The following is a 72,089-nucleotide window of genomic DNA, read 5'->3' as shown; positions in this document are numbered from 1 at the left end:
TATATGTCCATGCCACTCTCTCGCTTTGTCTCAGCTTACCCTTCCTCCTCCCCATATCCTCAAGTACATTCTCTAGTAGGTCTGTGTCTTTATTCATGTCTTACCCCTAGGTTCTTCATGACATTTTTTTTTCTTAAATTCCATATATATGTGTTAGCATATGGTATTTGTCTTTCTCTTTCTGACTTACTTCACTCTGTATGACAGACTCTAGGTCCATCCATCTCATTACAAATAGCTCAATTTCGTTTCTTTTTATGGCTGAGTAATATTCCATTGTATATATGTTAACTCCCAGGCTCGTGCTTGTGAGTGATCTATTTGAGAGTGAAAAAGAAAACACAAAAATCTAGAACAAAAAGCTGGTGATTCAATCCTACCAAAATCCTAGCAATGCTTGCACTGAGCATTGTTTCCAATAAACCCAAAACACGTTAAAATTGTATTGCTCTTCACATCTGAATGTTTTTTTCTCTGGGATCTTCTTCTTTCCCCATAATCCCCTTTTGGATGTACTTTTGTGGAAATTATCCTGCTACCCTTTTTCCTCTGGGAGAATGACAGGCTTAAGAGGGCTCTCAGAAGTATGTCTGTGTCAACTGATTCCTATTTCCAAACAGGCAAATTATTTCCATGCTGGCTGCTCTGTGGAAAGACTCAAACGTGTTTGTATTTTTCCATATTAAATCCAATCGTGGAATTTCAATTTTGCTTCATATTTTTTATGCTTGGAAATTCAGCCCTTTTTTAACTTTTTATTTTATGTTGGAATATAGTTGATTAACAGTGTTGTGTTAGTTTCAGGTGTACAGCAAAGTGATTCAGTTTTTAATTTTATAGTTCAATTTGAGTGTCAGATATTTTTTCTTTTTTCTTTCTTTTCTTTTTACTTTTTTTTTTTTGGTCCTACAAGTCTTGAAATGGCCTTTAGCCAGAAACTTTAAATAATTAATGCTGTTTTGTTTTGAGAGTAACATGAGGGAAAGATTTATCCAACCCAATATATTTTCTCTACATATGGCCACATGGTGGCTTTTTGGATAACCACTGTGTGCCAGATGCTTAACAGACACTTTGCACCTTTGGTTACTTCAGTCCTCGTGGTTACCCTCCAGGTAAAAATGATGGACACATCAGCCCTAAGTCATTTACTGACATGTGTCTGTGGAACTCCAGTCCACCTCCTAGCAGTCTTCATGGTGCTCTTGTCAGGAGACATAACACACACACTCTGGATATAGAAACTTTGCCTCCCTAACAGAGAGATAATGTTGTGAGATGCTAGGCTGTCTAATGTCATGTCATGTCTACAATAATGTCTCTATGCCACCACCCTGTCCCTCAGAGCTGAAAGAATCTTCCTCTTAAAGCTACCACTCAATAACCTTTCCTTCTTTACCAAAATTAATAAAATTGTAGCTTATAGTTACTACCTCAGCATAGTAGGTATTTACAAATGATTGTTGAATGACTAATAAATAAATAAATGAATGAATAAATAGATACTAATGACACAAATAAAAGGACATTTCTTGGAAGTCTCAACTGTCTGCAAAAAGTCTCATACCCATGGTTAGATTTTTATTTATTTCATTCTCCTAAGATTAAAATTATTTAAAATATCATAGGCAAAATCTGGACATATCCATTGAGTGGAGATTTTGAATGAAATGCTGCACATTTAGTTTTGGCTATTTGCATGTCATTCTATAACCATTTATTCACCGATTATTTTGAGCATTTTAATTTGTTTGCCAATAATACTTCCTTCTCCATCTAAATATTTTATTAAACAGTCTGGAAAATGCTCATCAGGAACACATACTTGAGAGTAGCCTACAGACTTTTGCAGCTGTAGCACTCCTCTAAGGGTATTCAAACCAAGTGTCCTGCAGGGGATAAGTGCTGCTTGTACCATGGCTCAGCCCAGACACGTTGGAACCATTCTCTCCCAGCACTCAAGTCTGTGATATGGATTTGGGATGTGTGAGGAAGCTTAGGACACCTCTATGAGATTTTGATGATGAGACAATGCCCAGACCATGACTTGCTTGCTTGTTTGGGAGTCTCTGATGTATACACCTTTGCTGCCTTCAGAACTTTTTTCTATTATTATTTTTCTTTTGAAAAAGTAAAATGTTCACTAAGCTCACTAGCTTTTTATCCATTTCTTTTTAATTCTCAACTACTCATGCCCCAATTATAGTTTATTGTGATGACAGCTGGTTTTCTGAGTCAGTCAACACTTATAAGTGCTGAGCAAAAGAAATAGAATTTAACATTTAGTGAGCCCTCAATGACTTTAACATACATGACTATTTTATCTTCACAATAATCCTGTGTAATAGTTAGGGCAGATACTATTATTTCTACTTCATAGATTAAGAAACTGTATACAAACTGCAACTTTCCAAGATTAAGTCTCTAATTCAGGGTGTCTCACTAGCAAGTGGAAGAGATAGAATCTTTGTGGGGTTTTTTTTGTTGTTATTGAAGTATACTTGATTTACCATTTTGTGTTAGTTTCTGGTGTACAGCAAAGTGATTCAGTTATACACATATATGTATATATTCTTTTTCATATACTTTTCCATTATAGGTTATTATAAAATATTGAATATAGTTCCCTGTGCTATACAATAGGTTTGTGTATAATGTAAAGGAGTGTTCTAACTTCATTTATTTACATGTGGCTGTCCAGTTTTCCCAGCACCACTTACTGAAGAGACTGTCTTTTCTGCATTGTATATTCTTGCCTCCTTTGTTGAAGATTAATTGACCATAGGTGTGGGGGTTTATTTCTGGGCTCTCTATTCTTTTCCATTGATCCATATGTTTGTTTTTGTGCCAATACCAAGCTGTTTTAATTACTGTAGCTTTGTAGTATTGTCTGAAATCTGGGAAGCTTATGCCTCCAGTTTTGTTCTTTTTCCTCAGGATTGCTTTGGTAATTCTGGAAGTAGAATCTTGAAATTAGATCTTTGGTTACAAAATCAGGTGATTCAGCTCTTAATACAAAACATTATACCATGTAGACACCTTTATATACTTGACTTTGGGATGCATTTTTTAGTTCTAGTAGAAAATTTTTGTTGAAACAGCCAATAAGACACCACAGTCCATTTTTGCTTAAGCTGACATCTCCCCTTTGTGAGTTCAGTCCTTCTCTCTTCCACAAGCATGTTTCCTTTGGTACAGATCTTTTTCCTCATCCTGTGAACAAGTCTGTGCTGAAATAGATTGATGACCCCAGTGATAACTATTATTTCAAGCTGTTACTCTTCTCTTTACCATCAATCTTATGACTAAGTTTAACCTTGACTTTCACCCCTCCCACTGCACTCTCAATGGTTACTACTAACTCCCACCACCAAGTCAAATCGCTTTTTTTCAGTTCACATTCTCATTGATCCTTTCTGGTATTTGATGCTCAGTCTTGGAAATTCTTCTTTTCCTGTCTTGGGAGTTTCTGCACTTTTCTTTTTCTCCTTATACCTTTCTGATTATTTTTTTTCCTTTGCTGGCATCTCTTCCTTTTCCCTCCTCCTGAATCAAGCCATTCACTAAGGTCCCACTCTGAGTCCTCATCTTTAATCTTTGGCCACTTTTTTTTTTGCCAGGACAGTTTCATCTACTTCTATGACTTCAGCCAACATCCTCATCCACCCTAAATTCTGGCCCTAATTTTTTCTTGAACTCCTACCTCAGTTTCAACTGCCACCAGGGCATCTACATTTGGACCTATCTGGTATCATTTTCTTTTAACCAGTACTCCTATTCCTCACTTTCCTACTTCTTATCTAGTGCAGAGCTTCCTAAACCACAAACTCAGGTTCAAATGCCTGCTCTGCCAACTAATAGCTAAATGACCTGTTAATCTTTTTGTACCTTGATTTTCTCATCTGAAAAGTAGAAATAATAACAGCATGTCCTCAGATGGTTTTTCTGAGATTGAAATAAGATAATCCATGTACAGTATATTAATACAATGACTGAAACACAGTAAGTACAAAAAAGTCATATAATTAATTTTATGAAAAAAATCCTTCAGTGGTTTACATTACCTAGCAAAGCAAATACTTACCAATTGTAACACTCAGAACCTGCCATGTTTAAAAATGACTAAAAATGACTTTTGAGCTTCACTTCCCACTCTTCCAAACAAACTGAATTACATTATTTCCTGAATGTGCCTTGAAACTTGTTCCCCTACCTTGTCATACATTTTATTCCCCTCTATTTCTACTTAATACAATTCTACCTATTCTTCAAAGTCCAGTTTAAATGTTACTTCATTCACAAGGTTTTCTCTTTCCTTACTTTTTGAGGTAGTTCTACTATGAATTTTCATAGAACATTATACTTCCTTAAAGCACTTTTCATATTTTCCTCATCTTGACTTCACTCTCTTAAAGGAAGGTAATTTGTTGAAAGGAGGGCCGGTGTTTTACCTGTGTTTATGTCCTTGACCTTTTTTCAGGTCTTACTGGATTTACATAAATTTGCTTGATATGAAAAATTGTAGGTTAAGTTCAATAAAATAGAAAAACTAGCACATTAACACTTTTTGAGAGTGTTTCTTCTTTCAGAAAGAGTTATTTTAATTGGCAAGCCTAAAAGGAATCAGAGTCACTAAGAGGGCTGAAATGGTTAAACCCAAGGAATCATAATGAACTCTGCAAAATTATAATTATCAGGTTGCTATCATATATGTGGACAAGAACAAGTTAGTTAACCATTTTCCTGACTTTTGTATAAAACATTGAATGCATATAGACTTAATTTACTCCCATTTACTTAACATGCATGGTATAGAAAGCATCAGGCTACTTGCTAGGAATTGCAAAAACAATCAGACACCAATTTTGCTCTAGGCAGTTAATTCTCTCACGACATAGATACAGCCTAATATTTTATAAATGATCATTTCTTCAAGTATCTGCTAAAATCTTAGGTGTAATTTATATTATACCAAGGAACATTTATGTAGGCACATACCTCCACTATTAGTATAGAAGACAACAGGAAAAATAAGATTAAAATACAAGTATATACTTTCCAGTCAATTTATCCAGAAATTTATTAATGGCTAAAACAAATTAAATCAAAGTCTCCTTTTGCTACTCATATAAGCATGCCTCTTTTATTTCTGATACCTTTTAGCACTGGCAAGAAATCTTGTTGGCATAAGGAATATCCATTGGCATAAGGAACATCCACTGGCCTTGTTGAAAAGGTGAGTGGAGAGGCACTTAAGGGACCTGTGGTTGGACAGTTGGCTGGAGTATCTTTTAATAAGCTCTCTTGGAGGGTCTTCTGCTAAGCCCTGGGAGCTGATGAAAGTGAAGGGGTCTCAAGACATCCATACACCAAAACATAAGTATGTATTAGTTAGGTTTCATTCATTCATTTATTTACTCATTCATTCTATAATTATTTATTTACCAAATAAATCACATGTAACTAGAATATTTTCTGCCACAGAAATTGCTAAGGAAGAGTTAGTTTTATTGTTTTTATTATTATCTCTCCTTCACCAATTAAATTTAATGTAATGTAAAGTACAGAGATAGCCATAGCCATAACCTGTCACTTCCAACGAGATTCTGTGGGGGTCTGGGTATGGCATGGATTCTATACAGAAGCTCACAAAAGACAGTGACCTCCCCTTAGGCACAAGCTGGTTTTCCTCCATGGTATAGGAAAAAGAAACTAGGTTCCCACGTGACACAGATTTCAAAAAGAGCAGGAGAATGTGTACAGATAAAACGAATGGGGCATGAGGGATTTTAGAGAAATATTCTTCAAGGATAGGAACCAGAACCCTTTAGAGGGATCTACCTTAAAATCTATACTATGAGGGCATAGGGCTATTTTCTTCCTTGGTCTTGGAGTTCAGCCTGAGGTCATAGAAGCCCCTAAAGTCCCCTGGAGTCCTCTGCTTTTTATCTCTCCCAGGGTCTGCTGTTGAGGTTGTAAGGACAAATGTATATACATACTACACTGTTTTATTTAAGGGACTTGAGCATCCACGGATTTTAGCATCTGTAGGGAGTCCTGGAACCAATCACTTACAGATACTGAGGGACAACTGTACTCACTTATACTGAGGGATTAGCACAGTCTCTGTATAAAAAAGAACAAGTGTGTACTGCATATTTTACATAAATATCCATAAATCTTCATGATTCAATATATGTAAATATATGTATCTATAGAACATTACATATGTAAATATACTTAACACAGTGCCTGCAAAAGAATATGTATATATAGTTCTAAAGAGAGTATATAGCACAAGATAGTATATTGAGATGTAAAATTGTGGTTTCCGTTTTATAATTTCCTCTGACCTTGCCAAGAACTGTGTTCCCTAGTCTCAGATGTGCCTTCAGGACTACAATCAAAAGCTACTTGCTTGAAGGCATAGCTTTCCAACCATGGGAAAACCTAAGATCATTTGAGAAGGTTATACCAGGTATCTTCAACTAAGAGGAGAAAGGAAAAAGATTTGAGGGAAGAATGAGAGAGAGGAGCAATTTCTTTAAACTGGAAAGTGGAACATTTGGGCAGTTCCCACCAGGCATAAAAACCCCTGTTTCATTTCCAGCTCCTTGGAAGATGCTGGTGTGGTGGTGATGTGGGCCTAGGGAGTCTGGATCCCTTAGAACTGGATCCTTACACAGTGTAGATGAGGAAAAATTGAAACTCAGACATTATTTTCTCCAAGGCACCAAGAGGTGGCAGAGTGGAGATTTAAGCTCAGAGCTGTCTGTTAGAAAGTCAGTGCATGGGGAGACCTTCAATATAATGGAGGAGTAAGACGTGGAGATCACCTTCCTCCCCACAAATATATCAAAAATACATCTACATGTGGAACAACTCCTACAGAACACCTATTGAAAGCCAGCAGAAATCCTCAGACTTCCCAAAAGGCAAGAAACTCCCCATGTACCTAGGTAGGGCAAAAGAAAAAAGAAAAAATACACACAAAAGAATAGCGACAGGACTTGTACCTCTGAGAGGGAGCTGTGAAGGAGGAAAAGTTTCCACATACTAGGAAGCCCCTTCACTGGTGGAGATGGGAGGTGGGTGGGGGCGAAGCTTCAGAGCCACGGAGAAGAGTGCAGCAACAGGGGTGCAGAGGGCAAAGTGGAGAGATTCCCGCACAGAGGATCAGTGATGACCAGCACTCGCCAGCCTGAGAGGCTTGTCTGCTCACCCCCTGGGGTGGATGGGGCCTGGGAGCTGAGGGTCGGGCTTGGGAGTTCAGATCCCAAGGAGAGGACTGGGGTTGGCTGCATGAAGACAGCCTGAGGGGGCTAGTGAGCCACAGCTAGTGGGGAGGGAGTCTGGGAAAAAGTCTGGACTGGCCTAAGAGTCAAGAGACCATTGTTTCAGGGTGCATGAGAAGAGGGGATTCAGAGCACCACCTAAACGAGCTACAGAGATGGGCACAAGACACGGCTATCAGCTTGGACTCCAGAGATGGGCATGAGATGCTAAGGCTGCTGCTGCAGCCACCAAGAAGCCTGTGTATAAGCACAGGTCACTATCCACACCCCTCCCCAGGAGACTGTGCAGCCCGCCACTGCCAGGGTCCCATGATCCAGGCACAAGTTCCCCAGGAGAACATACAGTGCGTTCAAGCTGTTGCAACCTCACACCAGCCTCTGCCACTGCAGGCTCACCCTGCATTCCAATTATAACTACCATACCCCTCCCTCCCCCCCAGCATGAGTGAGCAAGACCCCCTAATCAGCTGCTGCTTTAACGCCATCCTCTTTTGGTGGGAACAGATGTCTGAGGGAGACCTACAGGCAGAGGTGGGGCCAAAACAAAGCTAAACCCCAGGAGCTGTGCGAACAAAGAAGGGAAAGGGAAATTTCTCTGTGCAGCCTCAGGAGCAGCAGATTAAATCCCCACAATCAACTTGATTAACCCTGCATTTAAAGAATACCCTGAATAGACAATGAATCACCCCAAAATGGAGGCAGTGTACTTTGGGAGCAACTGAAGACTTGGGGTTTGCTGTCTGCAACTGATTTGTTTCTGATTTTTATGTTTATCTTAGTTTAGTGTTTAGCACTTGTTATCACTGGAGGATTTGTTTATTGGTTTGGTTGCTCTCTTCTTTTTATTATTATTAGTATTTTAAAAATAATTTATTTTTTAATTTATTATTATTTCTTTCTTTCTTTTTTTCTCCCTTTTCTTCTGAGCCATGTGCTGACAGGGCCTTAGTGCTCCAGCTGGGTGTCAGGCCTGAGCCTCTGAGGTGAGAGAGCCGAGTTCAGGACTTTGGACAACCAGAGAACTCCCAGCACCTTGTAATATCAATTGGTGAGAACTCTCCAAGAGATCTCTGTTCCAATGCTAAGACGCAGCTCCACCCAATGGCCAGCAAGTTCCAGTGCTGGTTGCCCCATGCCAAACAACTAGCAACATAGGAACACAACCTCACCCATTAGCAGAGAGGCTGTCTAAAATCGTACTAAGTTCACAGACACCCGAAAACACACCATCGGACAAGGCCCTGCCCACCAGAAAGACAAGACCAGCCCCACCCACCAGAAAAAAGACACCAGTCCCCTTCACCAGGAAGTCTACACAAGCCACTGAACCAACCTCACCCACTGGGGGTAGATACTAAAAAGAGTGTGGGCTACAAACCTGCAGCCTGGGTAAAGGAGACCCCAAACACAGTAAGCTAAACAAAATGAGAAGACAGAGAAATATGCAGCAGATGAAGGAGCAAGGTAAAAACTAACCAGAACAAACAAATGAAGAGGAAATAGGAAGTCTACCTGAAAAAGAATTCAGAGCAATGATAGTAAAGATGGTCCAAAATCTTGGATATAGAATGCAGAAAACACAAGAAATGTTTAACAAGGACCTACAAGAACTAAAGAGCAAACAAACAATGATAAACAACATAATAAATGAAATTAAAAATTCTCTATAAGGAATCAATAGCAGAATAACTGAGGCAGAAGACTGGATAAGTGACCTGGAAGATAAAATACTGGAAATAACTACCACAGAGCAGAATAAATAAAAAAGAATGAAAAGAATTGAGTACAGTCTCAGAGACTCTGGGACAACATTAAACAGAGCAACATTCGAATTATAGGGGTCCCAGAAGAAGAAGAGAAAAAAGAAAGGGACAGAAAATATTTGAAGAGATTATACTTGAAAACTTCCCTAATACGGGAAATGAAATAGTCAATCAAGTCCAGGAAGATGAGAGAGTCCCATATAGGAGAAATCCAAGGAGTAACATGTCAAGACACATATTAATCAAACTATCAAAGAATAAATACAAAGAAAAACATTAAAAGCAACAAGGGAAAATCAACAAATAACATACAAGGGAATCCCCATAATGTTAACAGCTGATCTTTCAGCAGAAACTCTGCAAACCAGAAGGGAATAGCAGGACACATTTAAAGTGATGAAAGGGAAAAACCTACAATCAAGATTACTCTACCTGGCAAGGATCTCATTCAGATTTGATGGAGAAATGAAAACCTTTACAGACAAGCAAAAGCTAAGAGAATTCACCATCACTTAACCAGCTTTACAACAAATGTTAAAGGAACTTCTCTAGGCAGGAAACACAAGAGAAGGAAAAGACATACAAAAAACAAACCCAAAACAATTAAGAAAATGGTAATAGGAACATAAATATCAATAATTACCTTAAACGTAAATGGATTAAATGCCCCAACCAAAAGACATAGACTGGCTGAATGGACACAAAAACAAGACCCGAATATATGCTGGCTACACAAGATGCACTTAAGACCTAGGGACACATACTGGCTGAAAGTGAGGTGATGGAAAAAGCTATTCCATGCAAGTGGAAATCAAAAGAAACCTGGAGTAGCATTACTCATATCAGACAATATTGACTTTAAAATAAAGAATATTATAAGAGACGAAGAAGGACACTACAGAATGATCAAGGAATCAATCCAAAAAGATGATATAACAATTGTAAATATTTATGCACCCAACATAGGAGCATCTCAATACATAAGGCAAATGCTAACAGTCATAAAAGGGGAAATCAACATTAACAAAATCATTGTAGGGAAATTTAACACCCCGCTTTCACCAATGGACAGATCACCCAAAATGAAAATAAATAAGGAAATAAAAGCTTTAAATGATACATTAAACATGATGGACTTAATTGATACTTAGAGGACATTCCATCCAAAAACAACAGAATAAACTTTCTTCTCAAGTGTTCATGAAACATTCTCCAGGATAGATCATATCTTGGGTCACAAATCAAGCCTTGGTAAGTTTAAGAAAATTGAAATTGCATAAAGTACCTTTTCCGGCCACAACACTATAAGACTCGATATCAATTACAGGAAAAAAACTGTAAAATATACAAACACATGAAAGCTAAACAATACACTACTAAATAATGAAGAGATCACTAAAGAAATCAAAGAGGTAATCAAAAATTACCTGGAAAAAAAAAGACATGGAATACTCGAGGACCCAAAACCTATGGTATGCAGCAAAAGCAGTTCTAAGAGGGAAGTTAATAGTAATAAAATCTTACCTCAAGGGCTTCCCTGGTGGTGCAGTGGTTGAGAGTCCGCCTGCCGATGCAGGGGATGCGGGTTCGTGCCCCAGTCCGGGAGGATCCCACATGCCACGGAGCGGCTGGGCCCATGAGCCATGGCGGCTGGGCCTGCGCATCTGGAACCTGTGCTCCGCAATGGGAGAGGCCACAGCAGTGAGGGGCCCGCGTACCACAAAAAAAAAAAAACAAAAAAAAAAAACAATCTTACCTCAAGAAACAAGAAATATCTCAAATAAACAACTTAACATAACAACTAATGCAAATAGAGAAAGAAGAGCAAAAAAAATACAAAGTTACCAGAGGGAAAGAAGTCATAAAAATCAAATCAGACATAAATGAAAAAGAAATGAAGGAAACAATAACAAAGATCAATAAAACTAAATGCTGGTTCTTTGAGAAGATAAACAATATTGATAAAGTATTAGCCAGACTCATCAAGAAAAAAATGGAGAAGACTCAAATCAACAGAATTAGAAATGGAAAAAGATAAGTAACAACTGACACTGCAGAAATACAAAGGTTCATAAGGGATTACTACAAGCAACTATATGCCAATAAAATGGACAACCTGGAAGAAATGGACAAATTCTTAGAAATGCACAACCTTTGGAGACTGAACGAGGAAGAAATAGAAAATATAAACAGACCAATCACAAGCACGGAAACTGAGACTGTGATTAAAAATCTTCCAACAAACAAAAGCCCAGGACCAGAAGGCTTCACAGGCGAATTCTATCAAACATTTAGAGAAGAGCTAACACCTAAACTTCTCACACTCTTCCAAAATATAGCAGAGGGAGGAACACTCCCAAACTCATTCCATGAGGCCATCATCACCCTGATACTGAAACCAGACAAAGATGTCACAAAAAAAGAAAACTGTAGGCCAATATCACTGATGAACATAGATGCAAAAATCCCCAACAAAATACTAGCTAACAGAATCCAGCAGCACATTAAAAGGATGATACACCATGATCAAGTGAGGTTTATCCCAGGAATACAAGGATTCTTCAATATTTGCAAATCAGTCAATGTGATACATCATGATAACAAAGTGAAGGATAAAAACAACATGATCATCTCAATAGATGCAGAAAAAGCTTTGAACAAAATTCAACACCAATGTATGATAAAAGCTCTCCAGAAAGTAGGCATAGAGGGAACTTACCTCAACATAATAAAGGCCATATATAACAAATCACAGCCAACATAATTATCAATGGTGAAAAACTTAAACCATTGCCTCTAAGATCAGGAACAAGACAAGGATGTCCACTCTCACCACAATTATTCAACATAGTTTTGGAAGTTTTAGCCAGCAATCAGAGAAGGAAAAGAAATAAGAGGAATCTAAATCAGAAAAGAAGAATTAAAACTGGCACTTTGCAGATGACATGACACTATACATATAGAATCCTAAAGATACTACCAGAAAAATATGACAGCTAATCAGTGAATTTGGTAAAGTAGCAGGATACAAAATTAACACACAGAAATCTGTGGCATTCCTATACACTAATGATGAAAAATCTGAAAGAGAAATTAAGGAAACACTCCCATTTACCACTGCAACAAAAAGAATAAAATACGGGACTTCCGGGTAAGATGGCGGAAGAGTAAGACGCGGAGATCACCTTCCTCCCCACGGATACACCAGAAATACAGCTACACGTGGAACAACTCCTACAGAACACCTACTGAACGCTGGCAGAAGACCCCAGACCTCCCAAAAGGCAAGAAACTCCCCACATACCTGGGTAGGGCAAAGCGGAGTGATTCCCGCACAGAGGAGCGGTGCCGAGCGGCACTCACCAGCCCGAGAGGCTTGTCTGCTCGGCCGCCGGGGCGGGCGGCGCTGGAAGCTGAGGCTCGGGCTTCGGTCAGAGCGCAGGGAGAGGGCTGGGGCTGGCGGCGAGAACTCAGCCTGAAGGGGGCTAATGTGCCACAGCTAGCCGGGAGGGAGTCCGGGAAAACTCTGGAGCTGCCGAAGAGGCAAGAGGCTTTTTCTTCCCTCTTGGTTTCCTGGTGCGCGAGGAGAGAGGATTAAGAGCGCTGCTTAAAGGGGCTCCACAGACGGGCGCGAATCACGACTGAAAGCGCGGAGCCCAGTGACGGGCGTGGGACGCTGGGGCTGCTGCTGCCGCCGCCAAGAAGCCTGTGTGCGAGCGCAGGTCACTGTCCACACCGCCCTCCCGGGAGCCTGTGCAGCCCGCCACTGCCGGGGTCCCGGGATCCAGGGGCGGCTTCCCTGGGAGAACGCACGGCGCGCCTCGGGCTGGTGCAACGTCACGCCGACCTCTGCCGCTGCAGGCTCGCCCCGCACTCCGTGCCCCTCCCTCCCGCCCGGCCTGAGTGAGCCAGAGTCCCCGAAGAGGCTGCTCCTTTAACCCTGTCCTGTCTGAGAGAAGAACAGACGCCCTCCGGCGACCTACACGCAGAGGCGGGGCCAAATCCAAAGCTGAGACCCAGGACCTGTGAGAACAAAGAAGAGAAAGGGAAACCTCTCCCAGCAGCCTCAGAAGCAGCAGATTAAAGCTCCATAATCAACTTGATGTACCCTGCATCTGTGGAATACATGAATAGACAACAAATTATCCCAAATTGACGAGCCAGGAGTCAGTGCTGTGCCTCTGAGGTGGGAGAGCCAACCTCAGGACACTGGTCCACAAGAGACCTCCCAGCTCCACATAATATCACACGGTGAAAATCTTCCAGAGATCTCCATCTCAACACCAGCACCCAGCTTCACTCAACGACCAGCAAGCTACAGTGCTGGACACCCTACGCCAAACAACTAGCAAGACAGGAACACAACACCACCCATTAGCAGAGAGGTGGCCTAAAATCATAAAAAGTCCGCAGACACCCCAAAACACACCACCAGACGTGGACCTGCCCACCAGAAAGACAAGATCCAGCCTCATCCACCAGAACACAGGCACTAGTCCCCTCCACCAGGAATCCTACACAACCCACTAAACCAACCTTAGCCACTGGGGACAGACACCAAAAACAACGGGAACTACGAACCTGCAGCCTGCAAAAAGGAGACCCCAAACACAGTAACATAAGCAAAATGAGAAGACAGTAAAACACACAGCAGGAGAAGGAGCAGGATAAAAACCCACCAGACCTAGCAAATGAAGAGGTAATAGGCAGTCTACCTGAAAAAGAATTCAGAATAATGATGGTAAAAATGATCCAAGATTCTATTTCCCAGATCCAAAATCTTGGAAATAGAATAGACAAAATGCAAGAAACAGTTAACAAGGACCTAGAAGAACTAAAGATGAATCAAGCATCGATTAAAAACACAATAAATGAAATAAAAAATACTCTAGATGGGATCAATAGCAGAATAACTGAGGCAGAAGAACGGATAAGTGAGGTGGAAGATAAAATAGTGGAAATAACTGCTGCAGAGCAAAATAAAGAAAAAAGAATGAAAAGAACAGAGGACAGTCTCAGAGACCTCTGGGACAACATTAAACACACCAACATTCGAATTATAAGGGTTCCAGAAGAAGAAGAGAAAAAGAAAGGGACTGAGAAAATATTTGAAGAGATTATAGTTGAAAACTTCCCTAATATGGGAAAGGAAATAGTTAATCAAGTACAGGAGGCACAGAGAGTCCTATACAGAATAAATCCAAGGAGAAATACGCCAAGACACATATTAATCAAACTGTCAAAAATTAAACACAAAGAAATCATATTAAAAGCAGCAAGGCAAAAACAACAAATAACACACAAGGGAATCCCCATCAGGATAACAGCTGATCTCTCAGCAGGAACTCTACAAGCCAGAAGGGAGTGGCAGGACATAATTAAAGTGATGAAGGAGAAAAACCTGCAACCAAGATTACTCTACCCAGCAAGGATCTCATTCAGATTTGATGGAGAAATTAAAACCTTTACAGACAAGCAAAATCTGAGAGAGTTCAGCACCACCAAACCAGCTTTACAACAAATGCTAAAGGAACTTCTCTAGGCAAGAAACACAACAGAAGGAAAAGACCTACAATAACGAACCCAAAACAATCAAGAAAATGGGAATAGGAACATACATATCAATAATTACCTTAAATGTAAATGGACTAAATGCTCCCGCCAAAAGACACAGATTGGCTGAATGGATACCAAAACAAGACCCATATATATGCTGTCTACAAGAGACCCACTTTAGACCTAGAGACACATACAGACTGAAAGTAAGGGGATGGAAAAAGATAATCCATGCAAATGGAAACCAAAAGAAAGCTGGAGTAGCAATTCTCATATCAGACAAAATAGACTTTAAAATAAAGACTACGAGAAGAGACAAAGAAGGACACTACATAATGATCAAGGGATCGATCCAAGAAGAAGATATAACAATTGTAAATATTTATGCACCAAACATAGGAGCACCTCAATACATAAGGCAAATACTAACAGCCATAAAAGGAGAAATCGACAGTAACACAATCATAGTAGGGGACTTTAACACCCCACTTTCACCAATGGACAGATCATGCAACATGAAAATAAATAAGGAAACACAAGCTTTAAATGATACATTAAACAAGATGGACTTAATTGATATTTATAGGACAGTCCATCCAAAAACAACAGAATACACATTTTTCTCAAGTGCTCATGGAACATTCTCCAGGATAGATCATATCTTGGGTCACAAATCAAGCCTTGGTAAATTTAAGAAAATTGAAATTGTATCAAGTATCTTTTCCGACCACAATGCTATGAGACTAGATATCAATTACAGGAAAAGAGCTGTAAAAAATACAAACACATGGAGGCTAAACAATACACTACTTAATAACGAAGTGATCACTGAAGAAATCAAAGAGGAAATTAAAAAATACCTAGAAACAAATGACAATGGAGACACGATGACCCAAAACCTATGAGATGCAGCAAAAGCAGTTCTAAGAGGGAAGTTTATAGCAATACAATCCCACCTTAAGAAACAGGAAACATCTCGAATAAACAACCTAACCTTGCACCTAAAGCAATTAGAGAAAGAAGAACAAAAACATCCCAAAGTTAGCAGAAGGAAAGAAATCATAAAAATCAGATCAGAAATAAATGAAAAAGAAATGAAGGAAATGATAGCAAAGATCAATAAAACTAAAAGCTGGTTCTTTGAGAAGATAAACAAAATTGATAAACCATTAGCCAGACCCATCAAGAAAAAAACGGAGAAGACTCAAATCAATAGAATTAGAAATGAAAAAGGAGAAGTAACAACTGACACTGCAGAAATACAAAAGATCATGAGAGATTACTATAAGCAACTCTATGCCAATAAAATGGACAACCTGGAAGAAATGGACAAATTCTTAGAAATGCACAACCTGCCAAGACTGAATCAGGAAGAAATAGAAAATATGAACAGACCAATCACAAGCACTGAAATTGAAACTGTGATAAAAAATCTTCCAACACACAAAAGCCCAGGACCAGATGGCTTCACAGGCGAATTCTATCAAGCATTTAGAGAAGAGCTAACACCTATCCTTCTCAAACTCTTCCAAAATATAGCAGAGGGAGGAACACTCCCAAACTCTTTCTACGAGGCCACCATCACCTTGATACCAAAACCAGACAAGGATGTCACAAAGAAAGAAAACTACAGGCCAATATCACTGATGAACATAGATGCAAAAATCCTCAACAAAATACTAGCAAACAGAATCCAACAGCACATTAAAAGGATCATACACCATGATCAAGTGGGGTTTATTCCAGGAATGCAAGGATTCTTCAATATACGCAAATCAATCAACGTGATACACCATATTAACAAATTGAAGGAGAAAAACCATATGATCATCTCAAAGGATGCAGAGAAAGCTTTCGACAAAATTCAACACCCATTTATGATAAAAACCCTGCAGAAAGTAGCCATAGAGGGAACTTTCCTCAACATAATAAAGGCCATATATGACAAACCCACAGCCAGCATCGTCCTCAATGGTGAAAAACTGAAACCATTTCCACTAAGATCAGGAACAAGACAAGGTTGCCCACTCTCACCACTCTTATTCAACATAGTTTTGGAAGTTTTAGCCACAGCAATCAGAGAAGAAAAGGAAATAAAAGGAATCCAAATCGGAAAAGAAGAAGTAAAGCTGTCACTGTCTGCAGATGACATGATACTCTACATAGAGAAACCTAAAGATGCTACCAGAAAACTACTAGAGCTAATCAATGAATTTGGTAAAGTTGCAGGATACAAAATTAATGCACAGAAATCTCTGGCATTCCTTTATACTAATGATGAAAAATCTGAAAGTGAAATCAAGGAAACACTCCCATTTACCATTGCAACAAAAAGAATAAAATATCTAGGAATAAACCTACCTAAGGAGACAAAAGCCCTGTATGCAGAAAATTATAAGACACTGATGAAAGAAATTAAAGATGATACAAATAGATGGAGAGATGTACCATGTTCTTGGATTGGAAGAATCAACATTGTGAAAATGACTATACTACCCAAAGCAATCTACAGATTCAATGCAATCCCTATCAAACTACCACTGGCATTTTTCACAGAACTAGAACAAAAAATTTCACAATTTGTATGGAAACACAAAAGACCCCGAATAGCCAAAGCAATCTTGAGAACGAAAAATGGAGCTGGAGGAATCAGGCTCCCTGACTTCAGACTACACTACAAATCTACAGTAATCAAGACAGTATGGTACTGGCACAAAAACAGAAAGATAGATCAATGGAACAGGATAGAAAGCCTAGAGATAAACCCACGGACATATGGCCACCTTATCTTTGATAAAGGAGGCAGGAATGTACAGTGGAGAAAGGACAGTCTCTTCAATAAGTGGTGCTGGGAAAACTGGATAGGGACATGCAAAAGTATGAGATTAGATCACTCCCTAACACCATACACAAAAATAAGCTCAAAATGGATTAAAGACCTAATTTTAAGGCCAGACACTATCAAACTCTTAGAGGAAAACATAGGCAGAACACTCTATGACATAAATCACAGCAAGATCCTTTTTGACCCACCTCCTAGAGAAATGGAAATAAAGACAAAAATAAACAAATGGGACCTAATGAAACTTCAAAGCTTTTGCACAGCAAAGGAAACCATAAATAAGACCAAAAGACAACCCTCACAATGGGAGAAAATATTTGCAAATGAAGCAACTGACAAAGGATTAATCTCCAAAATATATAAGCAGCTCATGCAGCTCAATAACAAAAAAACAAACAGCCCAATCCAAAAATGGGCAGAAGACCTAAATAGACATTTCTCCACAGAAGATATACAGACTGCCAACAAACACATGAAAGGATGCTCAACATCTTTACTCATTAGAGAAATGCAAATCAAAACTACAATGAGATATCATCTCACACCAGTCAGAATGGCCATCATCAAAAAATATAGAAACAATAAATGCTGGAGAGGGTGTGGAAAAAAGGGAACCCTCTTGCACTGCTGGTGGGAATGTGAATTGGTACAGCCACTATGGAGAACGGTATGGAGGTTCCTTAAAAAACTACAAATAGAACTACCATATAACCCAGCAATCCCACTACTGGGCATATACCCTGAGAAAACCATAATCCAAAAAGAGACATGTACCAAAATGTTCATAGCAGCCCTATTTACAATAGCCCAGAGATGGAAACAACCTAAGTGTCCATCATCGGATGAATGGGTAAAGAAGATGTGGCACATATATACAATGGAATATTACTCAGCCATAAAAAGAAATGAAATTGAGCTATTTTTAATGAGGTGGATGGACCTAGAGTCTGTCATACAGAGTGAAGTAAGTCAGAAAGAGAAAGACAAATACTGTATGCTGACACATATATATGGAATTTAAGAAAAAAAAATGTCATGAAGAACATAAGGGTAAGACAGGAATAAAGACACAGACCTACTAGAGAATGGACTTGAGGATATGGGGAGGGGGAAGTGTAAGCTGCGACAAAGTGAAAGAGCGGCATGGACATATATACACTACCAAACGTAAGGTAGATAGCTAGTGGGAAGCAGCCGCATAGCACAGGGAGATCAGCTCGGTGCTTTGTGACCGCCTGGAGGGGTGGGATAGGGAGGGTGGGAGGGAGACGCAAAAGGGAGGGGATATGGGAACATATGTATATGTATAACTGATTAAATTTGTTATAAGGCAAAAAAAATGAATTTTTATTAAAAAAATTATTTTATTCATTTAAAAAATAAAGAATAAAATACATAGGAATAAACCTACCTAAGGAGGAAAATAACCTGTATGCAGAAAACTATAAGAACTGATGAAAGAAATTAAAGATGATGCAAACAGATGGAGAGATATACCATGTTCGCAGGTTGGAAGAATCAACATTGTGAAAATGACTATACTACCCAAAGCAATCTACAGATTCAATGAAATCTCTATCTAACTACCAGTGGCATTTTTCACAGAACTAGAACAAAACATTTCACAGTTTGTATGGAAACACAAAAGACTCCAAATAGCTGAAGCAATCTTGAGAAGGAAAAACGGAGCTACAAGAATCAAGCTCCTGGACTTCAGACTATACTACAAAGCTACAGTAATCAAGAGAGTGTGGTTCTGGCATAGAAATAGACATATAGATCAATGGAACAGGATAGAAAGCCCAGAGATAAACCCATACACATATGGTCACCTTATCTTTGATAAAGGAGGCAAGAATCTACAACAGAGAAAAGACAGCCTCTTCAATTTGTGCTGCTGGGAAAACTGGACAGCCGCATATAAAAGCATTAAATTAGAACACTCCCTAATACCATACACAAGAATAAACTCAAAATGGATTAAACATCTAAATGTATGGCCAGAGAGTATAAACTCTTAGAGGAAAACATAGGCAGCACACTCTATGACATAAATCACAGCAAGATCCTTTTTGACCCAACTCCTAGATAATTGGAAATCAAAACAAAAGTAAACAATGAGATCTAATGAAACTTAAAAGCTTTTGCATAGCAAAGGAAACCATATACAAGATGAAAAGACAACCCTCAGAATGCAGAAGATATTTACATATGAAGCAACTGACAAAGGATTAATCTCCAAAATATACAAGCAGCTCATGCAGATCAATATCAAAAAAAACAAAGAACCCAATCCAAAAATGGGCAGAATACCTAAACAGACATTTCCCAAAGAAGACATACAGATTGCCAACACACACATGAAAGGATGCTCAACATCACTAGTCATTAGAGAAATGCAAATCAAAACTACAATGAGGTATCACCTCACACCGGTCAGAATGGCCATCATCAAAAATTCTACAAACAATAAATGCTGGTGAGGGTGTGGAGAAATGAGAACCCTCTTGCACTTTTGTTGGGAACATAAATTGATACAGCCGCTGCAGAGAACAGTATGGAAATTCCTTAAAACACTAAAAGTAGAACTACCATACAACCCAGTAATGTCACTACTGGGCACATACCCTGAGAAAACCATAATTCAAAAAGAGTCATGTACCTCAATGTTTACTGCAGCACTATTTAGAAGATCCAGGACATGGAAACAACCTAAGTGTCCATTGACAGATGAATGGATAAAGAAGATGTGGCACATATATACAATGGAATATTACTCAGCCACAAAAAGAATCAAAATTGAGTTATTTGTAGTGAGGTGGATGGACCTATAGTCTGTCATGCAGAGTGAAGTAAGTCATAAAGGGAAAAACAAATACCGTATGCTAACACATATATATGGAATCTAAAAAAAAAAATGGTTCTGATGAACCTAGGGTCAGGACAGGAATAAAGAAGCAGAAGTAGAGCATGGACTTGAGGACTCAGGGAGGGGGAAGTGTAAGCTAGGACGAAGTGAGAGAGTGGCATGGACATATATACACTACCAAATGTAAAATAGATAGTTAGTGGGAAGCAGCCGCATAGCACAGGGAGATCAGCTTGGTGCTTTGTGACCACCTAGTGGGGTGGGATAGGGAGGGTTGGAGGGAGATGCAAGTGGGATGGGATATAGGGATATATATATACATACAGCTAATTCACTTTGTTTTACAGCAGAAACTAACACAACATTGTAAAGCAATTGTACTCCAATAAAGATGTAAAAATATTTTTTAAAAAAGTCTATGCACTTTCTGTTAGAAATATCATATCTTTGTGCACAAAACAGTGGTTTTCTAATTGTAGTGAGTGAGGATAGTTACCTTGTACATGGGGAGGGGATGTGTAAGAGAATTTTCTTTCAGTTACCTTCCAAAGGGTGTGGTAGGAAAAAGCACAGACCTTCGAATCAAATGACGTAGATTTGAATCACAGCTCAGCAATCCTGGATGTTATCAACTGTAAAAAGAAAATAATAATGCTTGCCCATTTGTTTATGATACAATTGAACTGACAGGTACTTTATAAATTGAATGATTGCATACTATAATTATTACTTCCTGACCTTTAAGACTGTCCCTGTGACTAGGTACTATGTAACAATACAAGATAAGAAGGAGTTCACAGACATGAAGCCCATTTTCTGGATTCATAGTTAGTATTTTCTTGAAATAAAAAGTTAAACTTGTCGTTAGAATATTAACCAAAATTCTGTACATGCATAAATATTTGAGGTACTTTCATTGATTGATACTCTAGGCAGCTTGATTGAAAATGTAGAATCATTAGAAGTATATAGAAACAATATAGAACCAAAACAGCATTCTGATTTTTGTATAAGGCAGATTTGGATTCAAAACTCGATTTTGCAGCATTTTAGACCTATAACCTTAGGCATGTTAACCTCTCTGATATTTCATTTTCTCACATACAAAGTGAAAATAATAATATTAAGATATGCCATGGCTTTTTTGGGGATGGTTAATTCCTCACATGCAATATGCATCATGCCATCACATAATAGCTGCTCAATGAGTATTAATTCCTCTAGAGTGAATAGACACGCCAAATCGTTTACCTTAACCCCCTTACATTGGAGATGAGGAAATAGCACCCCTAAATTTTCATTTGTTTTATTTCATTGGAAGCAAAACTATCAGAGCTATTGGAATTATGAGTCCTGACAAGAATGTATCAATATGCTAAATATTGATAGTAAATAATTATCTATAATGTAAATTAAATACAGTTCTTGAGGAAATTCTTATTGTGCCATGAGGTAAAAGAAGTCAATGGGAATTTAATTTTCAGTTAAATGCACAACATTAACCAACACAGTGAGTTGCCTCCTTTATTAATTTTGGAACCTTGCCCAAGAAGCAGCCATGTTATAAGGTGCTGTATCATCATCATCACCTTCATTGTCACAAGCTAAACGTTACTGTCAAGGTGGAAAATTTCTTAGTTGCATAAACCATGGCCAGGAAGTCAGGTATCATATATACTTACATTTAGTTTTATGTTAGGAATGTGAAACACATTTCCTCTTAATCATGCTGAGGAGCTTTTTTTGATAAAGATGCTTATATTAAGAATCAGCTGTTATTCTGTGGTCTGACACTTACCAGGACCATACCCCAGGGTGGAATTTTCCCCCAAAGCAGCTTATTTTTTACTGACCAACAAGGATTGAATGGCTTAAATAGATCTTCAAGTACCTCTCTTTTGGTAAATCCTTGAAAGGCCAGGGTTTTTATCCCCCTATATTATTTGCCTCTCTCTAAAGCACTTTTAATCTACTTCAAATATGCTTACAAAATGTCCTTTGTGTGTAGGATGCAATGCTTGTTAGCTGAGTAAAGTTGTTTAATTTATTGTTTATAGCCTGACTACTTCCAAAATAGATTTATTGCTGAATTATTCACTGACTGAATTAATTAATATGCTTTGGGGAGCATTTTCTCAGTTGTTACACTTACTAAATAACATTTAATATTTTTTTTGAAATTTAATGTTCTTCATTATATAATTAGCAAGTTGAATACTTAATATTCTTCTCTTTACAACTTAACTCATAAAAAAATATTTTCTTCTCTTTAACCCCCAAATATGGTGTGTTCTCTCATATCGTCATCCTTTCACATGATGTTCCCTTCCTCTCCACACTTGGCCTGATAGACTCCTGCTGGCTCTTCACATCCAGAAGGAAGCACTGCTTTTCAAGAGCAAGTCTGCTGGGAGAACGGAATGTTTGCTTTCATCAGGAACCATCTGATTGAAGAGATTGATAACCTGAATTAAAAGGAAGTTTATTTTAAGGACTCAGAGGGATCACATAGACTCTGATAATGAGAAGTGGTTTGAAGGGATGGGTTGGGCAGGTAGTTACACCCTTCCAACCCCTCCACCAGCTTTTCTCAACAGTCTCCATTCCCATTTCTCACCACTCAACCCTACCATTCCTGTTAGCACTCGGTAGGGCAGAGCATGGAAAGGGTGCGGTTCAGCCAGATGCGTGATTAATTTCCGGACACATTTTCATAATCTGAATCTGAATACAGACTGTAAGGGCTTCTGCCAACAGTTATTTAGTTTTTTTCTTATTTTAAGGAAGGAAACCTGGACTGTAATATATCCCTTTCCTTGTAGACTTTAGATGACAAGAAGTAACCAACAACTTCAGACAACTTAACTTTTCATCCTAAAAGACCCTAAACTTTGATCTCAGGGAAGCCCTGGCTTGAGTTTCAGGAAACAGTTTAACACAGATAGCAGTTGAACCAGCTGCTTTTTCTCCTTTTCTCATGGACTGCTGGCTGCACCTTGACATGGCATTTTCCTCTGCCCTGCTGGGACCCCCACAGCAAATTCCACATGTTCTCTGAAGGTCTGTGGCTTGCCAAGCCACTCTCAACTTATGTCTAAGACAGAAATCATTTTGTTGGGAGGATAATTACAGTGGATTTATAATAAGGAACTTGGAGAATCTCATGGAATCCAATCTCAGGACAGCCTTCCTGAAAAATGGGACAATTACAGGCTCTGTCTCTGTCTCTCCCTCTCAGTCTCTCATGTTCTCAGCCTTAGCCTGAATGTTCACTGTTTTATTCTCTTTCTGTAGACCAGCATTGCTTCAAGGATAATGATCCCCCATAACATCTTTCCATGAAGGACTTTGACACACCATGGTCCTGATTCTGATTCCAATCTTAGGAAATCTTAGAGATTCTGTCTACAACATGATCTGACCATGTGTTCTGGGCCTGTTGTTTCTAATTCTGGGAGAGAGCACTAGATAGGCTCTATTTTATTCTTGTGCTCCTCTGTAATCCAATTAGATATTTGCACAACTGTGAGACTGCTGGTAGAAGCATGGTTGCTTAGTCCAAACACATCTACTGGCAATCTGAGACATCCAGTAAATATTTGTTTAAGGAATGAATAAATCAATACATGAATAAGATGGAGATAAGTCAAACCACAGCAGCACCCATTTCCTTGCTTAAAGGTTAAGTCTGGTTTTGCTTCTTAGGTAGGCCATCTGGTGCTTTCTTGGCCCCTAGTCCAGGAGTAACGAAAGCTCTCCTGCAGGTTCTCTGGACTCAACCCTGGGACTCTGGATGAAAATTCTCTCCAGACACCTCTCTCCTCCTTGTTGGCTATCTACTTCCTATGTGACCAGTCTAAATTACTTTCCTCATGTGATTCTGTATGTCTTCATCTTAATCCTTTCCCTTCTTCACTCGCTTCTCCCTGATTTCCTCCCTTGACCTGCTGAAACGCTCCTCCGCCCAACATCTATTCATCATTGGATATCTAGAAGGGTTTACAGATTCCTCCCCAAACTGTCCGTACTACCAGCATATCACATCCTCCTCTCTCTGTCAGACACACTTATATAAATATAATAATCCACATCCTGGACTCTCACAAATAGCAAAAAAAGACAATCTATAATTGTAGATTATGATACACCTGGTACCCTACTTCATTTCATTAATGACTGCGATGCTGCAAGTCAGCACTAAAGAAGAGTGATCGAATATATATTTATTGTGCATGTGTTCTTTAACTCAATATCTTAGTACCCCAGGGCTTGGTTTTTGGGCCACTTCCCTTCTATATTCTTACTCCATTGTTAAGCTCAACCAGTTTCAAGACTTTAAAACCATCTATGTGCTGATGACTCCTAAATTTACAGTTCCAATCCAGATCTTTTCCTTAAACTCCAGACTTACATATCCAGCATCACTATATGGATGTAAGATAGACATCTCAATAAACTACAAGCCCAAAACTGCAGTTCTAATCTCCCCACCAAAGCCTGCTCCACCCTCAGCTCTCACGTCTCAAGTCATGGCAACTCAGCAACTTCATCCTTCTACTTGCTCTGTCCAAAAGACACAGACCAACTGAGAATGGACTTGAGGATATGGGGAGGGGGAAGGGTAAGCTGTGACAAAGCGAAAGAGAGGCATGGACATATATACAGTACCAAACATAAGGTAGATAGATAGTGGGAAGCAGCCGCAGAGCACAGGGAGATCAGCTCGGTGCTTTGTGACCGCCTGGAGGGGTGGGATAGGGAGGGTGGGAGGGAGAGAGACGCAAGAAGGAAGGGATGTGGGATCAGATGTATATGTATGACTGATTCACTTTGTTATAAAGCAGAAACTAATAAAAAAAAAGACTTGAAATCATTCTAAACTCTTCTATTTTTTTCACACTTCACAGCCTCACACTTTCACATCATTAAATCCTGCTGGTTTTATTTTCATATATATTCAGAATAACTTCTCTCTCCTTCCACAACTACCACACTGTCTGGAGCCACCATCCTCTCTTGCCTGGAATACTACAATTGCCTCCTAACAGGTCTCTGGGCTTCTACCTAGGCTCACCTACAATCTAATCTAAGAGAGCATCCAGAGACTCTTCTGACTCATTTCCTCCAATGGCTCCTCCATTTCACTCGAGGTACAAACCAGTGTTTTACATTGGCCCATATAACCCCACATGATTTGCTCCTACCTCAGCCTGTACCTCTCTGACTTTATCTTCTAGTACTCTCTCCCTCCTCCCACTTACTTCACTGCTGTAAGTAGTTATCTTGCTGTTCTTTGAATATGCTAAGCACAGGTCACCTCAGACTTCTTCACGCTAGCTGTTCTCTCTGTCTGGAGTGCTCTTCCCCCAATTCACCTGGCCAGCTCTCTTGCCTCCTTCATCTTTGTTCAGATATCACCTTCTCAGTGAGGCTCACTTTAGTATTTATACTGTAACCCATCACCACCCCCAGCCCTCTTCACTTGAAATCCCCTTACCTCACTCTACTTTTTTTTTTCTTTTTTCCATAGCAGGTATCTCCTTCTAACATACAATGTAGTGTCTTTAGAGTCTATATTTCTAGTTTCTTGTCTGCCTTTCTTGTGAATGTAAGTTCTAAGAAGGTGAACATCTTTGTCCATTTTGTTCACTGATTTATTGAAATTTACCCAAGCTTTTAGCAGTGTGCTTAGCATATAGTGAGTCTTTAGTAAATATTGGCCAAAGAGTGAATAAATAAAGAAACAAATGAATGTCTCCTACTCTGTTTGCCCTTTATGTTTATTTCCATATTGGTGGTATCATCCCAAATTGTGAGCTCCAAGAGTGTAGGAAGCACTTCTGTCCTTTCTTTGCAGAATTTTGACCTAGATTTCTGCCAACTCTAGTCTTGTGGTGTGACTCCCCTTGCAAGTTTTAACTTGCTCATGAGGATGTAATCTGAATCTTATTAATCACAAGACTGACATGGACTAAGAGCATTGAGAAAAAGACTTCTTTCACCTTCCAGAGTCAAATGGTAACACATTAAGATTTTATGGGAAAAGAAATTCAAAACAAGTTAATGTACAGAAAAATTTAAATATTAAATTGTCATTTTCAGGTGTAGAATGTGTCAGGGATATTGATTTGGTGTTCTTTAACATATCTGTAAAATATTTTCGTGCCTTTAAAATGTATTTGTGGTCTCATGTGTCACATGTTGTCCCAAGAGTGTAGAAGCCCTCCACAGTGTTCTTTAATGAATCACCCATGCCCTTTCCTCTGGTATCAGATTCTGTAGTGATTTTTTAAATAGATTAATCCCAATTGACAAATCATGAAATATTCTTGAATTATGAAATGGCTACTTTATTTATTAATAACAAAACCATATTCCTATACACTTTGATGCACATGAAATATTTTAACATTCCTTATTTAAATGGAAAAATAATATAAAGCAGCACTTATAGGAACTACTCAATTTATGAACCTTTGACTTTCAAATGTTTGTATCATACAGCCATTCCTAGGTCACTCCAACCTACGCTTTTTGACTCAACCTGCTACAAAGAGCCAATCCTTTACTCTATCTCTTTGCCAACTCTTGATTTATTACCTCTGTCAGTCTTTTCTTTGCTGTATCCCTTTTGCCTTTCATCACATTTATAGATCAATTCATGTCATGTAGGGATGCAGCAGGGTGGGTCAAACATAAGCTTGGTGTCAGACAAGATGAATTAGATCTCTGGTTCAGCCACTTATTATCTGCATGACCTTGAGGATATGGCTTACCCTCTCTGAGCGGCAATCCTTATATTTGTAAAATTGGTTTAATAATCTCTACCTCACAAATAAGAATTAAATGAGATGGTGTATATAAAGTATTTGTTTCTGCATTAAAATAGGACTAGTAATATATGTCAAACATTCGGTTGAACTCATTAATGTCTGAGGGCAGCTTTTTTTGCAGGCTAATTAATACAGTTTTACTTATTATAATTAATGTTCAATTTATTAAAGACAAATCTTAAGTTTTCTTAAGACTTTAAATTTACCTTTCTAATCTTGTTTATTATCTAGTAAAACTATATAAAAATAAGTACAATCACTTTCAATAGCTCTTAAATTAATACTTAATTGATTCATTTGGTTAAAATATTGAATTATCCTTAAACATTTAATACAATTTGTATTCATAATATTCTCAACACTTCAAATTACAACTATGATTTTAATATAACTAATTCTTTCAAATAATCCAAATCTATTGTGTATACTTAAAATCAAACAAGCAAGTTATTTCTAAGCATTTAAGTAACTCATTAATACAATAAAGCAAAGAATTGGATGCCTTAAATAAAATTATCATACACTTTTCAAACTCTTTAAAAACAGAGAAAACATATGCAAAACAGTAAGATGACTACTAGATGACTAACAAAGCATAACACCATATAAATAAAAGTCTCCATAAATACCCTCCTTCTAAAAGTGACTAGTTTGCTCCCAGGCCAAAGAGAAGATAATTGCTATTTCAAGTCTACTACAGCCACTAAAATTAAACAAACTGATTATTATCAGTGACTGTAAATCAATGAAAAGGATGTTTACACTGCAAGCTGAAGACTTATAATTAAGCCCTGCCAAATTTTTCAGTTTTACAGAAAATTACTTTCACACATTACTCCTGAAGGATTTGAGTAGATTCAGCACGGTTTTCCCATTATTTCTCTTCACAATGGGATCACAGTGAGTCTCCACATTGCTTGGTTTCTGGTGATGAGCTTCTCAAATTCTTCTGAGATAGTAACCTATCTGTTCCCTGACTAGTGTAACTTCTGGTGTAACTTTAACTCCTTTATTTTTTACTTTCTCATCTGTGTTAAGTCTACCTTTCTGTTGGTTTATTGCCAAGTTCCAGCCCAATTGCCAGCTTCTGCTTTCCTTTCCCCTCCCACCAACCTACAGTCACCAGATCACTTCTTATAAATGCAGAAACATACTCCAAATTTCCAAGGCAAAAGGAATTGAGCCAGTTCTTGAACATCATTCTGGGATTCAGCATCCCATCACTGTTAAGGCTGGACTCGTCCTGACATGAACCACAAGTCTGGTCTCTGGTTCTTGGCCACTGGTTGGAGTCAAGAAACACGAGTGAATGGCTTGTCAGCACACAAATGCACTCGAGTCTTTTGGGAACAAGATTGCCTAGGGAAATTTACAGAGGGGAACAGTAGAAGGTGTGAGGTTCCCCGTTGTCCATTATAATTTTGCACTGCACAGGGGAATTTAGAAAAGCCAGATGTCAGATGTGAAAAGAAGAACCCTGGCCCTTTGGGATTTTCAATTTCAGGATTGAGAAAGAATTAGCTCCTTCCCTTTGTGGTCATGCAGTATGATATAGCAGAACATCTAGTTCAGAACAGGGTCAAAACTAAATAAGATAAGGTCAACCAGGCTGATTTATTCTCTTATCCTAGACTAAATACAACCATGATCTTTGAAACCAGGAAGATATGAAATGAGATCCTGACTATGTTACTTGTTATATGACCATGGTAAAGTTACTGAATCACTCTAAACTTATACTTTTGCACTTATCGAGGCAAACCACCAACAATAGTCATTATGAGGATGAAATGAACAGTGCCCATCAAGCCCCTGTTGTCGAACCCAGGTCCGAGTACCCATGAACAATGGGGCCAAACAAACTGAAATGTCGGAGTTTGGAGCAGAGAAAAATTTATTAGTCGAGGAGGCACCAATCCGGAAGATGGGAGAACTAGACTAGTCTCAAATCCATCTTGTTGACTAGCCAAGGTGTAAGATTTTTAAAGGCAAAAGGGGAGGGGTGGAGGGCTTTGTGATCCCAGCTTCCTGATAAGATCTCAGCTGCAAACTTTTTGGCACTGTCTTGTGACTTCGTTTGTTGCTGGTGATCGTGATTATTCTTTATGTTCCTGCAAAACAAGCTCATAAATCATGGTCTGGTGATCCTTTAACTTTCCTTTAGGAGAGAGCAAAATCAATAGTTGAGACATTTTATCATTTGTTTAGGGCCCACATGATGGTTCAGTTTCAGTTCTCAATTGATCCTCTGGGTCATCAATGTTTAAGTCCCCTTGAGGCCAGCTGGTTGAAGCCACAGGACATCTCAGCAGTTTGGGGTCATAAATCAAGGCATTGGTTTAAGGTAACAATCACAGAAAAGTTTATTTTATGGTGGTCTTACTTTTCCCTTGTTTCTGGTTCCCTCACTTCCCTGATTAGTAACTGTGCTTGAATCTGCTCTTTGGAACCCAGAGAAGGTCTAAGAGAGTGAAGTATTTTTCTACAAATAAGAAACAGGGGACACTGAAAGGCTTTTTTACCAGGGAGGGCGCCACAAAGTCCTGCTCAGTTTCACCTCTACTGCAGTGCCTAACCAAAAACAGGTGTTCAGTAAGTAAAAAGTTGTTTAGTTTCTTTTCCCAATGAAATGAAGACATGCATAAGAACTATGAATTACGTCTGGCAATACAAAAAAATATGCTTTGCTTCCTTCCCAGCCCAACTTCCCCTAAGAGTTATCTGACCTATTATTTCCACTTTCTTACCTCCCAAATTCTCTCTGTGGTAGATGGATAGAGATTGCTGCCTCAGTATGTTTTCCTCCACCCCACTATGTAACAGCAACATGGTTGGGGTAAAAATGACCTGTCCTTGTTGCCACAGTGATTGTTCTAGGTGTTGAACACATGATTGAGATGATCCAAACAAGGGGGAGGCTCAGAAGTATGTGTTGATGGTTAGAGGAGGTGCATTTTATAGGTGTGATGCCTGGAACTACCATAGGTCTTATGCTGCCATGAGGAAAGCCAGCCTGAGGGTAAAACTGACACAGAAGACATAGTCAAGACAAGAGTAGACTGGAGGAGTCAGAACCATGATCACACCGAAACTAAAACCTTCCTGACTGCTGTACTTTTAAGTATGTGAATCAATAAACTCCTTTATTTTCATTACTTATAAAAGAACTCTTTCCAGGGCTTCCCTGGTGGCGCAGTGGTTGAGAGTCCCGCCTGCCGATGCAGGGGACATGGGTTCGTGCCCCGGTCCGGGAAGATCCCACATGCCACGGAGCGGCTAGGTCCGTGAGCTATGGCCGCTGAGCCTGCGCGTCCGGAGCCTGTGCTCCGCAACGGGAGAGGCCACAACAGTGAGAGGCCCGCGTACCGCAAACAAAACAAAACAAAAAACTCTTTCCAGCTTTATAGAGATATAATTGACAAATAAAAATTATACATATTTAAGGTGTACAACATGATGTTTTGCTACACCTATACATTATGAAATGATTACCATAATCAAACTAATTAACACATCCATTACCTCATATAATTTTTTAATTTTTTTTTTAGGTATTGAGAACACAAGGTCTACCCTCAGCATATTTCAGGTATACAGTACAGTATTACTAACTCTGGTCACCGTTCTTTACGTGAGATCTCCAGAACTTACTTCCCTACACAACTGAAAATTTGTAAGCTTTGACCAAAACTCCCTATTTCCTCTACCCACCTAGCTCCTGACTATCACCATTCCACTCTTTGATTTTATGAATTTGACTTTTTTTTTTTTATTTCATGTATCAGTGAAATTATGCAGTTTTAACCTTTCTGTGTCTGGCTTATTGCACTTAGCATAATGGCCTCAAGGTTCATCCATGTTGTTGCAAATGGTAGGATTTTCCTGTTTTTTTTTTTTTTTTCACTAGGGCTAAATAATGATCCATTTGTATATATGCTACATTTCTTTATCCATTCATCCATCAACAGACACTACGTTATTTCCATGCCCTGGTTATTGTAATGCTGTAGTGAAGATGGGAATGCAGATATCTCTTCAAGAATCTGATTTCATTCCTCTGGATATACACCCAGAAGTTGTATTGTTGGATCCTATGGTAGTTCTATTTTTAACTTTTTGAGGAATCACTGTACTGTTCTCCATAGTGGCTGCACCAATTTACACTCCTACCAACAGTGCACAAGGATTCCCTTTTTTCCACATCCTCACCAACACTTTTCTTTTGTCTTTTTGATAAACTCTTTTATTTTTAAGCCAGTTGGAATTTTTTGCTACCTGTAGCCAAAAGTATCCTGACATCAATATTTCAATCCACTTCAATCAGAATTCAACTCCACTACTCCACCAATACTGCTGTTGTAAACAGCATCCAATGGCCCACATGCTGGAGAATCCAAACGAGAGTTTCCCTGCTCCTCCATCTCTGCTCAGACTTTGAAGTTCAAACTTCAACAGATATGCAAGTGTGTTCAAGGATATTCATTGTATCATTGGGAATAACAATAAAATATTTAAAATAACCTACTGAATACTGAAAATAATACTGATACACACAATTTTATTTGACTTACTTTTCATTACTTTTATTTCAAGTATATTATATATTTTCAAGTATGTGATATATTTTTCAAGTATATGTTTTAAATATTATTAAATTAGTTTAATATATTTTTATTTATTTTAAATATATTTAATTTATTATTTTAATTTTTAAATTTTATTTCTTTGATATATACATTTATTTAATCACTAATTCAGTGACCAGTGGGAGACTGAATAAATAAATTACATATTTATTTCATAGAATGGAGGCAATGAAAGAGTGAAGCAAATGTATTAATGTGGAATTGTTGCCAAACTATAGTAAGTGAAAATAGCAAAGAGCAGAGCAGTGTAAATTTACATGCTATCATTTTAACTTGAAAAGATAATATAATATTACTGTTTGTATATGTATAAAATAGGTCTGAAAGGATTCATAGAAATCTACTTGGTGCTCTGAGAAAAGGAATTAGACAGTGATGAAACGAGTGTGAGGAAAATTAACTTTTCATACAAAATGTTTTTTAACTTTTGAATTTGTGCCATAGCTATATAGTACCTATCAAAAAAAAATAAACCAAATAATTTAATTAATTTTTAAAATAAAGAAATGTTCAATCCCTGGCAAAATATTGTTATTTATTAGGGTTCCATCTTAAAATCTCTCATATGGTGTGTCTTATACTCATGGTTTTAAGAACAATCTAAATGCTGAAAAATCCCATATGTTTATATCTTCTCTCTCTTTTAAATATATTGAGATATAATTGACATATAGCATTGTATTAGTTTTGGGTGTACAGCATAATGATTTGCTATATGTATACATTGCAAAATAATTACCACAATAAGTTTAGTTAACATCCATCGCCAAACATAATTACTATATCTTCTCTTTTGAGTTCTAGACTAATTTACCTCATGGTCTTACTTGGAAATCTCTCAGACATTTCAAAAATTGGCAAAACTGAGCAATTCTTCCTAACTCTTGCCCTTTCCTCACAAAACTGCTTCTCTTCAGGTCTTCCCCCATCAACCCTTATGCTTATAACCCTTATAACTTATAAGTTATAACCTTTATAACTTCCTTGAGGAAGTTATCTGGGAATTATTCTGGCAACTTTTCCTCTCTTAAACTCCATATCTAAGCCATCATAGAGTTCTGTTGTCAATCATATATATATATATATATATATATATATATATATATATATATAATGTATTCCTGTCTCTGACTCTCCACTGTGACCACTTTAGTCCAAACCATCATCTTCTCACCTAGTTTTTACGTCTTCCTTCAAAACCATCTCCAATGCCATTCCCCCAAAACTTCTTCTAAAACCACCCAGATTAAAATAGACCCTCCTATTATTCTATCAAAGAAGCATAATTTTTTTCCTTTATAACTCTTACTAAAATTACAGTTACATGTTCATGTTTGTCACTATTTGCATATGTTCTTTCTTGCTGGATTATAATCTCAGTGAGGCAGGGACTGTGTCCATTTTCTCAGGCTCCTATGCCCACAACCTAGCACAATGCCTGACACATGGAATATGATTAAAAGATTATTCTCAAATGAATTAATAATTTACAGCATGAATGAGCTCTTACTGTGTAGCAGATACCATGTTACACTTATTACTTAGGAGTGGCAAACCAGTTTTAGGATATGCAGTTGTCCATGGGCTTGTGGGCATGGACAGATACAAAATGAGTACAGGAGGATATTTTCATGTGTGAATAGGGGGAATATGAGCACATTTGTTTGCTAGGGCAGGGAAAGGGGCTCCATTGATATAATATATAAGTAAAAGCAAAAGATGAACAACAGGTTTATTTCCCCACCTGAATAATGAAGTGTGTGAACTAGGTGATTTGCTATAATTATAGGATTCTGCTTCACACCTTTTTTCAGAGCCTGCCCTATAAGGTGACAACTTCCCTAGATCTTTCTCCTTAGGTATGTCAGGAACACATATGATGCCTGGTTGGTGGAAATAGCATCTCTTTTGTAGGGTACCTGGGGAGGGCAAGTGGAAGATTGTTTCCAGTTCTAGATGAGCCCATTGTGAGGCCCCAGCTCTGGAGATCCTAATCCTGCCACCTCTACTGTCTCCTGTTCAGTCCACAATGTGCCCAAGATTGTGAGGACAACTAGTCCTTGAAACAAACAAAACAATAAAATAAAATAACTGACAACTCCTCTTTATTAAATAATAAAAAATATTATATATAAAGTCACTTGTCTGTTGCACAAGTGCCTCTTCCTTCCCTGTGGGAGGCTACCCCATGTGAGCAAAGTGCAAACACACAGCCCATTTGAATGCCCTGTAATTTGTGAAGCTAATGGGCAAGACACAGCAGCTCACACTCTCATTCTCAGTCACTGCACACACAGGAGAAAATGAACCATTTCAATTCATAGAGACTTAGGTGAAGAGTTATCAGCTTCATTTAGAATTACCATTTTATGCCTTCTAAGCATCTCTCCTAACAATTCAACCAGCTGTTACTCTTCAAAACATGTGTCACTTTCTTTGCATTTGGGTCAAATTCCAACTGTGAAGATCCATTGAAGAAATAGTAAAACCCTGCAAATACAGACAGGGGAAATAGTGAGATATTTTTTCCAATAAGTAAATTTGGTGAAGTACAAAACTCATAATAATAGATACCTAAAAGCAGAAAGTGTTTATAGAATTATACTATTTGGCAGGGACTATGATAAACATTTTATGCGATGTTTTTTCATTTATTTCTGCAACAATCCTAAGAGGCATGTATATCTAACTCCATTTTACAGATGAGGAAGTTGAGGTTCAGACAAATTTAGATGCTTGCCCAAGGTCACTCAACAAGGAAAGAATGGAGATGGCACTCAACTTCAGCTCTGTCTGACAGCAAAATCATGCTCTGAGTTATTAGGTTATTCTGCTTGCAGTCAGATAAAATTCTCTGCATATTTGGAAACTGTGGTACCTTTAAGCTTTTCCTTCCCAATACTCCTCCTCCCCTTTCCTCATGAGGCAGCCTGGTGGGCATTTCTGGCCTCAGAGAGGCACAGGGACTCTTTCAGAGCCTGATGATCCTTTATGACTCTGTCATCATGGTGCTCAAATTACCTTTCAATAAAGATCATCTATCCCTCCACCCATCTATCCCTGAGGAGGAAAAAAATCTTTTTTTTAGATTTTGGGCTCATGGAAAGTTAAATATTGGCAACTGACTGACTACTCAGGAAAGACAGAGAAAATCTCCCCGGGAATTAGTAGCAGCAGTGAGATAGAGAACGCCAGCTGGTCAGTGTTAAACTTGGCCACACCACTTGAGGGAATTTTTATATAACTTATTATATGAGGTAGTCATATAATTGACATGAAATTCATAAGTTGAAATTTAGGGTTGAAAGGAGGAACCCGGTTAAAGAAAACTGTTATGAAATATTATTTCGATTTTCCTCTTCCCTCTGATACTATAGACTGTTTCATGTGGCCCACTGCCAACAAAATGTGTCCTCTTACCAAATGCTTCAAAAACAGCATCCACCTCTAGATCAACCCCTGGGAAGTCTTCCACTATTTGCTTGGGAAAGCCTGGCTCCATGGATTGTCTCTTCTCATCAAATCTGCACCGAGTAAAAGAAACAAAGCTCAGCATTGCATGGAGGTCATGTTACGAAAATTTGTAAATCATGTTAGGTTTAATGTGGAATTCTAACAAACTTTCCAAGTACTGCAAATAAATATCAGACATGTTTAGTGCTACAGAAATGTGTGACTTTAATGGTACTGCAAACTTAGTTCTTAAAATCTCTACCAGAAATAGAGGTAACATCCTGATCTAGCAGATACTGTTTGTTACCATATTTCTTAGGTCTGGACAGAAAGAATCTTAATCATTCTTCTATCACAAAGATATGAACATAAAGTGAATTCAATCATTCATCTAAAATACAAATTTGAAGTTGTCTATCATACTTTGTACATATATGTTGTCCCTACCATGCACATCTGGATTTCCTATGGCAGTCTCCTATGAAAAGGGATTGGGACAAGAAGCAAAGCACAGTAAGTGCAACTTTGATTGTTGGCTGGACCTTGGTTGGTCCTCCCAGATCTCAGAGTCTGGGCAGATAGCCCAAGAATTAGCCCCTCTGAGAGTCCTATACAGCTAGACTCTTATTACCTGTCATCCTCTTAGGCAGAGGTAATGAAAGGGTGAAGCTAGGGGAAGCCCTTGAGAATCACATAGTACAGTTGGGAAATCAAGACAAACAAACAATGAGTGGACTATAAGACAAAGGGAAAGGAATGGTTTCCCTGTGGCCTGGATTCGCAAGGCTTCTTTCAAAAAAGAAAAGCCCAGTTGGGTTTGGAATGCAGCAGGGAAAGCTTGATGGAAGTAGTGCGACTTGAGCTAGGACTTGGAGGATGGGCAGGGTTTGTGTAGGTGGAGGAGAAAGGAGCACACTCCAGGCAGATGGGGCAACAGCACAAAGGGAAGCTCCAGCTTATTGTACATGGGACTCAAAACAGGAGAGCTTAAGAAATGCCTGTTATCAGGTACTGCTGTATTTGAAAGTAAGCACTTCCCCACAGTTGTCTAAAGCCCCACCATTCCTACTGTGAGGGATGCAGGTCTAAGAGTAAAGCGGGGGATTTCCTTAGAAAAAGAAAATGATTTCCCTAATTAGAATCATACAAAGTCATTCCAATCAAATTTTACCTCCAGTATTTGTCCTCTACAAAGAAGTATGTTTTCTTCTTTTCCTTATCAGAAAAGGCTGCATCTATTTTCCTTATTGTTGAAGGAAAACCCAGGGTATGGATGTCTTTTGGGTAACCTGCTTGCACCTCGTTTCCTCTGATGGCCCAGAACTGATTTCCTGTGTTTTTTTTTTTTTTAAAAAAATCACAATCACATTGAATCTACAACAGATACCTTTGGTTTTAGAAATACTTCTTAGCACCTTTGATTTTCACAGTAAAAAGTAAGCCAGGGGGCTTCCCTGGTGGTGCAGTGGTTGAGAGTCTGCCTGCCGATGCAGGGGACACGGGTTCGTGCCTCGGTCCGGGAAGATCCCACATGCCACAGAGCGGCTGGGCCCGTGAGCCATGGCCGCTGAGCCTGTGCGTCCGGAGCCTGTGCTCCACAATGTGAGAGGCCACAATAGTGAGAGGTCCACGTACCGCAAAAAAAAAAAAAAAAAAAAAAAGGAAGCCAAAATTTTAGATTTAGTCACCAGCTCAAAATAGACATTAAACAAAAATTTGCAGCTTGAATGAATGAACACAGACCAATTGAGGGAATTTACAACTCTGGGCAATTTCCAATTAAAGTCTTAATCAATTTTCCAGTGAGAGGCTTTATTTTAGCAAATTAAAGAAATTATTATATAATAATTACCTTTAAAAATGAAAACGCTGTCTTTGCTAATAACTTCATATGCAGCATCTATGCCTGAAGGAAGAGATGACCAAAACGAAGAGATCAAATGAAATTCAACAGGTGTCCTGAAGGATCTGCGCCAAAAATGTCTGAAAAACATGTAAAAAGAAATGAAAGTTGAAAGAAGCCTTTCACCTTTCAGCGTATTTTCTTCATTGTCCTGTCTCACCCATCTTCCCCCATTCCCATATCCTCTAGGCTTAATGACAGAGAGAAATCAGGTGTGTTGTCACTGGGGAAAAATCTTCCCTTTTTTTCCAGAAGATTGCACTGGAACTGTTGCCATAGGATTCCAGAGTAATGTCTTCTGTGAAAGGAAAGTAATCTTACAATGCAAATTAATCAGCTGACTGTAACCTTTAAATACTTACAATTCATGCAAATAATATATATATTATACCATCATTTATATTTTCAAAAAGATAGGCAGATGTGTGTGTATGTATACGTGCATGTAAGTATATTTTTATATATACACAGAACAATTCTGGAAGGATATTTAAGAGTTCATCACTATGGATGAAGATAGGGAGAACTGAGGAACTAAGAGTCAATGATGTGGTGATGACTTTCTTTTAACTTTCTTTCCACTTTTGCAGTTTTATCATGTGCATATTTATCCAGCAGTGAGTAAATTAATTGATTAAATGTAATGGTATCCTGGTATCATTTTTAAAGGAAGTAAAGATAAAATTCTGATTCTAAAGTTCTAATTGTGACTTTTGAAAAGCAACTGTAACTTATAACATTTGGAAATGACAATTACAGGGTAAAAATTAAATCATCCTAAGTCTTTGAAAATGAACTTGACAATTTTAGGAAAATATGGAAAGTGAAGCATCAGAAATATTACAGTTCGGAAAAAAATTTTTTTGTTTTAAATATTTAAAAATCCCTATCAAGTTTCTGTTTGTTTTCCTCTCTAAGCATTGTATAGATACATCAAAAGAATAGATAGGAAAATATAGTTTTCTGGTCTGACCTATCTTTAAAGAACAGAACTTCTCCCCTCAGAGTGCTGACTGCATCAAAGGACAAAGCAGGATCACATGTGGCTGGTGTGTCAGGTTCTGGAGGCACAGATTCTGTGGGCACCACAGGGTCATCCGCAGAAGCTGTGGGAGGTCCTAAAGGGAAGAGATATGAGGATGCAAACATTAGAAGAAATGTGATTCTTCTGTTAATTTATATCCTTTCCAAACATTCTCAAAGTGCTTTGAGTTAAATTACAAATGCTTTATGCAGCATTTTGAAGCTTTCCTGAAGACCATCATTGCAAAGTTACAATGCCTAATTTTTCCAGCATCACTCACCATACAGGGACTGAATGCCATTCACATCATCTTGAGAAAGGTGGAACCGAGCCAGGTCTGTCAATGGGTTGTAGACAGGGTACATCAAAGCTTCACTATTGGTTGAGTGTTGGAGACCCAGGGAATGGCCAAGTTCATGGGCAGCAACGAGGAATAAATTGATCCCTATTAAAGAAATCATAAATAATAGTCACTCAGTCCTTAAATACATGTACATTACACAGATCAGCTGTGTATTATATTTGTTTACTTCCTGGAAGCACACAGTGCTTCCCCCCTCTTTTATTTTATTTTATTTTTTTTTTTTTGGTTAATTGATCAATTGAATGAGTACACTTAATGGAAAGCAAAGTGTTTTTCAAGGCTCATTATTGAAATCAATCTCTGGGAAAAATTATCCAGCCATATCCAATTACTCCCATCTCCAGCCTGATTCTGCTGATTCTTGACCCATTTGGAAATCCATAACACCCCATTTCTTCAGTATTCTTAGCTATTAAGAGTTCTCCAAGTTAATCCTACAGATGCCACCAGAAAACTACTAGAGCTAATCAATGAATTTGGTAAAGTAGCAGGATACAAAACTAATGCACAGAAATCTCCGGCATTTGTAGACACTAATGATGAAAAATCTGAAAGTGAAATTAAGAAAACACTCCCATTTACCATTGCAACAAAAAGAATAAATTATCTAGGAATAAACCTACCTAAGGAGACAAAAGACCTGTATGCAGAAAATTATAAGTCACTGATGAAAGAAATTAAAGATGATAAAATAGATGGAGAGATATACCATGTTCTTGGATTGGAAGAATCAACATTGTGAAAATGACTCTACTACCCAAAGCAATCTACAGATTTACTGCAATCCCTATCAAAATACCACTGGCATTTTTCACAGAACTAGAACAAAAAAAATCACAATTTGTATGGAAACAAAAAAGACTCCGAATAGCCAAAGCAATCTTGAGAACAAAAAACGGAGCTGGAGTAATCAGGGTCCCTGACTTCAGATTATACTACAAAGCTACAGTAATCAAGACAGTATGGTACTGGCACAAAAACAGAAATATAGATCAATGGAACAGGATAGAAAGCCCAGAGATAAACTCATGCACATATGGTCACCTTATCTTTGATAAAGGAGGCAGGAATATACAGTGGAGAAAGGACAGCCTCTTCAATAAGTGGTGCTGGGAAAACTGGACAGGGACATGTAAAAGTATGAGATTAGATCACTCCCTAACACCATACACAAAAATAAGCTCAAAATGGATTAAAGACCTAAATGTAAGGCCAGAAACTATCAAACTCTTAGAGGAAAACATAGGCAGAACACTCTATGACATAAATCACAGCAAGATCCTTTCTGACCCACCTCCTAGAGAAATGGAAATAAAACCAAAAATAAACAAATGGGACCTAATGAAACTTCAAAGCTTTTTCACAGCAAAGGAAACCATAAAGAAGACCAAAAGACAACCCTCAGAGTGGGAGAAAATATTTGCAAATGAAGCAACTGACAAAGGATTAATCTCCAAAATTTACAAGCAGCTCATGCAGCTCAATAACAAAGAAACAAACAACCCAATCCAAAAATGGCAGAAGACCTAAATAGACATTTCTCCAAAGAATATATACAGACTGCCAACAGACACATGAAAGAATGCTCAAATCATTAATCATTAGAGAAATGCAAATCGAAACTACAATGAGATATCATCTCACAACAGTCATCATGGCCATCATCAAAAAATCTAGAAACAGTAAATGCTGGAGAGGGTGTGGAGAAAAGGGAACACTCTTGCACTGCTGGTGGGAATGTGAATTGGTACAGCCACTATGGAGAACAGTATGGAGGTTCCTTAAAAAACTAAAAATAGAACTACCATATGACCCAGCAATCCCACTACTGGGCATATACCCTGAGAAAACCATAATTCAAAAAGAGTCATGTACCAAAATGCTCATTGCAGCTCTATTTACAATAGCCCGGAGATGGAAACAACCTAAGTGTCCATCATCCGATGAATGGATAAAGAAGATGTGGCACATATATACAATGGAATATTACTCAGCCATAAAAAGAAACGTAATTGAGCTATTTTTAATGAGTTGGATGGATCTAGAATATGTCATACAGAGTGAAGTTAGTCAGAAAGAGAAAGACAAATGCCATATGTTAACACATATATATGGAATTTAAGGAAAAAAATGTCATGAAGAACCTAAAGGTAAGACAGGAATAAAGACACAGACCTACTAGTGAATGGACTTGAGGATATGGGGAGGCAGAAGGGTAAGCTGTGACAAAGCCAGAGAGTGGCATGGACATATATACACTACCAAACATAAAGTAGATAGCTAGTGGGAAGCAGCCACATAGCACAAGGAGATCAGCTGGTTGCTTTGTGACCACCTAGAGGGGTGGGATAGGGAGAGTGGGAGGGAGGGAGATGCAAGAGGGAAGAGATATGGGAACATATGTATATGTATAACTGATTCACTTTGTTTTAAAACAGAAACTAACAGACCATTGTAATGCAATTATACTCCAATAAAGATATAAAAAAATTTAAAAAAGTTAAAGTTAAAACAAAAATCAACACTGAAATCATTCTGAGAGATGTATAACTGACCTGATGTATCCTTTGTCCATTTTTCATCATCATCAAAGTGAGCATCTCCATAAATCCCTGGCCCAGGTGGATAGGCATGAGCCAAAACTTTTCCAGGTCCATCAAAAGGGCTAAAGTCTCCATGTTCTAAGAGAGAAAAATATATTTATTGTCGAGATTAGTAATTAGGATCTCTCTGGAATCTTTTCTAATGAAACAACAACAGATAAAATTTTGTATGGGTTTTTTTCCCCTCTTGTTTCTGTTTTTTACCTCGAACTGCAAAAATGATCATTATGTCTGCCTCTCCTTCATTGATCCTGGAGAATGTAAATGGAGTCACCTTCTCCCAGACTGTCAATGCTTTCTCAATGGCAGAATCAACAACATCTCTTGGCAAATCCAGTGTATAATTCACAATCCTGTATGAAAAAACAATTGAAGATACTATTTCTCCTGTGATAGTGATTTATAAATCTCAGTATTATGTCAAAATCTCTTTGGACCCATTACCTGTAATTGAGGTGAGTTTTCCTCCACTTGGGCATGCCAGGAAAGGTGCTGAAGTGACCAACGTCAGGAACCCCACATCTGGGCTTGCGTATCACCTCCAGAGTGTCAGAGTCCAGCTTCCCCGTCACCTCCAGCCCCAGGAACCTCTGCATTTCCTGTATTTTTTTAACTACCGGACTACTGTCCTTTCTTCTAACAAACAGTTTCACATCCTTTTCAAGGTTGTAGTAGTTTTCGAGGTATTGCTAGCAGAAACATAAATATAGATTTTAGGTCATTTTTATGATTTTTAGTGGTTTATGGTAAACTTGTACAGTTGCTCACTTAATCTATTTGAAATATTCCTCTAGTTTATTGAAATCAAAGTGTCATATTTGTTTAATTCTTCAGTTGCAGACTCCTCCTCACTTTTGTTTTATCTTTGTAACAGAATATCTCTGCAGCTTATTTTACTACCAAAGCAATGAAAATTGCAATGAATTGGAAAATCAAGATAATTATCCAGGGAACTTAAAGGAGAAAATCAAAACAAACTTCCTTGTGAGTTATTGTACATTTCAGCTACATTTTTTCAATTTTCCACTTTATGCATCTCACAAGGACCTGGCTTAAGAAAAAAACTTAGACAAATCTCTATATCTAAACATGACACCAGCAATAAAAATATCCATCTAACTTTATATTGGATTAAAATACCTACAGAAGTTCCAAAGCAAGATATATTTCATATACTCTCCACTTGTTAATCATGTTTCTTAAGCAGTGCTGCTAGTAAGGTGGCTTTGATCTTAGGAAATTACCTAATATCTCTGGCTTTTGTTTCTTCTGGCATAAAAAGAGGAGTCCAAATAGGTGATACTGAGACCCTCTCCACGTACAACTCTCTGCCTTTGAACTTCCTATACATTAAGTTCAAACAATCCTGTGAGTTTTATAAATAGAAAGTAGAGAGTGTTTCCAGTTGGCCCTGTCAGGGAACGTGAGGGCTGGCTCCCTTAATTACCTGAGCAAGGTACATGCTGTCATCCTTGTCCTTTGCAGCTCTGTCCAATGGATAGGCTGAGCAAACTGCCACACATAGCAACAGCAGAACTGGAAGATTCCTCATTTCCATTGACTTTTCTCAGCTCTCTTCTGTCTTAATGCCTTGTTCTCTGCCTATCTTCTTCTAGGTTAATGGTCTGGAGTCCGACTTTTATAGGGTGACAATGTTTGCTTAGATCACCCACACACAGCTTGACTCATGATTGCTTTCCTATGAGTGGCAGCAGGACCTTTTTCAAAAATTTCAAATCCAAAATAGGATGATATAACCTACTTTACTAATTTCTCTCAACCTTTCCATTTTGCAAGTCAAAAGAGTGATTAATCTCCAGGAAATTCTTCCTGTCTTGGTAAGAAGAAGACTGGAGCAGTTTTTTTTTTTTTATTCTGGAAAAAAAAGTGACTGGAATTTACTAGATAGTTTATGTTTGTGGATTTGAGAAGTAACATGACATGGTAAAAAAGTCAGAATTCTGTAGAACTTTTAAATGTAATTTTATTTTAAGAAGAACATATTTAAAATCAAATGTAATAAGATATAAGTAAATGCAAAGCTGTACATAAATAGCTACAGTCTATACTATTAAATTCTGTAAAAACAGAAGAAATACTATCTAGAATAAAATTGAAAGGGAAATTCACTTTTTGAAACTTGATTTGAAATACCTACTGTCACATTCTGCTTGGACTTGTTAGTCCTTGAGGAGGAGACGCTCATGGGAAGGATGCTCATTCCTCAAGATTTTGAGGAAGAAGGACACATATACATTTTCTTTTGGTTGGTCTTAATTCTGTACCCAATTTATTAATGGATGATAGACCTGTAATAGCTACTCCACAAATACTCAAAGAATTCATATAAATTACTTTGTTCATTAGACTGAAATTCTCCTCTGTCTTATCTTCTACTCTTTTCTTATTCTCTTTCCATCTCTTTTCTTCCTCCCTAAATTCAAATTTGTAGATATTTTAAAGTTAAAAAAAAAGCCATCCTAAATTCTTGTCCCTTGCTTATCATGTTTCTCTTCTCTTCTCCTCCCTTTTTTCCTTTTTCTTTTCCTTCCCTTCCCTTTCCCACATTTTCTTTCTTTTTCTTTGTCAACTGGACTACTGCTCACATCACTTGTGTGAAATAAATGTTTGTAAGGAAGAACCTAAACCTTCCCAGAGGAAGAAACTTTGTTAAATACTTTACATACAATTCTCCTGCCACCTGCCACCAACCTATCTCCCCACCAACCTCACTTCCTATATCCTTAGAAAAATAAATTTAAAAAGAAATTCAAAAGGGATGCTAGTGGGAGGAAGCAAAACTTACACTTATTGAACATTTACTAAGTGCACAAACTTTTATTTATCACCACACTTTGTTTTTTCTTTGTTTGCTTGATTATTTGTTTACTAAAGAGCAGAATATCCTGGGAGTGAGAATTAAATAAAATGATGAATAAAAATGTGCATTTAATGAACATTTAATAAGTGTATGTTTTGATTTCTCCCACTTACATCCCTTTTGAATTTTCCTTTTCTGCTTTACTTTTTGTATGGTTTTAAAGAAATATTGGAGATGTTTCACTCAATATTTATAGAAGATGTAATAGGATTCTTCAGTGGTTGTAACCTGTAGCTGGAAGGTTCCAGTTGCCTAATAACCACTTGGCAGGGGTTATATGGTACTTTTGAGCATCCATTTTTAGGCTAGATTCTGTTCAAAGACACATCAAAACTAGAGTTCTATATTCCTTAGTGTCTTGTTTCGTTTTGACTGAGATAAGGGTAAAATACTTGTTTACACTGATGTCAGGGGAGCTAAGGGGGTTGGAGTGGTAAGGGCTTGTACCAGATATGAATTCCAGGAAGAAACAATGAAGTCAGGCAGAAGAGGTAGTGAGAAATTAAAAGCAGAGGAGCTGTGACATCCACAATTGTCAATTCCTTCTAAATTAAGGGGGTTTCTTTGTAAATTTTCTCTGCTAGCATAATTTATAAAACATTTTTTAAATTTAGAGGAAAACTTGACAGATTTTATGTTCATTTTCCCAACTGTTCAAAAATAATTGACAAAAGAGGCCATCTTTTTCCTGAGAAAAACACAAGTTTGCCAGTGCAGAACTTTGTCATCTTTTAAAACAGACTTCTCTGAGAGGTCTTCCTTGAGCCCCAGGAAGAGTTCATTACTTATTTCTTAACAGTATCTGTACTTGCCTGATTTTTCATACTGAACTGTAGTGTAATAGTTTACTTATCTGCCTCCCCATATTACTGTAAAGTCTTGAGGGTAGGGACTGTTTCCCATTTATTTCTGTACTCCTAATACTTAGGGTGGGGCTCTGCATACAGCAGGAACACCCAAATCGGGTAGAGAATTAATTAATATGTTAATTATGAATGAAAGGCTCACAGCAAAAGTCAAACAGGTAAATGAAAAGTCAAAAATTTCACAAATGATGCATATATAAATTCCCAGATCGTACATGTCATATTTACTAAATACCTTAATAACTGATTTATTTTATTTTATTTTCCTAGAAAAAGTTTCAAGCTATCATCTTAAGTCTCTCTAATAAGAGAATAAATAAAAGACTTATATACTTAAAATCCTTATTCCTATATCTATTGAACACCAAAACTAAGACTGTGGAGTCAAGGAATTTTCTGACAATGAATGAGATAGTTTGAATTTTGTGGATTAAATTTTAAAAGGGAACAGAATAATGCAAAGGAATAGGAAAATTACAGAGTAACTGAGTGGAGGAAGGAAGGGAGGGAAGAGGAAGGAAGGAAAGAAGGAAGAAAAGACAAATGGAGGAAGGAAGAGGGGAGGGAAAGAGAAAGGGAAAGGGAAAGAAAGGAAAAAAGCAGGAAAAAGAGTAAGAAAGAGTAAATATTGGGCTGGCCAAAAAGTTTGTTCGGTTTTTCTGTCAAAATTTTTTGCCAACCCAATACATCAAACGTAGAGGGGAGTTGTGAACATTAGGGGAAAAATGGGCCTTTTCTGCACAGGAAGGGAAATGACTGTTCCACAGAACAATCATTTGTCATACGGTGAAATATGTACAAGGGTCAGAATGGGTGCTTTTTTAAATCTAACCTCCAGGCATCAGAGGTCTAGAAGTAAACTTAAATCTGATCCAAACTTAGATTCAAAAGCAGGAAGTTAGTCCAAGTAACAGTCTGTCTCATAACTTTTCACTTTTGTCTTCCTATTTATCATGATTCTCCATGACTAATCAGATGAAATAACACATGATCCTTGCTACCTCCAGCTGATATATCATTCTTTTAGCTATTCATTCATTTCTCAAGTGTCTGAGTTTTAAATTCTTCAGAATAAAAAAAGTAAGACTGTAGATTTGGAGATAATATTTAAAAGAGAAATATAGGGAAAAAAGTGACCAAATTAGCTACTTAAAAATAGGAAAGAAGGAAGGATGAGAGGACAGAATGAAGGAATGAATGAAGGAGAAAAGGGTATAATCTAGTAGAGGAGATGACCTCTGCATCAGATTTTATAAGAAATAAAGAAAGAAGCTGTACAGGAAGTATGCAGAAGGAAAGCTGCTTAGTTTAGAAAAAGCCCAAGGTAAAGCCACAAATAAGTGAAACCTGAAATGATTTGGACATAGAGGAAAATCCAGGAACAGGATAAACAGCCATACAGAGTCAAGAAAATTTAGAGTCTATACGTAAAATGGCAAAGGGTTAATTTTTTTTTGAAGTGAAATATGTGTGAAGGGGAATAATGAAAAATGAAAAATAAAGCTATGGGAAGACAGATTGAAGCTCGTTGTGGAAGACCATTAACCTGAAACTAAGATGTTTAGTTTATTTAATTTATTTTACAGCAAGTCCCCTACATATGAACCTTCAGGTTGCAAACTTTCAAAGATGCGAACATGCGTTCCATCAACGTCAGGCATGAGTGAAATTGCAGCTCCCTCCGTCTCCTATTGCTGACCATCTTTCAGCTCTACCATCTCCCACCTCCTCTCCCTCTTCCAGTCAGTAACTCTTCTTGCCCATTCACTCGAAACCAGCCCTTTTATGCCAGCTGTTCTACTGTACTACTGTACTTTCCAAGGTACTGTACTGTAAGATTAAAAATGTTTTCTTTATTTTTTGTGTTTGTTTGATTTTTATGTATTATTTGTGTGAAAAGAATTATAAACGTATTACAGTACAGTACTATATAGCTGACTGTGTTAGTTGAGTACCTAGGCTAACTTTGTTGGACTTATGAACAAGTTGGACTTAAGAACGCACTCTCGGAATGGAACTCGTTAGTATGTAAGGGGAATTACTGTAGATGTTTAGTTGATTTTCTTGGTGATGGAAAGCCATGTTTCTGCAAAATACATTCAATTAAATTTTTTACATTTCAATAAAATTTTATATTTTTACTATAGAAAATTTTAAGTGTAAAAAAAGTTAGAAGAAAATAAATCATTTACATTCAAGCTGCTAGGAGAAAAACACTATTAACACTTTACTGTACTTTTGATTTTTTAATACCTGTGTATACATTTTTACATCATGCTGATCATGGAAAATTTATAAAATGTTATCTATGTTTTCCCACAAACTGAATATCATCAGCCAAAAATAAGTACTATTAAGGTGATGTATTCCCTCTGCATTACAGAATAAAACATGTTGCTTATGGGTTTTTTAAAATGTACATTTTTCATGGTTGAAATTAGATCATATACGCTAATTTTTATGTCTGTTTTCCACAGAAACATTCAAACATTTTAGTTGGAATGTGAACTAGATTAGAAATAGGAAATTGAGAACAGATAATATTTGCACGTGGAATGACTATCTTTTTCATTTATAAAAGCCTAATGACTCAGATCACTCAACAGGAGTGGTAAATGTGTTGAAATCCATTATTCAAATTCCTTGGCAATGACAATGGCCATTATGTGACTCCAGGCAACTCTGATTTTATGGAAAGAAGGAGAGCATTTTGTAATATTCTTGGCATAATTATTTCAATTGTGCAAACAAAGCTTTTAGTGGTACTCCAATGGGCAGTATATTTCATCTGATTGTAGGATATAAAATGTTGCTTGAGAAACACTTTTTCTTATATGATGATCAGAGTAGAAGCAGAAGGGAAATAGGTGTGAGAAGCAGCACGGACCAAGCATAACCCCATACTGCCAAATCCACCTAAGTCACCTTTCAGTTAGAAAACTGCAAACAAACCAAGAAAAGATAGCTCTGTTAAACTTTTTAGAGCCTGAACTATGCATTCTGGAATTGTTCATTTTGAGTCAGTTGACAATTGTATGTCTTTATGTAATTTTCCAAGGGTGGTTGAGGAGAAATTTACTGATTCTAGCATATCTGAGCATCTCTTTTGTTAACCTCTCTTATGGAAGATATCTTGGATTGGTATGCAACTCTATGGTCACAATTTCTTTTCTCTCTTCCAGAATCAACAACCATCCGATAGAGATGTGGCTTCAGTATTTTCTCGTTCATAGAAAAATAAATGTCCTTGTCTCTGATCAGACATTTGAGGAAAAAAATATATTTCTAGTTCTTTCAAACGACCATAAGTTCCTGAGGTTTCATATGATAAGCATAGATAAGCAATCTTTTGTTTTATCCAATATAGCTTCTCTGTCCTTACAAACAGTGGGAAAATGTATTCTAAAACAGCAACTTTGTTTTCAATGTTATAACTTATTTTTTTCCTTGCATTTTATCTGCTGTAGTGCAAGTTTGGGAAAGACTACTTCAGTGGCTACTAGCCCAGCGTCTTCTTTTTTTAAAAGAACTATTAAATATACATATATATAATTTTCTAATTATATATAGTTTTGTGTTTTACATTTAGTTCTGTGATTCATTTTGAGCTAATTTTTGTGAAGAGTGTAAGACTGTATCTCAATTCAGTTTTTTCCATGTGCATGTCCAGTTGTCCCAGCACCATTTGTTGAAAATACTGTCTTTGCTCCACTGCATTGCCTTTGATACTTTGTCAAAGATCAGTTGACTATATTTATGTGAATCTATATCTGGGCTCTCTATTCTGTTTCATTGATCTACTTGTCTATTCTTTTGCTCATACCACACTGAGTTGATTACTATAGCCAATTGTTCTCCTTTAACACCGTGTTGGCTATTCTGGATCTTCTGCCTCTCCATATAAACTTTAGTATTAGTTTGTTATACCCAAAAAATAACTTGCTGGGATTTTGATTGAAGCCATTTGTTTTCTTAGGCTGAAAATTTTCCCATTTAATTTTTTCTTGTAAGATATGTGAAAACATTGGAACCTTGCTTCTGTGAGATTTATCCAGCAGTAGTGATTGAGGTGGATTAGAATAAAAAGAAGGTAAAGTTGACTCATTTATTATAATTATCTAAGTGAGCTGTAAGGGGAATCTGAAGGATTGCAGATATAAGTAAAAAGAATTGAGAATGGAAAGAGATGATACAGACAGAAAAGGGACAGGAAGGATAAAAAAGGCATGGGTGCCATTAATCTTGCAAAATGGGAAGAATTGAAACTAGCTCATCTACAATTGAGGTTGAGTTCCTTTCTTTGTGACTTGGCAGGTCTCTCCTTGCTGTGGAAAAAAAACAAAGACCAACCAAATGCAACCAAGCAATTGCTATTTATCCAGAGCTTGCTGTAGCAAAGGAGTCAGCCACCAAAATGTGTGTTTTCGCAGAGATTCAAAGTAGATAGACACATGGGAAACATTACGGTGTGGAAAAGGGAACTATTTGTGTATATCCTGATTGAAAGTTATTGATCTGGGGATGCTGTAGGTGGGCTAACTAGAAGTGTGTATCCTGTGAACTTGGTTAGAAAGTCCAGTTGGATCCTCAGTTGGTAATGAGACAAAAATAAGCCCATCAGTTTCTCAGAAAATCTTAGCCATTTTAGATTGATTGATTGTCACAGAAGTTATTGTTTAGCGTCCTGGATTGTCACTAGAGATATCAATCTAGCTTTATGCACTTACAACAAGCTGGCTTCCTGGGTTGAAGATAAGGAGATTGGTTTCCTGGGCAGGTTGCTAGAGGTTGTGGGTCAAAGTTCTATTTTTATATATAGTACAATCATTGTCTGTTTCTCTATTCAGTCTCTCAATGGAAAAGTCTCTACTCCATGTCTTATGCACCTCTGAAATATATGAAAGTTTGGGGGTATTTACACTTGGCTGAATTACTTTTTCTTTTGTTATCCATATATTTTTTGCTTAAATTCTGGAATTTATAAGTGCTTTATTCTGGGCGTTAGTGCAAATATCTGTAACCATTGATACTCATTGCCCTGACAAATCTGTGTAATGATCTTAGGCACTGCTTTGCCATGGCTGAGACACTTCACCTTCTTATGAGTCATGATTTGTTAATGTTGACACATCTTTATGGATGGGTCATATTATGTAGGAAGGACAAAATGAAATTGTATTGTATAACTAAATTAGAGTTGGATATGTACCAAGGCAGAGCTAACTCACATAAACCTAGAGAGCATGTGTTGGTGTTCCAGCTTACTCTCCATTAAAGCTATACCATTAGAATAATGGGGAAAAGTTCTGAACTTTCATTATTTTATATACTTTTAGGTAATTAGTGTCTCTTACTCTTCTCAGAGTGTGTAGTATTGTCAAACAGGTATGTATCAGAACTCTCTTTTAAGAAAGGAGAAAGCCACTATATATTGATTATCTACTATGAACCCAGCATGTTATATTATGTGTAATCTTCACACCCACATTACAAGGTAAATATCAGTATCCTCAGTTCACAGATGAAAAAATGGAGTTCAGAAAAGTTAAAACATTTGTTCAAGTTCACATACACAGTAAGTAGCAGAGATGATGCACATGTTGTTCAGTCAAAATCTATAAATCAAATAGAAACAAGAGTTTGTAGTTTAGTCTGAAGTTTTGTCTTCAGACTAAATTCAATCTCTGCATTTCATCTATTTATAACACCATCTTAGTCTGGACCTAACCCTTTCCAAAAATTTTCTCTCTCAAATATTCATATTTTCAAAAACTAAATACTGGATATGTCTATTATCCCAGTGTATGTCTCGTAGTCTTCAATATTAGGGCCTCCTCTCATGAATTTCTGATGTTCTGACTTCCCTCTCCTCTTTCTAAGTCCAGTCTTTCCTGTCAATTATCTTTCACTTGTGCTGTCCATATGCAACCCAGTTAGGACAAATGTATATGAGCAGTGATTATGTGTTATTGAGATTAAAAATTCCAAAGTCTCCTCAGTCAGCAAGGTTGGTCAAAGCTCCAATTCCAGAAAACATCAGCAAAAATCTTGCTAGCCATGAATTCCTAAGTGCTCATTAAAAAAATCCAGCTCTAAGGTCCTAAGCATAAACACACAGTTCAGTACCTTTGTGGCCCAAAACACATTTCACAATCCTTCCTTCCTCTGAAAATCATATTTTATGCAATTATGAGATTGCAACATACTGTTCCAAATCATGAATTTAGAGGAAAAGTGGAAAAACTTCTCAAATTTCCACCCTCACTTATATTCACATCTCCCTCAAGATATTTTATTGTCAACTTGACTGCTCCAAAAAAGTACAGAATTAGAGTAAGATTTTTTGTTGTTGATAATTTATTAACTCTTTTATCTTGCCCCTAATAGTTGAGCCAAATTGTATCAGATCATGCTCCTTATTAGTTGAAAGATTATCAGTCAATAGAATCAAAGTGGGATAGTAGAAACAGCTTGAGTTTGGGTGAAACAGTCCTCAGTTAGAAGCTTAATATGGACTTACTAGGTCTGTGACACCAAACAAATTATTTACCTTCTCTGTGTCCTTTTTTCTTTATTCTTAAAATAGCAATAAAAATGTCTGTCTGGGCTTCCCTGATGGTGCAGTGGTCGAGAGTCCACCTGTCGATGCAGGGGATATGGGTTCATGCCTCAGTCTGGGAAGATCCCACATGCCACAGAGTGGCTGGGCCCGTGAGCCATGGCTGCTGAGCCAGCGCGTCCAGAGCCTGTGCTCCACAACGGGAGAGATCACAACAGTGAGAGGCCCATGTACTGGAAAGAAAAAAAAAAAAGAAAAAGAAAAAGAAAAAAAGAAAATGTCTATCCTACCCCTGTCCACCCGTGGGCTGACACTAGCCCAGAGGGCCCATGGACCCCAGCTTGTACAGTTAGCTCCACGGGGACATGGTTTCACCCTCTACCAGGCCCACAGCCACTGCATGAGACAGGACCTAGCAGCCATTTGGGTCAGCTCCACCTTCCAGTGTGCACACTGTAGTTGGGTCAGCCACAAAAGAAGGGGGCACACAACTCAATTAGGGGACACTTCCACAGCATATAGATTTAGTAACCAGAGGAGAACATATTGCTGACCCCCATAGGACATGTCCTACATAACACCACTTTTCCAAGATCTGGAAATTCAACTGACCTACTTAATACATAGAAGTAAACACAAAGAAATAGGTAAAATGAGAAGACAGAGGAAAATGTTCCAAACAAAGTAACAATATCTTTTAAAAAGTGAAGATAAGTAATCTATCCAATAAAGAGTTCTAGGCAATGGTCATAAAATGCTCACTAAACTCGAAAGAAGAATGGATGAAAACAGTATGAATTTCAACAAAGAATTAGAAAATAAAAAACAAACAGAGCCAAAGAATACAATAACTGAAATTTTAAAATATGATAGAAGGAATCAACAGTAGATTAGTTGATACCGAGGAATGGGTCAGCAATCTGGAAGACAGAGTAGTGGAAATCACCCAAGCTGAACAGAAAAAAGAATTTTGAAAAAATGAAGATAGTTTAAGTGACCTCTGGGACAACATCAAGCATACTTAACTTGCATTAAAAGGGTTTCAGCGGGAGAAGAAAGAAAGAAATTGGAAGATAACTTATTTGAAGAAACAATAGCTTAAAAACTTCTGTAAATTGGGGAAGGAAACAGGCATCCAGGTCCAGGAAGCACAGAAAACCCCAAACAAGATAAAAGTAAAGAGATCCACACCCAGACACATTATAATTAAAATGGCAAAAATTAAAGATGAAGAGAGAATATTAAAAGTAGCAAGAGAAAGGCGACTAGTTATATACAAGGGAACTCCTATAGGATTATCAGCTGACTTCTCAGCAGAAATATTGCCAGCCAGAAAGGAGTGGCACAATACACTCAAAGAGATAAAATTAAAAACTTATAATAAAGGATACTCTATCAAGCAGGGTTATCATTTAGATTTGAAGGAGAGCTAAAGAGTTTTACAAAGAAGCAAAAGCTAAAAGATTTCACCACCACTAATTTAGCTATATAAGAAATGTTAAAGGGACTTCTCTAAGTGGGAAAGAACAGGCCACAATTAGAAATATGAAAATGATAAAAGGAAAAATCTCACCAGTAAAGGCAAACATACAATAAAGGTAATAGATCGATCATTTAAAAGCTAGTATGAAGGTTAAAAGACAAAAGTAGTACCATCATCTATAACCAAAATAAATAGTGAAGGGATTCACAAAACAAAAAAATATAAAATATGATGACAAAAGCAGTAAACTTTGGAAGGAGGGGAGTAAAATTGCAGGGTAGTTAAAATGTGTTTGAACTTAAAACATCACCAATTTAAAATAATCAAATATATATAGCTGTAAATAAATCTCATGGTAACCACAAACCAAAACTCTATAATAGATACACACACAAAAGGGAAAGGAATTCAAACAACACTAAAGAGAGTCATCAGATCACAATGGAAGAGGACAAAAGAAGAAGAAAAGAACAGTAACAACAACAACAACAACAAAAACACTACAAAATCAACCCCAAAACAGTTAAAATGGCAATAAGTACATACCTATCAATAATCACTTTAAATATTAGTAGATTAAATGTTCCAATCAAAAGACATAAAGTGGTTGAGTGGATACAAAATTAAGACCCATATATATGCTGTCTATAAGAGACTCACTTCAGATCTAAAAACACACATGACTGAAAGTGAGAGGATGGAAAAAGTATTCCATGCAAATGGAAATAAATAGAAAGCTGAGGTAGCAATACTTATATCAGATAAAATAAACTTTAAAACAAAGACTGTAACAAGAGAGGAAGAAGAACATTGCATAATAATCAAGGGATCAACCCAAGAAGATGATATAAAGATTATAAATATATATGCACCCAACATTGAGGCACCTAAATACATAAAGAAAAGATGAACAAACATAAAGGGAGAAGGTTACAGTGATGCAATAATATTAGGGGACTTTAACACCAAACAGATATCAATGGACAGATCCATCCAGACAGAAAATCAATAAGAAAACAATGGCTTTAAACAACACATTAGAGGAGATGGACTTAATGGATATATAAAGAACATTTCATCCAAAAGCAGCAGAATGCACATGCTTTTCTAGTGCAAATACATGAAAAATACATCTATATCTGGAACAATTATCACAGAATACCTACTGAAAGCTTGCAGAAGATCTCATACAAGCAAAGCTTCAAGATAGAACCCCATGTCACCAGGCAAGACAAAGGGAAAAGGGAGAAGAAGAGGATTTGGGATGGGACCAGTGCCCCTGGGAGGGAACTGTGAAAGAAAAAAGGTTCCCTCACCTTGGGAACCTCCTTCACTGGCTGGGAGGTCTGCTGGGACAGACAGGGAGCTTCAGAGGCTCAGAGAGGTACGAGCAGAGATGGTCCTTTTCACATCACCACATTTCCCAAGTTCGAGTGGTGTACCTGCTGGTGTGTACAGTGAGTGGGTGCTGAAACTTGGGCTTCAGCAGATAGACACAGGGAGAGGACTTGGTTTAGCTGTGCAAGGACAGACTGAAGGGCCGGAAGTGTGGCCTGGGCCACAACTGGGGGTGTGTACAGGACAGAGGCAAGTCTGCCATAGGAGCCTCATTGTCAAAACAACAAGGGAGAGGCATGAATCTGCCATAACAGCCTCATTATCAGCACACTCAACAGGGCACTGCTCAGGGCTGTCATGGGTTTTGAGAACTTTGTGGGCATATATACATAGAGGTGGTGCTGAAACCAGAGTCAATTACTGGCATTCCCATAGCAAGCATGGGGGCTTAGCTTCCGCAGTTTCTGGGCAGGCAGTTTTGTGAGTGCACATGCATGCCTAAGTGTCCTCTGAGCTATTTTCCAGTTCTCTCAGAGCAGAGGCAGTCTCTGAGTGCAGTGCCAGCATTGATCTTTGTGGGCACACACAGGGTGGCAGCCTGCATAACAAAATTTCATGTCCCTGTGGAGAACTCCTGGGGAAGAACATGCAGCAGGCTCTTTTCCCAAAGGGAGCACTCCAGTACCACCTCCTCACACTACAGCTTAGACCTGGATCTGGGGGCTTCTACTCCAACAGCTGGGGAGCAGACCCTACCCCCAACAGGTTTGTGACAACCACAGAGCAAAGAGGAAAGCCTGCTCAACATCCAGTGTAGGCTCTGGTCTCCTCAACACTACACACACCCTCTATCAAGAGGGAAAACACCAGCACACCCTGATGGAAAGATGGGGCAAGCATTCATACCAAAAGCAGCCCTTGCACCAAAAATATTGGACTCATACTGTCCACACAGAGTCACTCACATATAAAAACAACTCTTCAAGACCACAGGAGATAACTGTTTCTCCTAAATTAATAGAGTCAGAGAAATATAAGTAAAATGAAAAAGCAGAGGAACTACTCCTAATTAAGAGAACAAGAGAAATACCCTGAAAGAACAATGAAACAGACTCTCCAGTCTACCAGTTCCCAAATTCAAAAAAAGTGATAAAAATGCTGAAGGTATTAAGACTATCAATAGAAACAGAGCTCACTGTAACAAGGAACAAGAAACTATAAAGAGAAGCCAATCAAAATTAGACAACTAAGTTGCTGAGATGAAAACTAAGCTAAAGGCAATAAATAAACTAAATAATCAGTGATCTGGAAGACAGAATTATGGAAATCACTCAATCAGAACAGGAGACGGAAAGACAGAAAGCAACATGCGAGGCCTATGGGATAATATAAAGTGTGCCAATCTACACATAATAAGAATCCCAGAAGAAGAAAGAGAAAATGGGATTGAAAATATATTTGAAGAAATTATGGCTGAAAACTTCGCAGACATAAAGAAGGAAACAGATATCCAGGTACAGGAAGCACAGAGAGTCCCAAACAAAATGAACCCAACCAGACCTACTCCAAGACATATCATATCATATCACAAATTAAAATGGCAAAAGTTAAAGACAAAGAGAGGATTCTATAGACAGCAAGAGAAAAAACAAAGAGTCAGTTATAAGGGAATCCCCATAAGGCTATCAGCTGACTTCTCTGCAGAAACTTTGCAGGCCAGAAGGGAATGTCATGATATATTCAAAGTCCTGAAAGGGAAAATCCTGCAACCTAGGATATTCAACCCAAAAGATTATCATTTAGAATAGAAGGAGAGATAAAAGAATTTCTCAGACAAACAAAAACTAAAAGAATACAACAATACTAAACCTATCCTAAAAGAAATATTGAAAGGTCTTCTCTAAAGAGAAAAGAAGCTGGAATCTACAGGAAAGAGAAATCACAATAGGAAATGTAAATATATAAAATAATTGAAGATCACTTAAACAGATTAAAAAACAATAAAAAAACTCTGTGAAAGTGATTATAACTACAGGGAACAGCAAAAGGATAAAGATGAAAATGTAAAGTAGGACATCAAAATTATGAAATGTTGGGGAAGGGAATAAGAAAATGTAGATCTTTTAGAATGTGTTTGAGCTTATATGACTACCAGTCTAAAGCAAGTAGGTGTAGTTACAGGTTAACATACTTGAAAAGAAGGGTAACCACAAATCAAAAACATACAACAGAGTCACAAAACCCAAAAAGAAAGGAACTCAAGCATAATGCAAAAGAAAACCATCAAACCACAAAAGGAAAAATAAAAGGAAGAAGAAAGTAAGAAAGAAGAAATACAAAATTAACTGGAAAAGAAGGTTTAAAATGTCATAAATACATAATTATCAATCAATTCTTTAAATGTCAATGGACTAAGTGTTCTGATCAAAAGACATAGAGTGGTAGATTGGACAATAAGACAAGAAACTACAATATGCTGCCTACAAGAGACCCACTTGAGGGCAAAAGATACATATAGATTGAAAGTGAGGGGATGTAAAAAGATATTTCATACAAATGGAAATGACAAATAAGCAGGGTTAACAATACTCATAACAGACAAAATAGACTTAAAACAAAGGCCATAAAGAAAGACAGAGAAGGACACTATATCATGATAAAAAATCAATACAAGGAGAGGATATTACACTCGTTAACATATATGCACCCAATACAAGAGCAGCTAAATACATAAAACAAATACTAACAGACATAGAGGGAGAAACTAACAGGAATACAATAATAGTGGGAGACTTTAACACCTCACTGACATCAATAGACAGATCTTCCAGACAGAAAATCAATAAGGCAACAGAGATCCTGACTGACACAATAGAACAGTTAGGCTTAATTGATATCTACAGGACACTGTATCCAAAAGAAACCAGAATACATATTCTTTTCAAGAGCACATGGAACATTCTCTAGGATATACAATATACTAGTTGTTTTGTGAAACAACCCTCAACAAATTTAAAAGGATAGAAATTATTTCAAGCAACTTTTTTACCAAAATGACATAGAATTAGAAATCAACCACAGAAAGAGAAATAAGAAGAAAAAAAAAATGATTATTTAGAGACTAAACAACATGCTACTAAAAATCCAGTAGGTCAACAGTGAAATCAAAGAGAAAATAAAAAATATCTTCAGACAAATAACAATGAAAACACAACCATACAAAATCTATGGGATGCAGCAAAAGCAGTTCTAAGAGGGAAGTTCATAGTCATAGAGACCTTGCTCAAAACATAAGAAAAATCCCAAATAAATGGCCTAACCTACCACCTAAAAGAATTAGAAAAAGTAGAAAAATCAAATCCTAAAGTCAGCAGAAGGAAGAAAATAATAAAGATCAGACAAGAAATAAATAAAATAGGGATTAAAAAAGAGTAGAAAAATCAATATAAAGCAAGAAGTGATTTCTTGAAAGGATAAGCAAAATTCACAAACCTCTGGCCAGGCTCACCAAGAAGAAAGGACCCATATAAATAAAATAAGAAAAGAAAGAGGAGAAATAACAACCAATATCACAGAAATACAAAAGAAAAAAATTATGAACAACTATATGTCAATTAAATGGACAACAAAGAAGAAATGAACCAGTTTCTAGAAACTTACAGCCTGCAAAATCTGAATGAAGAAGAACCAGACAGTTTGAACAAAGCAATCACTAGCAGTGAAATAGAAACTGTAATTCAAAAAACTCCCTGAAAACAAAAGTCCAGGTACAGCTGGCTTCTACCAAACATACAAAGACTTTATACCTATCCTTCTCAAATTCTTCAAAAAAATTAAAGAGAAGGGAACACTCCCAAGCTCATTCTATGAAGCTACCATCACCCTGATAACAGGACCAAACAAAGACACTACTAAAAAAGAAAATTACAGGCCAATAACCATGATGAGTATAGATGCAGAAATCCTTAACAAAATATTACCAAACCAAATCCAGCAACACATAAAAAGGATCATACACCATTATCAAGTTGGATTCATCCCAGTGTCATAAGGATAGTTCAACATACACAAATTAATCAATATGATACACCACATCAACAAAAGAAAAGACAAAACCCATATGATCATTTCAATAAATGCAGAAAAAACATTTGATAAAATTCAGCATTCATTAATGATAAAAATAACTCTCATCAAAGTGGGTATAGAGGAAACATACCTCACATAACAAAATCCATTTATGACAAACCCACAGCCAACATAATACTCAATGGTGAAAAGCTGAAAACTTTCCCACTAAATTCTGGAACTAGACAAGGATGCCCACTCTTACCACTTCTACTCAACATAGTATTGGAATACTATGTACATAGTATCACATAAGGAAAAGAAATAAAATCTATCCAAACTGGAAAGGAAGTGGTACCTCTTTGTATCTGTGTATAAATGTCCTTATATGCAGATGACATGATACTTTATATAGAAAACCCTAAAGACTCCACACAAAAACTATTATAACTGATAAACAAATTAGGCAAGATAGCAGAATACAAGATTAATATGCAGAAATCTGTTGCATTTCTGTACACTAACAATGAAATATCAGAAAGTGAAAGTAAAAAACAATTCCTTTTAAAATTGCATCCAAAAAAAAAAATACTTAGAAATAATCCTAACCAAGGAGGTGAAAGATTCATATGCTGATAAGTATAAAACATTCATAAAAGAAATCAAAGATGATTCAGGGAAATGGAAACACATCCCATGTTCTTGTATTGGAAGAATTAATATTGTTAAAATGGTCATACTACCCAAAGCAATCTACAGATTTTATGTGATCCTATCAAACTACCCACGACATTTCTCACAGAACAAGAACAAATAATCCTAAAATTTATATGGAACCACAAAAGAACAAGAACTGCCAAAGGAATCCTGAGGAAAAAGAACAAAGCTGGAGGCATAACCCTTCTAGACTTCAGACAATACTACAAAGCTACAGTAATCAAAACAGCATGGCATTGGTATAAAAACAGACATATAAATGAATGGAACAGAATACAAAGCCCAGAAATAAACCCCCCCGCACAGTAAATTAATCTTCAACAAAGGAGGCAAGAATATACAATGGAGAAAATCAGTCTCTTTAGCAAGTGGTGTTGGGAAAGTTGGACAACTGCATGTAAATCAATGAAGTTAGAACACTCCCTCACACTATACACAAAAATAAACTCAAAATGGTTTAAAGACTTAAATATAAGACTTGACACCATAAAATTCCTAGAAGAGAACATAGGCAAAACATTCTCTGACAAAAATCATAGCAATATTTTCTTAGGTTGGTTTCCCAAGGCAAAAGAAATAAAAGCAAAAATAAACAAATGGGACCTAATCAAACATAAGTTTTTTCACAGCAATGGAAACCATAAACAAACCAAAAAGGCAACATTCAAACTGGTTGAAAATATTTGCAAATGATGTGACAAACAAGGGTTTAATTTACAAACAGCTCATACAGGTCAATACCAAAAGAAAAATTAATAACCTAGTCAGAAAATGGGCAGAAGAGTTAAATAGACATTTCTCCAAAGGCACATGAAAAGATGCTCAACATTGTTAATTATTAGAGAAATGCAAATCAAAACTACAATGAGGTGGTTGTAGGTCAGAATGGCTATCATTCAAAAGGTCACAAATAGATGCTGGGGAGGGTGGGGAGAAAAGACAATCCTCCTACACTATTGTGAGAATGTAAATTGGTTCAGCCACTATGGGGAACAGTATGGAGTTTCCTTAAAAAACTAAAAATAGGGTTACCATATGATCCAGCAATCCCACTCCTGCACATATAACTGGAAATAACGAAAACTCTAAATCAAAAAGACACATTCACCCCAATGTTCATAGCACCACTATTTACAAGAGCCAAGACATGGAAACAACCTAAGTGTCCATCAACAGATGAATAGATAAAGAATAGTGGTATATATATATATATATATATATACACACACACACACACACACACACACACACACAATGGAATATTACTTAGCCATAAAAAAGAATGAAACATTGTCAATTGCAGCAACATGGATAGACCTAGAGATTATCATACTAAGTGAAGTAAGCCAGACAGGGAAAGACAAATATTATATATCATTTATATAAGTGATGTAAAAATAGTACAAATGAACTTATTTGCAAAACAGTAATAGACTCACAGACATAGAAAACAAATTTATGGTTACCAGAGGGGAAGGCAGGGCAGATATAAATTAGGAGTATGGAATTAACAGATCCACACTCATATATAAAATAGATAAACAACAAGGACTTACTGTATAACACAGGGAACTATTTTCAATATAGTTGAATATAATGGAAAAAAAATGAAAAAAGAATATATATAATAAATATATATATAGAACTGAATCACTGTTTTGTACACCTGAAACTAACAAAATATTGTAAATTAACTATATTTAAATAAAAAAATAAAAAATAAAATAAATGATGATAAATGTAACAAAAATGTCAGTTCAAAAAGATACATGCACACCAATGTTTATTGCAGCATTATTTACAATAGGCAGATGTGGAACAATCTTTTTGTCAACAGATGAATGGATAAGGAAGTTGTTGTATATATATACATTGGAATATTACTCATCCATAAAAAGTGAAATTGTGCTATTTTTGATAACATGGATGGATCTAGAAGGTATTATGCTAAGTGAGATAAATCAGACAAAAAAAGACAAATACTGTATAATCTCACATGTGGATCTGAAAAACAAACAAACCAAGAAACAAAACAAAATGAGAACAGACTCATAGATACAATAACAAATAGGTGTTTAGCCGATTGGAGACATTTGGTGGAGTGGGTGAAATAGGTGAAGAAGATTAAAAGGTACAAACCTCCACTTATAAAGTAAGTAAACCAATGGGATGTAATATACAGCATAAGGAATATGGTAAATAATGTTGTCATAGTTTTGTATGGGGACAGATGGTTATTAAACTTATTGTGGGGGTGGAGTCAAGATGGCAGGGTGGGAGAACACGAAGTTCACATCTCCCCACAACTAGAGCACCTTCCAGACACTGGTGGGGAACCTCTATGCCCAAGGAGACAGGAGGAACCCGCAAGTGACCAGGTAGGACGTGGGGGGAGTGAAGGGGGAGGAGAAGTGGAGTACAGATGGGAATGGCACCCCTGAGGGGTGGCTGGGAGAGGGGAGGGCTTTCCACACCTGGACAGACCCTTGGGGGCTTGGAGGATCTGGGGGAGTATGCCTAGCATTTTCCCTGCCCAATTGGGCCTAAGTAAGTCTGCTGGGGTCCTGGGCTGGGTCCTCCACCTTCTGGGGCCCTCTTTGCCACGTTGGTCCTAGGGGCATAAGAAGGAGGGGAGGAAGAAGAGGAGAGACAAAAAGGGAGGGACCCTCTGGGATTGGAGGATCAAGGGGAACACACCTAGCATTCCCCCCACCCACTCAGTTCCAGGGAGCCTGCTGGGATGCCAGACCTTGTCCTCCACCCTTGAGATCAGAGGCACTGCTGGGCCCCTCTGGCCGTGCTGTGCCTATGCCCTGCCCCCACCCCCCAAAGTCCTTTTCCAGCTGCATGGGACATAAGCGTAGGCACCTGCCTGCTGCCTAAACCCCGCCCCTTCCTAAGCTCCACCCCCCCACAGCTAAGGCCTTTTCCAGACTTTTAGTTTTTTCCTCTTTTTGCTATTGTGGTTCTGTTTTACATTCTGGTTGTAGTTTCATCTATATTTTTACTTTTCTAACATATCTGTTAGTTTTCTAATCTTATTTTATTTTTTACTCTTTGTTATTATTCTCCTTTTTTTCTTCTTCTTTGCTGCCCTGCACAGCTTGCAGGATCTAGGTTCAGGAGCTGGGGGACAGGTCTGAGTTTCTGTGGTGGGAGCTCCGAGTCAGAACCAGTGGACTAACAGAGAACCTCACACCCCAGGAAATATTCATCAGAGTGAGATCTCCTGGAGGTTCTCATCTCGGCACCAAGACCCAGCTCTGGGTCTTTTTCTGGACTTCAAACTCCAGTGCTGGAAGCCTCAGACCAAATAACCAGTAAGACAGGATCACAAACCCAACCAGCAAAAAAAAAAAAAAAGAGAGAGAGAGACAGCCAAAAAATATGTTACAGCTGAAGGAGCAAGGTAAAAACCTAAAAGACTAAATAAATGAAGAGGAAATAGGCAAGCTATTTGAGAAATAAATTCAGAGTAATGATAGTAAAGATGATGCAGAATCTCAGAAACAGAATGGAGGCATGGATCAAGAAAATACAAGAAATGTTTAACAAAGACCTAGAAGAACTAAAGAACAAAGAAAGAAAGATGAACAACACAATAACTGAAATGAAAAATACACTAGAAGGAATCAAGAACAGAATAACAGAGGCTGAAGAATGAATAAGTGAGCTGGAAGACAGAATGGTGAAAATAACTGCTGAGGAGCAGAATAAAGAAAAAAGAATGAAAAGAATTGAAGACAATCTCAGAGACCTCTGGGACAACATTAAATGCACCAACATTAGAATTACAGGGGTCCCAGAAGAAGAAGAGAAAAAGAAATGGTCTGAGAAAATATTCAAAGAGATTATAGTTGAAACTTCCCTAACATGGGAAAGGAAATAGTCACCAAAGTCCAGGGAGCACAGAGAGTCCCATAAAGGATAAACCCTAAGAGAAACACACAAAGACACATATTAATCAACCTAACAAAAATTAAATTCAAAGAAAAAATAATAAAAGCAGCAAGAGAAAAGCAAAAAATAAGACATGAGGGAATCCCCATAAGGTTATCAGCTGATTTTTCTGCAGAAATCCTGAAGGCCAAAAGGGAGTGGCAGGATATACTTAAAGTGATGAAAGAGAAAAACCTCTAACCAAGATTGCTTTACCCAGCAAGGATCTCATTTAGATTTGACAGAGAAATCAAAAGTTTTACAGACAAGCAAAAGCTAAGAGAATGCAGCACCACCAAACCAGATTTACAACAAATCCTAAAGAAACTTCTCTAGGTAGGAAACACAAGAGAAGAAAAAGACCCGCAAAAACAAACCCAAAACAATTAAGAGAATGGTAATAGAAACATACATACTGATAATAACCTTGAATGTAATGGATTAAATGCTCCAACCAAAAGACACAGACTGGCTGAAGGGATACAAAAACAAGACCCATATATATGCAGTCTACAAGAGACCCCCTTCAGACCAAGGGACACATACAGACTGAAAGTGAGAGGTTGTAAAAAGATATTCCATGCAAATGGAAATCAAAAGAAAGCTGGAGTAAAAGTACTCTTATCAAATAAAATAGACTTTAAATAAAGACTGTTAAAAGAGATAAGGAAGGACACTTGGATTGATCAAGGGATCAATACAAGAAGAACATATAACAATTATAAATATTTATGTACCCAACATAGAAGCACCTCAATACATAAGGAAAATGTTAACAATCATAAAAGGGGACATTGACATTGACACAATAAGAGTGGGGAACTTGAACACCCCACTTACACCAATGGACACATCATCTAAACAAAAAAATAAATAAGGAAATACAAGCTTTAAATGAAGAAATCAAAGAGGAAATTAAAACATACACAGAAACAAATGACACCAAAAACATGAGGACCCAAAATCTACGGGATGCAGCAAAAGCAGTTCTAAGAGGGAAGTTTATAGCAATTAAATGTCACCTCAAGAAACAAGAAAAATCTCAAATAATCTAACCTTACACCTAAAGCAACTGGAGAAAGAAGAACAAAGAAAATGCATAATCAGTAGAAGGAAAGAAATCATAAAGATCAGAACAGAAATAAAGGAAGTAGAAATGAAGAAAACAATAGCAAAGATCAATAAAATTAAAAGTTGATTCTTTGAGAAGATAAACAAAATTGATAAGCTTTTAGCCAGACTCATCAAGAAAAAGAAGGGAGAAGATGCAAATTAATAAAATTGGAAATGAAGAAGGAGTTACAGCAGACACCACAGAAACTCAAAGGATCATAAGAGACTACTACAAGCAACTATATGCCAATAAAATGAGAACCTCAAAGAAGTGGACAAATTCTTGGAAAGGTACAATTTTCCAAGACTGAACCAGGAAGAATTAGAAAATATAAACAGACCTATCACAAGTAATGAAATTGAAACTGTAATTTAAAAACTTCCAACAAACAAAAGTCCAGGACTAGATGGCTTCACAGGCCATATGAATTCTACAAAACACTTAGAGAACAGGTGACACCTATCCTTCTCAAACTCTTCCAAAAAAATTGCAGAGAGAGGAACACTCCCAAATTCATTTTACGAGGCCACCATCACCCTGATACCAAAACCAGACAAAGATATTACAAAAAAGAAAATTATAAACCAAATATCAGTGATAAACACAAATGCAAAATCCTCAACAAAATACTAGGAAATAGAATCCAACAACACATTAAAAAGTCATACATCAAGATCAAGTGGGATTTATACCAGGAATGCAAAAATTCTTTGATATACACAAATCAATCAGTGTGATACACCATATTAACAAATTAAAGAATAAAAGCCTTATGATCATCTCAATAGATGCAGAAAAAACTTTTGACAAAATTCAATACCCATTTATGATAAAAAACTCTCCAGAAAGTGGGCATAGAGGGAACCTACCTCAACATAATAAAAGCCATATACAACGAATACACAGCAAACATCATTCTCAATGGTGAAAAACTGAAAGCATTTCCTCTAAGATCAAGAAAAAGATAAGGATGTATACTCTTGCAACTCTTATTCAACATAGTTTTGGAAGTCCTAGCCACAGAAATCAGAGAAGAAAAAGGAATAAAAGAAATACAAATTGGAAAAGAAGAACTAAAACTGCCACTGTTTGCCAATGACATGATAGCATACATAGAAAATCCTAAACATGTCACCAGAAAACTAGTAGAGCTAATCAATGAATTTGGTAAAGTTGCAGGATACAAAATTAATGCACAGAAATATCTTGCATTCCTATACACTAATGATGAAAAATCTGAAAGTGAAATCAAGAAAACACTCCCATTCACCATCACAACAAAAAGAATAAAATACCTAGAATAAACCTATTTAAGGAGGCAAAAGACCTGTACTCAGAAAACTACAAAACACTGATGAAAGAAATCAAACATGGCATAAACAGATGGAGAAATATATCATGATCTTGTATTGGAAGAATCAATATTGTGAAAATGACTATACTACCCAAAGCTATCTACAGGTTCAATGCAATCCCTATCAAATTACCAATGGCGTTCTTCACAGAATTAGATCAAAAAATTTTACAGAGGGAGAGGGGAAAGATGACGGAAGAGTAAGACATGGAGATCACCTTCCTCCCCACAGATACATCAGAAATACATCTACACGTGGAACAACTCCTACAGAACACCTACTGAACGCTGACAGAAGACCTCAGACCCCCCAAAAGGCAAGAAACTCCCCACGTACCTGGGTAGGCAAAAGAAAAAAGAATAAACAGAGACAAAAGGATAGGGACGGGACCTGCACCAGTGGGAGGGAGCCGTGAAGGAGGAAAGGTTTCCACACACTAGGAAGCCCCTTCGTGGGCAGAGACTGTGGGTGGCAGAGGGGGAAAGCTTCGGAGTAGTGGAGGAGAGCACAGCAACAGGGGTGTGGAGGGCAAAGCGGAGAGATTCCCGCACAGAGGATTGGTGCCAACCAGCACTCACCAGCCCGAGAGGCTTGTCTGCTCACCCACCGGGGTGGGCGGGGCTGGGGGCTGAGGCTCGGGCTTTGGTCGGAGCACAGGGAGAGGACTGGTGGTGTGAACACAGTCTCAAGGGGCTAGTGCGCCACAGCTAGCCGGGAGGGAGTCCGGGGAAAAAGTCTTGACATGCCAAAGAGGCAAGAGACTTTTTCTTCCCTCTTTGTTTCCTGGTGCGCGAGGAAAGGGGATTAAGAGCACTGCTTAAAGGAGCTCCAGAGACGGGCACGAGCCAAGGCTAAGAGCGCAGACCCCAGAGACGAGCATGAGATGCTAAGGCAGCTGCTGCTGCCACCAAGAAGCCTGTGTGCAAGCACAGGTCACTCTCCACACCTCCCTTCTGGGGAGCCTGTGCAGCCTGCCACTGCCAGGGTCCCGTGATCCAGGCACAACTTCCCCGGGAGAACACACGGCACACCTCAGGCTGGTGCAACGTTACACTGTCCTGTGCCGCCACAGGCTCGCCCCGCACTCCGTACCCCTGCCTCCCCACGGCCTGAGTGAGCCGGAGCCCCCGAATCAGCAACTCCTTTAACCCCGTACTGTCTGAGTGAAGAACAGACGCCCTCAGGTGACCTACACACAGAGGTAGGGCCAAATCCAAAGCTGAAACCCTGGAGCTGTGCAAACAAAGAAGAGAAAGGGAAATATCTCCCAGCAGCCTCAGGAGCAGAGGATTAAATCTCCACAATCAACCTGATGTACTGCATGTGTGGAATACCTGAATAGACAACGAATCATCCCAAATTGAGGAGGTGGACTTTGAGAGCAAGATTTATTATTTTTTCCCCTTTTCCTCTTTTTGTGAGTGTGTATGTGTATGCTTCTGTGTGAGATTTTGTCTCTATAGCTTTGCTTTCACCATTTGTCCTAGGGTTCTATCCGTCCATTTTTTCTTTTAACTTAAAAATATTTTTTTCTTAATAATTACTTATTTATTTATTTATTTTTTGTGGTTCGCAGGCCTCTCACTGTTGTGGCCTCTCCCATTGCGGAACACAGACTCCGGATGTGCAGGCACAGCAGCCATGGCTCACGGGCTTCGCTGCTCCGTGGCATGTGGGATCTTCCTAGACTGGGGCACGACCCCGTGTCCCCTGCATCGGCAGATGGACTCTCAAACACTGCGCCACCAGGGAAGCCCCTATTTTTTATTTTAATAACTTTATTTTATTTTACCTTACTTTATTTTATTTTCTTTTATCCTCTTTCTTTCTTTCTTTCTTTCTTTCTTTCTTTCTTTCTTTCTTTCTTTCTTTCTTACTTTTTCTCCCTTTTATACTGAGCCACGTGGATGAAAGGCTCTTGGTGCTGCAGCTAGCAGTCAGTGCTGTGCTTCTGAGGTGGGAGAGCCAACTTCAGGACACTGGTACACAAGAGAACTCCTAGCTCCACGTAACATCAAATGGCGAAAATCTCCCAGAGATCTCCATCTCAACACCAACACCCAGCTTCACTCAACGACCAGCTAGCTACAGTGTTGGACACCCTATGCCAAACAACTAGCAAGACAGGAACACAACTCAACCCATTAGCAGAGAGGCTGCCAAAAATCATAATAAGTCCACAGACACCCCAAAACACACCAACAGACATGGAACTGCCCACCAGAAAGACAAGATGCAGCCTCATCCACCAGAACACAGGCACCAGTCACCTCCACCAGGAAGCCTACACAACCCACTGAACCAACATTAGCCACTGGGGACAGACACCAAAAACAATGGGAACTACAAACCTGCAACCTGAAGAAAGGAGACCCAAAACACAGTAAGATAAGCAAAATGAGAAGACAGAAAAACACACAGCAGGGGAAGGAGCAAGATAAAAACCCACCAGACCTAACAAATGAAGAGGAAATAGGCAGTCTACCTGAAAAAGAATTCAGAATAATGATAGTAAAGATGATCCAAAATCTTGGAAATAGAATAGAGAAAATGCAAGAAACATTAAACAAGGACCTAGAAGAACTAAAGATGAAACAAGCAATGATGAACAACACTATAAATGAAATTAAAAATACTCTAGAAGGGATCAATAGCAGAATAACTGAGGCAGAAGAACGGATAAGTGACCTGGAAGATAAAGTAGTGGAAATAACTACTGCAGAACAGAATAAAGAAAAAAGAATGAAAAGAACAGAGGACAGTCTCAGAGACATCTGGGACAACATTAAACGAACCAACATTCGAATTATAGGGGTTCCAGAAGAAGAAGAGAAAAAGAAAGGGACTGAGAAAATATTTGAAGAGATTATAGTTGAAAACTTCCCTAATATGGGAAAGGAAATAGTTAATCAAGTCCAGGAAGCACAGAGAGTCCCATACAGGATAAATCCAAGGAGAAACATGCCAAGACACATATTAATCAAACTGTCAAAAATTAAATACAAAGGAAACATATTAAAAGCAGCAAGGGAAAGAAAAACAAATAACACACAAGGGAATTTGATCTTTCAGAAGAAACTCTGCAAGCCAGAAGGGACTGCCAGAACATATTTAAAGTGATGAAGGAGAAAAATCTACAACCAAGATTACTCTACCCTGCAAGGATCTCATTCAGATTTGATGGAGAAATTAAAACCTTTACAGACAAGCAAAAGCTGAGAGAGTTCAGCACACCAAACCAGGTTTATAACAAATGCTAAAGGATCTTCTCTAGGCAAGAAACACAAGAGAAGGAAAAGACCTATAATAACAAACCCAAAACAATCAAGAAAATGGGAATAGGAACATACATATCAATAATTACCTTAAAAGTAAATGGATTAAATGCTCCCACCAAAAGACACAGACTGGCTGAATGGATAGAAAAACAAGACCCATATATATGCTGTCTACAAGAGACCCACTTCAGACCTAGAGACACATACAGATTGAAAGTGAGGGGATTGAAAAAGATATTCCATGCAAATGGATATCAGAAGAAAGCTGGTGTAACAATTCTCATATCAGACAAAACAGACTTTAAAATAAAGACTATTAGAAGAGACAAAGAAAGATACTACATAAAGATCAAGGGATCAACCCAAGAAGAAGATATGACAGTTGTAAATATTTATGCACCCAACATAGGAACACCTCAATACATAAGACAAATACTAACAGCCATAAAAGGAGAAATCGACAGTAACACATTCATAGTAGGGGACTTTAACACCCCACTTTCACCAATGGACAGATCATCCAAAATGAAAGTCAATAAGGAAAAACAAGCTTTAAATGATACATTAAACAAGATGGACTTAATTGATACTTATAGGACATTCCATCCAAAAACAACAGAATACACATTTTTCTCAAGTGCTCATGGAACATTCTCCAGGATAGATCATATCTTGGGTCACAAATCAAGCCTTGGTAAATTTAAGAAAATTGAAATTTTATCAAGCATCTGACAACTACACTATGAGACTAGGTATCAATTACAGGAGAAGATCTGTAAAAAATACAAACACATGGAGGCTAAACAATACACTACTTAATAATGAACTGATCACTGAAGAAGTCAAAGACAAAATCAAAAAATACCTAGAAACAAATGACAATGGAGACAAGATGACCCAAAACCTATGGGATGCAGCAAAAGCAGTTCTAAGAGGGAAGTTTATAGCAATACAATCCCACCTTAAGAAACAGGAAACATCTTGAATAAACAACCTAGCCTTGCACTTAAAGCAATTAGAGAAAGAAGAACAAAAAAACCCCAAAGTTAGCAGAAGGAAAGAAATCATAAAAATCAGATCAGAAATAAATGAAAAAGAAATGAAGGAAACAATAGCAAAGATCAATAAAACTAAAAGCTGGTTCTTTAAGAAGATAAACAAAATTGATAAACGGTTAGCCAGACTCAACAAGAAAAAAAGGAAGAAGACTCAGATCAGTAGAATTAGAAATGATAAAGGAGAAGTAACAATTGACACTGCAGAAATACAAAGGATCATGAGAGATTACTACAAGCAACTCTATGACAATAAAATGGAAAACCTGCAAGAAATGGACAAATTCTTAAAAATGCACAACCTGCAAAGACTGAATCAGGAAGAAATAGAAAATATGAACAGACCAATCAGAAGCACTGAAATTGAAACTGTGATTAAGAATCTTCCAACAAACAAAAGCCAAGGACCAGATGGCTTCACAGGCGAATTCTATCAAACATTTACAGAAGGGCTAACACCTATCCTTCTCAAACTGTTCCAAAATATAGCAGAGGGAGGAACACTCCCAAACTCATTCTACGAGGCCACCATCACCCTGATACCAAAACCAGACAAGGATGTCACAAAGAAAGAAAACTACAGGCCAATATCACTGATGAATATAGATGCAAAAATCGTCAACAAAATACTAGCAAACAGAATCCAACAGCACATTAAATAATCATACACCTTGATCAAGTGGGCTTTATTCCAGGAATGCAAGGATTCTTCAATATATGCAAATCAATTAATGTGATACACCATGATAACAAAGTGAAGGAGAAAAACAATATGGTCATCTCAATAGATGCAGAGAAAGCTTTCGACAAAATTCAACATGGATTTATGATAAAAACCCTGCAGAAAGTAGGCATAGAGGGAACTTTCCTCAACATAATAAAGGCCATATATGACAAACCCACAGCCAACATTGTCCTCAATGGTGAAAAACTGAAAGCATTTCCACTAAGATCAGGAACAAGGCAAGGTTACTCACTCTCACCACTCTTATTGAACATAGTTTTGGAAGTTTTAGCCACAGCAATCAGAGAAGAAAGGGAAATAAAAGGAATCCAAATTGGAAAAGAAGAAGTAAAGCTGTCACTGTTTGCAGATGACATGATACTATACATAGAGAATCCTAAAGATGCTACCAGAAAACTACTAGAGCTAATCAATGAATTTGGTAAAGTAGCAGGATACAAAACTAATGCACAGAAATCTCTGGCATTCCTGTACACTAATGATGAAAATCTGAAAGTGAAATCAAGAAAACACTCCCATTTGCCATTGCAAAAAAAATATAAAGTATCCAGGAATAAACCTACCTAAGGAGACAAAAGACCTGTATGCAGAAAATTATAAGACACTGATAAAAGAAATTGAAGATGATACAAATAGATGGAGAGATATACCATGTTCTTGGATTGGAATGATCAACATTGTGAAAATGACTCTACTACCCAAAGCAATCTGCAGATTCAATGCAATCCCTATCAAACTACCACTGGCATTTTTCACAGAACTAGAAAAAAAATTTCACAATATGTGTGGAAACACAAGACTCCGAATAGCCAAAACAATCTTGAGAATGCAAAACGGAGCTGGAGTAATCAGGCTCCCTGACTTCAGACTACAATACAAGGCTACAGTAATCAAGACACTATGGTACTGGAACAAAAAGAGAAATATAGATGAATGGAACAGGATAGAAAGCCCAGAGATAAACCCACGCACATATGGTAACCTTATCTTTCATAAAGGAGGCAGGAATGTAAAGTGGGGAAAGGACAGCCTCTTCAGTATGTGGTGCTGGGAAAACTGGACAAGTACATGGAAAAGTATGAGATTAGATCACTCCCTAACACCATACACAAAAATGAGCTCATAATGGATTAAAAACCTAAATGTAAGGCCAGAAACTTTTAAACTCTCAGAGGAAATCATAGGCAGAACACTCTGTTACATAAATCACAGCAAGATCTTTTTTGACCCACCTTTTAGAGAATTGGAAATAAAACCAAAAATAAACAAATGGGACCCCTTTGGTGGGAATGTAAATTGATACAGCCACTGTGGAGAACAGTATGGAGGTTCCTTAATGAACTAAAAATTGAACTAACATATGACCCAGCAATACCAGTATTGGGCATATACCCAAAGAAAACGATAATTCAAAAAGACACATGCATCCCAATGTTCATTGCAGCACTATTTGCAATAACCAGGTCATGGAACCAACCTAAATGTCCAATTACAGATGAATGGATAAAGAAGATCTGGTACATATATACAATGGAATATT

General features: G+C 37.7%; 1 protein-coding gene across 1 annotated transcript; it reads right to left on the bottom strand.

The window, feature by feature from the left end:
- Positions 1–34,193: 34,193 nt before the first annotated feature.
- Positions 34,194–42,709, bottom strand: LOC307056168 (stromelysin-1-like; the record flags this gene model as incomplete). Its single annotated transcript, XM_079708712.1, has 10 exons — positions 34,194–34,294; positions 35,225–35,328; positions 36,429–36,588; positions 37,110–37,240; positions 38,134–38,278; positions 38,465–38,629; positions 41,104–41,229; positions 41,356–41,504; positions 41,596–41,840; positions 42,599–42,709. The coding sequence occupies 10 exons, from the start codon at positions 42,707–42,709 to the stop codon at positions 34,194–34,196; spliced, it is 1,437 nt and encodes a 478-aa protein (XP_079564838.1).
- Positions 42,710–72,089: the final 29,380 nt, after the last annotated feature.

The sequence above is a fragment of the Hyperoodon ampullatus genome, assembly GCF_949752795.1.
Source record: "Hyperoodon ampullatus genome assembly, chromosome: 7".
Taxonomy (NCBI): domain Eukaryota; kingdom Metazoa; phylum Chordata; class Mammalia; order Artiodactyla; family Ziphiidae; genus Hyperoodon; species Hyperoodon ampullatus.
The sequence above is the reverse complement of the archived record's forward strand: the minus strand, read 5'-3'. Positions and strand labels throughout refer to the sequence as shown.